This window comes from Diadema antillarum, unplaced genomic scaffold (assembly GCF_040938485.1).
Source record: "Diadema antillarum isolate AM-2024a unplaced genomic scaffold, OU_Dant_1.0 scf00000173, whole genome shotgun sequence".
Lineage (NCBI taxonomy): Eukaryota > Metazoa > Echinodermata > Echinoidea > Diadematoida > Diadematidae > Diadema > Diadema antillarum.
The window spans coordinates 103503-175591 of record NW_027271062.1 but is presented as its reverse complement, the minus strand read 5'-3'; the positions used below and the strand labels follow the sequence as shown (position 1 = coordinate 175591).

General features: G+C 39.1%; 1 protein-coding gene across 1 annotated transcript; it reads left to right on the top strand.

The window, feature by feature from the left end:
* The first annotated feature begins 11800 nt into the window (after positions 1 to 11800).
* On the top strand, positions 11801 to 67875 carry LOC139722847 (uncharacterized). Its single transcript, XM_071634133.1, has 13 exons — positions 11801 to 11854; positions 16044 to 16181; positions 20907 to 21407; positions 22372 to 22527; positions 23457 to 23597; positions 26139 to 26195; positions 31803 to 31886; positions 39926 to 40084; positions 51230 to 51310; positions 51903 to 52118; positions 55798 to 55970; positions 58795 to 58838; positions 65436 to 67875. The coding sequence occupies exons 1-13, from the start codon at positions 11801 to 11803 to the stop codon at positions 66584 to 66586; spliced, it is 2955 nt and encodes a 984-aa protein (XP_071490234.1). The 3' UTR covers positions 66587 to 67875.
* The last annotated feature ends 4214 nt before the right edge of the window (positions 67876 to 72089 follow it).

The window sequence follows — 72089 nt, the reverse complement described above, 5'->3', positions numbered from 1 at the left end:
AAAAAAAAAAAAAAAACAACTTTCAAGGTTATTGCATCCCCTGGCATGTATGCCGGAGGATACTTTGGATTCAGCAGCGTTATGCCGCCGCCGCCGCCGCCGCCTCCTCCACTGCCGCGCCATGTCGTCACATTCTTGTGTGCACTCTAGCGGCCACAAACCTTCACAGATTTCGCTGAAATTTTGTATGGAGATTCATATTGGTAATATCTCCACATGTATAACTTTGAGTGATGCTGCCCCCACTGTTCTGTCTTTTATAGGGTAAAATGCCATATTTTTGTCCATAGTTTGTATGCGCTCTGGAGGTCACATTTGTTAATGGATTTTGTTCAGATTTGGTATGGAGGTTCATCATGATGTAATCTACAAGCCTATAGATTTGGGATGTGCTGCCCCCAGTGTTCCATCTTTTATAGAGTCAAAGGTCCTGTTGGTGGATGATTTGTGTGCGCTATATAGGCTACATTTCTTGACGGATTTTGTTCAAATTTGGTATGAAGGTCTACCATGATATAATCTACAAACCTACAGATTTTGGATGTGCTGCCCCCAGTGTCCGTCTTTTATAGGGTCAAAGGTCATATTGTTGATGGATAGTTTGTGTGAGCTCTATAGGCTACATTTGTTAACAGATTTTGTTCAAATTTGGTATGAAGGTCTACCATGATATGAGCTACAAGTCAAAAGATTTTGGATGTTTCTCTACTTAACGTAATGCTCTTATGGATCCACTTTTTTTTTTTTACAGGGACAAATATCACATTTTAATTTTTGTCTTGCTTCCTCTCCAGCAATCACCTTTTTTCTTCTTCTTTTTTTCCAGTTGATTCCATTCATGTTTGTTTACACCATTTATACACCTGGGTTGAGAGGAGGCATTGTTGGTAAAACATCTTGTCCAAGGACATACAATCTAAGCACTAGGTGGGAATTGAACTGGGATCCTCCAATTGGCATTCGGGAGTCTCATCCACTATGCCACAGCGCCCCCACATGCGTGGAATGCGTGGAAGGTGTGAGACCTCTGGGTCTCTTGTTGACCAATCATGTGAAACTGACAGACCTTTTGGAGAATAATGTGAAATGGCAAAGGCATACCAGTTGCCATAGAGACATTTCTATTTTTTTTAATTTCTTTGACAGTGTACTAAATAAAGATGTACCATGGTGTTATCTCGAAAAATTTGGAGTGTAGAGTCGAATTTATGCCCTCATTTCAGCTCTTGAAACAGATTACTAGTACTTGAAAAGTCAATGCTTTCAACATGTTTATAATTCCCTATTAATCATGCATGATCCTGGTGAGTTCACTTGTATACTTTGAGGAAAATATTGATATTAGTAGTGTTTTAGTCATCTCTTTAAATTTTGGAGCAATGCATGCATCTTGGATATCTTTGTTTTTCTTTACTAGCAAGTATCTCTGAATGGCAATCAATTTTTTTGTACTTTTCTAGTAATCTCAATTCTTTCTTCTAGAGGCAAAGGAAAATACAAATGCAAACTTTATTGTTTGTGGATTGTTATTTTCTCTTAATCATGTGTCATTTTTTTAAGGAGTTTATTCTGTTTGGAATGGAAACTCCTACATTATAAGAAATTGTAGTACTGTTGATTATAAAACTTTTACTGCCATGACTCTGAAGTTGTCAATCTTTTCTGCGATATTAGATATCAGGGCTGCACACTAACCCATTTTTTCTACTGGTCTGACCTGTCTGTTGGATCAGCAGGTACCCAGTTTTTCAATTTTTAACTGGTCCATTCCTGAAAAAGTTACTGGTCCAACAGTGAATTTTACTGGTCCCGGACCATCGGACGAGTACCAGTGTGCAGCCTTGTGTATATGTTTTCCATAAATTACAATTTTATGGTTTGGTCTTGTGAATAAACAAAGGGAGAGCTTTGACCAGCAGGGTTAGAGTTGCAGAACAAGGGCTGCATGTGGGGTTGTTGTACACAAATAGGTTATGTACTCACTGCCTATAGAGGGCAGACTATTTAATTGTTATGTCTGTGATCACAAGGAGGGTTGGAATGCCCTACCAAGACTCCTGCTAAACATGAAAGGCGGTCTGAGGCCTGCTTTGTGTGGCCGGCTGCTTTGCGGACCGTTTACATATGAACTTCAGGCTGGCTCAATGACACTCCTCGTGGACCCTGTTTACACATGCGCCAGCCTTCCCCTACTCTGCCGTAAGAGTGCCCTTTTAGTAAACAAACATTCCGCGGGTATATTTGGTTTTAATACTCCTACTGTGCTCTCGCCCCAGCAGAAGGTCATGTGACCAGTCAATCACAGCTCTGAAAGCCGGCCTTGGGTCAGGTACCATGTACACATAGCCGGGGTCAGCCTCGGACCAACTCCAGAGATGGCCTGAAGTGGAGTCGGTCTGAGCATGGAGGTAGAAAACGTTTCTACCTCCACGGTCTGAGGCCGGCCCAAGATTTGTTTGACCATTTACAGATATGAGAAATCCGATCTGAGGCCAGCCTCAGGTTAGCTTAGTACAGTGCACTCCCGTTATAACGAAATGCTCGGGACCGGCAGTTTTCTTTCGTTATAACGAATTCGTTATAACGAAATTTTGTTATAACCGAACAAATACAATATATAACGAACCAAGAAAACCACGTATATATATCATATTATGTTTGCTGAATACTCATCATACACTGGAAAGCTATGTGAAATGTGATGGGATAACTGTTTTACAATAATAAACGCAAGTTCCCCTCAGAAACTGTGCGTGACACAAGGAGCGAACACACAGTGGTGTGAAGCGTTCACTCATGCAGAGACGCTATAAATGCTTGTTCCACTGCGTATTTTCGAAAGCAATTCGCATTTCGTTATAACGGAGCACATTTCTTTTGTTTTTCTTTGTCTGTGGCGCTCGGAAAAGACTTCGTTATAATGGAAATTTCGCTATAACCGTGTTCGTTATAAGCGAATTTTGTACCATAGACTTTAATGGTGATAATTTTGGGACCAGAAGATTTACTTCATAATAACGAAATTTTGTTATAACCGTGTTCGTTGTAACGGGAGTGCACTGTATGTGTAACAGTGGTCGTAGTAATGGTGGACTTCTCTCCTCGCATGTGTGCTCCGTGTGCTCACAAAACGGTTGTTAGGGTGTGATCAAACTTTTGAGCTTTTATGCAAGTCCGCACTCCTTGATTTGGCTGCTCCTTGGCTGCTCGTATGCTAGCAACAAGCACTCCCTGCCAAGATGGATAAGCCTTGTGCCTTGTGTTGTTCTGCCCATTCACAGAGCAATTATACAGGGTGTATGGCTAGTAAGCTCTCTTACAGGCATGAGATTTCTCCGCGGATCCGCGGATTTCCGCGGATTTTGAAATTCTTGGCGGAAAATACACAGTCGGGAAACTTTCCGTGATTTTCCTCTTTTTCTTTCTTTTTTTTTTTTTTTTTTGCAGCCACCATATCTCGCCGTACTATGATGAGTATGTCTAGATCTAGGGATGTCACGAATAACTGTCGAACACTTACTCAAAACAACTTACTCATAACTGTCGAACACTTACTTACACCAACAATCATAACCATAACCGAAGAAAGTCCATTTATTTTCCAAAACACAATGTGTGTCTCGCCGAATAATGTGTGATGATAAAGCCAGTATTTTGGCAGTGAAAGTCGCGGCAACAGAAGAAACTCTGCTGTTTTCTGCTCGCGGTATGCTGCAGGTGAGTCGAGTTGTGACTTGCTATGCCTGCCTGCTCCACATGTGTACGTGTGTAGAGCACCAGCACAGCGCACGCACAATGCTTGATTCAGTAGATAAGTGAACACCACAGAAAACCACACCACGCAGAAAAAAAAGAGAAAAATCCTAAGATGCCAAGGTGCCAGACTGGGGAATGGGGAGGGGTGGAGAGAGAGAAGCCAATCAACAGAAGAAACCGCGCGCACTGGCGCATTCTTGGAGGTTGTAACGGTCTGGGGTGTTGGAGATGAACAGGGAAAGAATGATTAAATTACTGAGTAAAGATAGCTCAAGTCGAAGCCCCATGCAGGGCGAAGACCCAGGATTACAAATGTAATGATTTTATATTTCTTTCATGTAAGCTCCTTAAAATCACTCTCCTGAAAGAGCTTAATTTAGGTGTTAGAATGTCAAATTTTTCATGAGATTGTAACTATGTGTAATACAATACTATATACCTACTGATTTATCAATCTGTAAACCACAAATGTGACTACCAGTCACTATAAAAAAGACTTGTATTTGTTTTCTGTCGAGATTTTTTTTTTTTGTCTTCATCCTAATACTTCCAAGTTCACATGAAATTTCTGATGTTTTTACTGCAGCATCAACAGTCTAAAATAAATTACTGAAATATTGTCTAAATTAATGTATTTGAAATATTGGTCAAATTTAGAGGATGCAAATCTATGTGGATGATCATCCACATTGATTTGTACCATCTAAATTTGACATTTCAAATGAATATAGTAGGCAATGTTTCAGTAAATTCTGAAGCTTTGTGAATCATGAAATTTTTGGCAACCATCCATTTGAACTTCAGGCATGAAAAGTTCTAAGAATCAGCAAAAACAACTCAACAGATCAGAGATAAAGTTCCTTCGAATTGAGAAGTTTCCGCAGATTTGCTGGGCATGAGACCACAAGAAGCTTCAGCTTTGTTTTGAGATTGTCACAGTCGTGTTGTCACTGAGTATCGGGAAGTTCTCACAAACTCAAGGATCACCCCTCCCTGCCAACTCCAACATGTTGCTCCCCAATGTGCATGGTTTGAATGCATGGCGTCTCGATGTCACCGTCTATAGGTACCCGAGGCTGCTTTGTATTTGTCTTGGAATATTGATTCATTTCTTACCATGACGTGAGTGTAGTAATCTTTTTGCATGGCTATGTAAAAATTTGTGACACTCAACTCGTCTTTTTGATGTTTTTCTCTCAATCCAAAAGGAAGACAAAATAGTATCATGACGTTTGCAATTGTTCAAAAGGTCTGCAATTGATAACTCACAGACTAATCACCAAGGGGCTGTTAGTTCCCAGGCCCTCCCTCCAGTCGAGCAATTTACACGCACGCGCAAATTCCTCTGCCATGTGGTTTGCCAGCCAGCTGTCGGAATGTGCTTTGAAGTTACATGGCAGCCTGGCCTGGCTGGCATGAATGAGTGTCGAGTTTCAATCACCCTGTTGTTTTATTCTTGTACTTGAACATGTCGTTTCACCTGACAGAAACACGGAAATCGGGAAGGTGTAGGGGAGAGGGTTTTGTTGTGTTGCAATGTGTGTGTGTGTGTTTGTGTGTGTGTGTGTATTTTTTTCCCTCGGTTTTTTTTTTTCTCTTTTTTTTGGGGGGGGTGGGGGGGTGGGGGGTGGGGGGGGGACTGAGGCCAGAGTGGGGAAAGATCAGAGTGAAATGAGTGCTTGTTTCTTGTCTGGATTATTAAGAAGAAAGATAAATTGATTGTTCCTTTAGTGCTGAATTTTTAAATCTGTTTAGACATTCTGAAGGAATAAAAAGACTTGACTAGACAGTAGTAAGTCACTTGACTAGCAAGTCAAGAAAGAGGACATAATGATAGTTGCTGATACTGCAGGCCATGCAGGCTTTGATAGTGATACACAAGTGTCACACGGCGTGATTAACTGGATTACAATGTGAGAGTATTTTTTCTTCAACGATAAAATGAAGACCCTCGCGCACTGTAAACTGTTATAATATGGACTAAAGACAGCCAACAATGCTAAGCTGTGATTTATAACACTTTTTTTTTGTACCCGTATAAACTGAATCCAGCAAGATGTCACCTGGGTGTACATTTATGTGATGTGATTATGGCCTCACATTTGAGTAGGTATAATAGTTAAGCATATTCCTTCCTTTAGATCTTGCAAGTGTCAGTCATGACTTCAGTTATCACAATGTTTATCTGTAAAATGTACCTCATAACAAAAGTAAATTTCAATTGTAAAATGCATTAGAATAAGTTTTTTCAAACCTTAAATTTCAAAAAGTCCTCACCGTGGGAGGGGGGGACACCCCCCTCCCACACCCTCCCCCCGCTCGGTCGCTGCGCTCCCTCGCAGGGTCCTTCCTCTTTTTTTTTGTTATTTCTCTGTCTCATGCCTGTCTCTAGTACCTACTCATATCATAACCTCTTCAGTTGCCCTGAAGACCACATATTCAATAACTTTAAGACATCTACGTAAGTACCAATAATGTGTTTCAAATTACTTGCCAGTTTGATTCATACATGACCCGCTACAACAAAATGATCCGAAAGTCGAGGGAGGTTGATTTTCTGAAAATGACATGACATTATTTCCTTATCCTTCCTCTTTAATTTCATATATAACACGACTCATGCAAGTACTCAGTTGCGGAAATATTGATGATTTTATGAGACCATGTTGAGTGGTCTAGTAGGAAATCGGCGTTTTGAGAAAATTGCCTTCAGTGTTTCCTTTCCAACGCAAATGTGATCAAGGGGAGGTAAGACAGTTTTCACCTCTTGACAATAGAAGGCTCGCTCATAGCAACCTCTGTGATGTTCATTCAAGCTTAATGCCAGCGGTCTACGCACGACCAATCAGTTACCAGGATGCCACGCATTGACCAATAAGATCCCTCCCTCATTGCTAGGGGCGGAGTCTGTCTGCGATGCTAAATCCAAATCTTTGGACACGTTTCTGTTCCATTGAAAGTCAAAAAATCATGGCCCAGAAAAACGTTAATTTCTTGCCTTTCCTTTGATCATTTAGCTTCGAAATTTCGGTAGATGATAGCTGAAACACTAGACTACAACATTATGCCCAAAACAGGAATTTGTATGGTTTCGACCAAGTTTGATGATCTTACTTCAAACTCGATTTTCTCAGCTCAGTCGTCAGCGACTTTTGGGTCCTTTTGTTGTGATGGCTCACATATTATTTTTGTCTTCATTCAAATGTGAGCCAGGACCTTGGACTAAAAAGTATTTACTGTGTGTACATTGAAATCTGTTTTGTGGCTTCTTCTCTTCTTAGGGTTACGCCCACATCCTTCACACTTGAAGATTATTGTAGGCTTGTGCATTGTGTGCAGGACAGGTATAATGCTCTCTCGGTACATATAAACATAATAACATTCATTTGGGGTGCATCAGTGCTATAATAAGGGTGCAAGTAAAAATAGAGTGGCCACTCCTATGCCGCTGTCAGCCTCTCCACCAGTCGTTGGCGGAAGGCATCTGCAGAGGTGGGGTAGATGATGTCAGGTGGCAAGGCATTCCATGTTAGCACTGTGCGTGGAAAGAATGAATATAGGTGGTAGTCTGTGCGGCTAACTGGTATTTTGTAGCCCTTTGAATGGATGTGCCGTGTGGCTCGGTGTACTGGAGTGATATAAGTGCTTGTATCAAAGTTGACTACTGTAAAAGTGGATATTTTCGCGCGAGTAATTTTTCGTGCTTGGCCGGGTAAGAAGAGTTTCGCGTGTTTTTATGCCTCCGCCACGAAGTGGTGCCGGAGGCATTATCTTTTCGGGTTGTCCGTCCGTCCGTCCGTCCGTCCTTCTGTCCGTCCGTCCGTCCGTCCGTCCGTCCGTCCTTCCGTCCGTCCGTCCGTCTTTCCGTCCGTCCGTAATGAATTTTGTGGACAAGGTAACTATCAAAAGCTGTTGAGGTATCCTAATGAAACTTGGCATGTATGTGTATTAGGGGGGTGAAGTTGTGCCTATCAACTTTTGGGTGCACGTGCTCAAGGTCAAAGGTCAAAAGGTCAAGGTCAAATACATAAAATTTCACTATTTCCACCATATCTATGCAATGCCTGAAGATATTTTCTTGAAACTTAGTGTATACATGTATTACCCAATTTAGATTCTCTGGTGAAAGTTTGGGTCAGGAGGTCAAAGGTCAAAGGTCAAAAGGTCGAGTAAAAGTATTAAAACTTCTTTTTTTTCTCTGTAAATTGGAAAATTGTTCAAGGTATCTTCATGGAACATAGTATATATACATGTACTGACTGGCAGTGATTATCTAGAGAATGTAGGGTTCATGGGGTCAAAGGTCAGGGGTCAAAGGTCAAGTGCAACACTTCAAAATTTTACTATTTCCCTCATGTTCATGCAATGCCATCAGGATTAGTATTTTTTTTTACACTTGGTGTATGCATGTGTAACCTAATAGAAATTCTCTGGAGAGTTTTTTTCTTTTTCTTTTTTTATTGCCTCAAAAGGTCAAAGATCAAGTGAAAGTGCTGAACTAACTTTTTCCTCCTTATCTCGGAAGTGGCTCAATTTATTGTGAAACTTACTGCATATCTATGCATGTTCTACCTGAAAGTGATTATCTTATGAATTTTAGGGTCTAAGGCCAGATGAACATGGTAACAATTTACTATTCAATACAGAAATTGCACTTTGTCTCCATACCGGTACCATGAAAATTACTCAATGCATAAATGTATGAATGGGTCAAAGTCAAGTTAAAGTCCTTAAACCCCCCAATACATGCTCTCCTATTCATCCAATTAAACCAAGTTCAAGGAAGGTGAACATTCAACACATTTCTGACAAACTTGTCATTTCAATATTTTGCCAGTTTTGTGAAAATGTAATCACACATTGTCCACATGTACTATCTAGACCTATTAGGAGAATCATGCATTATGGCGGAGGCATACCAGTCGCCATAGTGACATTTCTAGTTAATTCCGCGGAATCAAGACATCACGCACAGGAACATATGGCAAGCAAAAATATTCGCGTGCTTTAATTTTCGCGCTAGTTTCTGGTTGCGCGAAATGCGCGAAAATTTCAACACCGCGAAAATTTCCACTTTTACAGTAGTTGGTAGTGCATCTTGAAGAAGAGAATGAGGCGCATATATTCCCGTCTCTGTTGCAGACTAGGCCACTTCAGCTCTTGCAGCATGTCACTTACACTTGAGGTGTTGTGGAAGCGATTACAGACATACCGCGCTGCTCGCCTTTGTACCATCTCCAGCTTATTGATGTTTCTAGCTGTATAGGGGTCCCAAACAGGAGCACTGTATTCTACCAGTGGACGCACTAGAGTGAAGTAGGCAAGTGTTCTGAGTTCAGGAGATTTTACACGAAGGTTTCTTCTCAAGAAGGCAAGGGTCTTGTTTGCCTTAGTACAGACTTCATCGATGTGTTTGTTCCAACTTAAATCAGAAGAAACAGTCACACCCAGGTATTTGGCAGAAGAGCAGATCTCCAGATTCTTGCCATATAGAGTGTACTGGTAATTGACATTTTGTCTGCAACGTGTGACTCTCAGTACTTGACATTTCTGTGGATTGAATTCCATAAGCCACCTCTTCCCCCAGTCTGCGATCCTATCAAGGTCTTCTTGAAGTTGCACTGCATCATGTTTGCATTTGACAGTCAAGTACATTAGGGTATCATTGGCAAATAGGCAAACTTGGGAGGTGAGTGTGTCAGGAAGATCATTAATGAAAAACAGGAACAAACATGGCCCAAGGACAGATCCTTGAGGAACTCCTGATTTCACCTCTGCTGTGTATGATGACGCCCCTTCCAGTACAACTCTCTGTGTTCGGTTAGAAAGGAAACTGTTAATCCATCTGATGGTGCATCCCTTAATCCCATTGTACTCAAGCTTCTTGATGAGTCGCTTGTGTCCCACCTTGTCGAATGCCTTGGCCATGTCAAGTACCAGGACGTCAGTCTGCTTCCCTTGCTGCATGTTGTTATGAAGGTCACTAATAAATCCTATTAGTTGGGTCTCGCATGATCTGCCCAACCTAAATCCAAACTGAAGTGGGTACAAAATGTTGTTTGTAGATGCATGTGTCATGATACTGCTGGTGATGATATGTTCCATCATCTTACACCAGGTACAGGTGAGTGAGATGGGCCTATAAGTTACAGGATCACTTCTGTTGCCGTTTTTAAACGCAGGAACAACATTAGCTTGGCGCCAGTCATTAGGAATCTGACCTGTTTCATTGGATTTCTTGAAGATACAGGTAAGAGTTGGAGCAATAGCAGAAGGTAGATTCTTCAGAACTCTTGGTGTGATACCGTCAGGCCCTGGAGCTTTATGTATCTTTAGGTTATCCAGAAGCTTCTGTACTCCAGGCACAGTAATAACTATATCCAACATCTCAGGGTGTGGTGATGTATCTGGCAACAAATCCTGAGGGACATCAGGTTCTTTGGTGAAAACAGATTCAAACTGTTGATTCAAGGCATCTGCCATCTCAGCTGGACCAGTGATGTTTTTCCCGTCTTTCTTCAAGTTCGAGATGGAGGAAGAATCAGTCCGGTTATATTTTATGAATTACCAGAATTTATTCATTCCCTGGTATTCATTCTGGTCATCAGGACCTGGAGTGATGATTTTCTCAACATATGACCAGTAAGCTTGTCTTGAGACCTGCTGTATTTCTCTTTTGAGATTTCTCAACTTCCTTTGAAGGGTTTCAGTGTCTTGTTTTTTACTTGCTTGGGACCTTCATTTTTGTTGAGCCGGTCACGTCTGTTGTGGAGTGCCTTTAGTTGAGGAGTAAACCATGGAAGGTCAGGGTTACTTTTGGACATCTTGTGTGGGATGAAGTTTTTTATACCACTGTGGATGCCCTTGGAGAATAGCATCCACATGTCATTGGTATGAAGACTGTCTTTTCTTGGAAATGATTTCCTCACCAATAGACTGCATGTGGGTAGCAAACTGTTCCCATTCGGCCTTGTGGTACTGTGGAATTTGCCTTTTGGAAATTTTCTTCCTCTGACTGACTCTTGTGTTTAAGGTTACCATGGTGCAGTCATAGTCAGAGATAACAGGGATGACAGAAACTTCATTAACAAGCGAGGGATTGTTTGTCAAGAAGAGATCCAGTATGTTGTTTTTCCTGGTTGGCTCTTCAATTATCTGTGTCAGACCTTTGTCATCCATTATATCACCAAACTGATAGTGTAGTGATGGGAAATTACAGTTACTGACCTCATTCGTACCCCACTTCCAGCCTGGAAAATTGAAGTCACCTCCCAGTAAGATGGTATGGTCCATGTTTAGGCGTGACAAGGAAATCTCCAGTTCAGCGAGACTATCAGCATCGCCTTCATGCGGTCCATAGTAGGCCCCAATGAAAAGGGACTTAAAGGAAGCAAGTTTCAGGCTGCACCAAAGTATTTCACAATTTGTTTCTAGGGTTTCCTCCCTTGTCAATATAAGGTCATTTTTTTGCTGCAATGAATACTCCTCCACCGTGGGCATTTCCTGTACGATCACGTCGCAGCACATTACAGTGTTGTGTTGGAAAGCATTCGTTGTCAGTATGTTGAGTTGTGAGCCATGACTCGGTGCCTACAATGATGTCAGGCCTGTGTTGATATAATGAGGCAAGAAAAGGATTCCTTCTTAGCTGGAAGACTTTGACAGTTTATATTCAATATATTCAAAGAATGGCGATCGCATTTCTGCTGCATGGAGATTTTGGCTCGTGGGGATGAAGAGTGGCATGGCTTCCCGATGTCAAGGGGAGATTGTGGGTTAAACATGCTTTGCTGGTTTCTAACATTTCCGTTGGGATCACTGATGAGTGGTTCAAAGAAATTCCTTGTTTCTACATCATATTGAAAAATTGTTGGACTGATGTTCAAGAGGCCACAGTGGTTGCAAAACCAAACAGTAGAACTATTTCCGAGGTCCTTGTACTCTTTAGACTCCATGCCAATGCATCTTGTGTGAAACCAAAAGTCACACCCATCGCACTGAATGCCTCGAGACCTAGGTGTCACAGCTCGATTACAGGATCCACATGGAAATTTTGAAGTGCGAGGTCCAGGGTTCAGCTCCAGGTCACCTGATTGTAGTAAGATGAGATTAATGATAAACAGAGCATCATACAGATGACCAGCTCTATTCTGTGGTGCTTGTTTGTGTGATCTTTCATACATAAAAGTTTTCATCAGAATTAACAGGTTTCTGGTTTGTTCTGAGGATTTTCCACACCTTCCATCCAAGATTTGGTATCCCTGATCATGATCATGTCGGTGATGATGAATATGGTGTGAAGCAATACACACTAGAGCATAAAGTATCAGTACACAGCAAAGCACAGTAGGGTGTTGTGCCATTTCAGATTGTATTACATGTATGTGTTGTAAGAGGTAAACTGAATACTACCTCCAGATTCTTCAAATGGCTATACAACAATTGATTAAGAGATTAGACTAATCCTTCTCCAAGACCTTTTTCCTTTGAGGAGCTTTAGGCTTTGCCAATTGATGATAATCCCCATGAATGACAACAAATTCAAGCCATTGATGATCCATGTACATGTAGCACAGCACTGCCATGTAACAACATCCAGATGCAAACACATAAAACAATAGATGAGACCAAAGTGAAACTGCTGAATCAGAAAGCCAGACAGCTGAGTACTGGTATACAAAGCTCCCCTCAAAAGCTGTTTCGTGAACAAAACATCCCTAAACATCAGCATGAACAATGTCACTATCCATTATCAACTCCATATAACAAAATTCATGTCCAGTATATGACTCCAAAAGGCAAATATTGGGCAAATTTATGAGCTGCACACAAGACATGTCCTGCACACATGCACACAAACAATTTCAGCTCTTAAATGACAGCTATAAGCATAAACATTGAGCTTGAAAATTCAAATAATTGCTCATGCAGCGCATCAAGAGGCATACCCCCTTTGTGTTTCTGTCATATGGCTGGCTGGTTGAAACAATATAAAGAAGGAAAAAGCCAAGTACATAAAAACACACATTACATACATGTAAACATCACTCCAGACCGACCACTTGCATGCCATTTCTGTTTTTAATTTTCTCTTTACTCCAAGTTCTTGAAAGGAGATAACTTAAAAGGCCATTTAGTACTTTACAAACAAAACTAACTTTAATATGTGTTTTGGTTTTGGGTGATGGGTCTTGTGTGAATTGGAGAAAATTTGTGGCTGTATTGTATGTATGAAAATATAATCAGCCCATTTGCAACATCGCCAAACCCCCTTTTACACTTTCACGGATGGCTTCACAGATGACCACGAAATGTCGTCCGTGGTGTTCCGGTGTGCAAAATCACGATTTTCCTCTCAATGCCAATGTTAATATGATTCCAACTGGGTGTCTACACGGACAGACAAATTAGGAATGTGGACCACACTGGAATGTTTACGGAGCTAACACGGACATCTTCAAGGAAGAGCATGGATGCAACTGGGTCCCTTAGTGGTCCTTACATGGATATCCCTAAAATGTTGACAGATGACTTTTGCTTGTAGGCGCTCATTTGATACCTTATCATTCTCAGGCGACATGCCTCCGGAGCTAAGTATGACAAGCACACCAGAAAATCTACAGTAGCCTACATTTGCCTCTGCTTGTTGACATCATAAAGGTAAGACTCTTTGTTGCAAACTCTCATTTTACTGCAACATCATGGCATAAACAAAACAAAACAAAACACAAAAAAAAAACCAGGAAGGAGATGTGTGTGGGTCACTGAAGTTTGGCTTCTCGGGCGACCACTTCTAGTATACGGACAGTATGAGGGGTTGATGGCTGAACTGATGGGGGAAGATGTGGGCAAATTTCATGGACTATATGTTGGCAAAATACACAGATTTTCAATCCCAGATGGAGCCAATGCAAATATGGACATCCTGATGTCTTCACGGATTGTCCTGAAATGAATATGGTGGCAACACAGAGTAGCAGGTGCCTACAAGGAAGAGTTTATAATGATTTTTATCTGTGATGTTCAGGATGAAAATTGAGCAAGCGTAATTTTTTCCACGGACATGCCAGAAGATCAAGGACCACACTGGATGACTTCAAGGAGTCAACATTGTCATGCCGGAAACAGTGCGGATGATCCCAGAATGACGATCTGTGACGATCAGTGATGCAATCTGTGAAAGTGTAAAAGGGGCTTTAGACCATTACACCACATAAAAATGATCACATGATCAAGTAACATTATTATCCTTGCCTTCAGTAAAGTAATTTCCCATAGATTGCATTTTCTTTTTGTAGTAGCTTATTTCTCTGATTCAGTGTCATTTTTTAATGCCTCCACCACAAAGTGCCGGCGGAGGTATCTAAATCAAACTTGGCACATGTATGAGTGGACGAAGGTGTGCTTGTCAACTTTTGGATGCACATGCTCTATGTCAAAAGGCAAGGTCAAATTCTTGCAATTTTATTACCCCACCCCCCCCCCCCTATCTCTGCAATGCCCAAAGATATTTTTGTGAAACTTAGTGTACACATGAATTATCAGATAAAGATTCTTTAGGGAAAGTTTTGGGTTCATGGGGTTAAAGGTCAGGTATAAATGCTAAAACTTCACTTTTTTTCTCCATATCTCAGAAATGGCTCAGGGTATCTCCATGAAACTTAGTACATATGCATACTGCCTGACACTGATGCTCTTAATTAGGAATGCTTGGGTCCTAGGTTCAAAGGTCAAAGGCAAAGTGTTACATAAGCTACTTTTTTTTCACCCCCCCCCCCCATCCCCAAAATCGACCATACACCCCGCGTTCACATTGTTCCCCGCGACGCGGGGAAAGTCCCGAGCTGTGGGACTTTCTCCTCCCAAACCATAATGTGAACGCTCACTGGGACTTGTTCCCCCCCCCCCCCCCCCCCATCCCCGCCAAGCAAGTCGGGTACAGGGACAAGATTTGGAGGGGAGAGTGACCTTGGGGCAAAATTGATAGCGTCCAGCTGTGGTCATCAAATGTGCGCATGCGCTATGCCTGGCAGAGCTCGCCCCAAGCCCCAATTGCCCCCACAGCTCGGGGACAGATGAGATACCAATGTGAACGGTCAGTCGTAAAAAAGATATGATCTCTTGTGGCTGTCCCCGCGTCGCGGGGACCAATGTGAACGCGGGGACAGAAGCCCCATGATAGCAACTGTTTAGTGAAGCAATGCACTTTCATTTCATTTCAACAACTTTCCACTATTTATGTGAAGAAACCCCAATGCAATGCAATAACACTTAATCAAACCAAGTGTGTTATTCCAATGTATTTTTGCCTTCAAATCAATGTGTGTTGTTGATTCATGTATGTTGTGCTAAGGCTGTGACTTGCAAGTTAAACAATGTCTTTTTCGTATCAATTTCTTCTGTTTTTGGACTTAAGTAAAAGTCATGTTCGGGCAAGTGTTTTGAAGCAGTGAAGAAAAAAAAATATTTTGCATGTTATCAAAGGTCAGGTTAAGATGCTTAAACTCTACCATTCAATGCTGAAATTACACTATTTTCTCCGCACCGTGGAAATTACCCTATGCATACTCTTAATTAACCCAGTGAGAATGGACTGATTTTGCTATAAAACACATTTCCCATAGACACCTGCCCTCGGGGGACACGTCTTCAAAGGGTTAAGACTATGTATGTACATGTATCACTGCACAGTAATTCTAGATAGGAAAAGATTTGGGCCTCTAGGTCTAAGGTCAACTTAAAATGTGTGAATCTCACTATTTCCCATATTTCCTGAATATAGTCCTGAAAATTTGATATTGCCAGTTAGTGATGATTTTAAGAAAGTTGTGGGCCATGGGGTCAAAGGGCAAGGGCCAAAGATCAAGTGAAAATGCTTAAATTTTGAACACTTGCTGTCTGAAAGAATTTAGCCATCCAAAGAATTGTGGTGCAAGGAATATAAAACTCAACACATTTGTGGTTGTGCCAAACTTCCAAAGATGTCATTTCACTCTTGCCAATCATGTGAAACTGTGGTCTCACACTGTCAAGATGTATTATAGACATATTGGGAGAACTATGCGATATGAGGGAGGCATACCTGTCGCTATATCGACATTCCTTTCTTTTTTTCTTTTTCATTGGCCTGGTGCTTAATGAGCTTATCAGACATACAAAAACAATGTACTTTGAATGATTGCCATGCACTTACCATTATTCGCAACTTTTTTGTTAAAGGTATGCAGCGTTGCCTGACTTCTGTATATCACTCGTGAAATCTTTCCACTTTGCTCTTTAAACCTCAGTTGACCAAGCAGCTGACTGATCTTGTTGATAACTTCACTCTGCTTGATATACTGAGCAAGGAGGAACAGGAGGACATCTTGAACCAGAAAATTGATGACATCAAGAAAAAGAATGAAGAACGTGCACGACGCCACCAGGTTTGTTAAGAGAAAAGAGCAGTACTTAAAAAAAAGAAGACAGTAGACATTTACTATGTTGATTTAAAGAAATTGATAGAGGGTTGCTAACCTGTCTGGCCTTCTCTCACTTTTTTTTTTTTTTTTTTAATTCATGTTCCATATTCCACATATCATACAAGTTATATATTCCATTTGATTTTGAAAAAGAAATGTTTTTAACACAGTGGTCAGTTTGAACCAAAATTGCGCAAATGGGCAATTCCACGGTAACTGACGTTACACGTAAGGATTTTCATGAAATTATTTACCTTGTAGTTTTGTGAATGAAAGCACCTTGGGCTTGCAATTAGCATTGATGAATGAGTTCATGAGAAGGAAGAAATTGGTGGAAAGTTTTTCTCTCAAACTGCATTTCTTATCACATAGCAAGTGAAAATGTGTCGGTAACTGACGTTACGGAAAAAGGACATGGGAAATTATGGTGTAGATGTAAATGGAAATATCTCATGTCCCTGACTTTTAGCCTTTATGTGTTTAATATGGCAATACACCTAGGTTCTTAGGAACAGGTGTGCAAAATAATGTGCACTTTAGTTGTCTCCTTTTACCACCATGCCAATTTCAGTGAAGGCATGACGGTAACTGACGTTACGTAACTGACGTTACGCTTACATTTGCCATAGGGTTTACACATGCAAAATCATGATTGGGAATAGCTATGTGATATTTCATAATTCTGACCATTCAGAATGATTTGGTTGATATGGAGTCATACCTTGGTTCATCAGTCATAAATACACAATGAAATGAAACAGTAGTCCATTTTCTTTGTGTTCTATGAAAACTTAAAGGTAAACATGTCAGTAACTGACGTTACGTAACTGACGTTACACATACTTTGCCGTGGGGTTTACAGAGAACTAATTTATTTAACATGTTATTATACTGCTGCAATGTACCAGTGACAATCCCAGGCAACTACAGCAACAAATTAAAACAAAATCTAAAGACACAAATGATATTGGGTGGGCCCTTGGGGGAACCCCCCCCCCCCCCATGCCATAGCACAGTTGGGCAAAAATATTGTAAATGCACAAGAGGATATTTCTTGACATTTGTCTGAAGATTTAATTTTTATTCAACATTTATGATTACACAGAGCCATTAATAGATTAAGCAGTTCCAAGTATAAATATATTGACATGACTAAGGGCTTTTTGTTTGTTTGTTTGTTTGTTTTTTAATGAACAGGAAAGTTTTTATCTACATAGAGTGCTCCACCCATAATACCTTGTAGTACTACACAAAACATGGATATTTTTGTGCTTCAAAAAAATATCAAAATATCTTCCAGGTCATGGGGAAAAAAACATGTATCAACTCATAAATATGCATAAATATGTATGAAATCTATTGTGATATATTTCTCCTTCTTTTCTTTATTTTACTCCTGATGATCTCCATCATCAATTGATTTAAATGAAAAGTGTCACACTTTTAATATTTCTCTGTGAAGAAGAAAAATAAATGCTTTTTTGGTCAAAAGAGCATTATTGTTTTATTCCTAGCTTGAAGAAATTTAACTGTTTTTCTTTTCCTTTTCACTGATATATCACGGCTTGCAAATACATTCGAGATACCAAGAAATCGGACTTTGCAATGAAAGAATACTAAAATCAATATAAAAAACTCTTTCTGTTCATAATTATCATGTGTTGTATTACAAAATGTCCCTGCATGAATAGAATAAAGTAATCAACAAATACACACTGTATGAACAATTTAAAAAAAAAAACCTATAGAATCCTCTCTCACTTTGAGCAACATCAGTGTTAAGTTTCAAACAATAATGAGTACATGCCTTACGTACCATATAATACAAGATGAGCCATGTTAACTACACCACACATTTAAAGTGCAAGAGAAGAAATATCTGTTTGTGCATTTGCCTTGAGGTAGAAACTTGACTAAGCTTCTTGAAAAAAAAGAAAGAAAAATGCCAGCGAAAGCAAACATTGGTGAAGATTGTTAAACTGTTGGTATACAGCTGTGCAGAAGTTTTTTTTTTTTTTTTTTTAGAAAATGTGGTTAACATGCAATCATGTCACTGATTAGGCCTACAAACTTTGGTAGCTTTATCATCCCGTAGGACTGGGAATGTACTAATTTGAGTGCATATACTGCATTTGGCAAACTAAACTTCCAGATGATTTAACCTTAAACTTGTGCTGAATCAAAAATCGAAAGCTCAAGCCCCCCCCCCCCCCCCCCCCAAAAAAAAAAAGATAATCATGGTAAATGAATTTAGAAATGAAAAAAAAATATTAAAAAAAATACCTGGTATCCATGGACATACCATGGTAATGACATCACTTCCTATGAAAGGGATTGCTGCTCTTTGTTGTAAGTTGACTTCCCAGATGTATTGAAATGGCCAAAAGTCAAAAAATTTGCCTCAGTTATAATTACTGTCATGGTAACTGACGTTACATACTCGTGTATGACGTTTCGGTAACTGACGTTACACATTTTGTAGTGTTCATTTTGACTCTCCAGTATGCCAAGTATCCTTATTTCTGGTATTGAAATAAAGGCATATGGGCATACATTAGAAATCCCAAGTTACATCATACAGCTCACTTCCTTTGATGAATAAACTTAAAAATTCCTTGTTTTTGGTAACTGACGTTACATCCATCATTATCAAAGTAATTAACAGTTTTTATCAAATTCTTTAAAGCTACCAGCTTTTTTTTTCTATCGTGTGGTAAAAGACTTCTCTGGTAACTGCATACATATGAAAGATTGTTGTTTAGAGTACTAATAAAGTGGATATACAGAGAGTAAGTTATGCGACAATACACTCTTTTCACCATTGAGTTATAGGCATATTTTGGCAGCCATTTTGAAAATCAAAATGGCCGCTTTTATTGAAAAACATAATGATTCTTAAAACTTCAACTCAAGTACTGTCTGAAAATGTATGATGTTTGAAACAAATATCATTTTGAATTTTTGGCACCTGTGTCCTAGTTACCGTGGAATTGCCCAAATGCATAAGGACGTATAATTGGCGTGTAAGATGAGGAACCCACTAAAAAGCAAAGCTTGTAGGATGTGGGTTCCAAAAATGTAACAGGCTTTTAGTACAGTATATCAATTTCAAAATTGGGTTGTTCTAGACGATTTCAGTGTCATAAAGTGATGTCAAGTTGGTGATCACATTTTTTTTTTTTTTTTGCATGTATTAATTCTGACAGCACACAACCAAATGAACATCAGGTGGGGTGCAGATGTCAAAAGTGTCCTTACTGCAACTCTTGCCTTGTACTTCTTTAATGCTGGGTATGATGCTCCTGTGTGATGTTGATCATCTCATACCTCCAAAATTGACCCAGCCTTAAATGCATCCTGTCAAACCGTCACTAGGTGCTGTAAACTCATATTTGTAGAAGACCTGTTCATGCTATGTGGCATCGCACCCCCTATTAAACATCAGAAGAAAGGTAGCAGCCCAAGGAGAGAAACTAATGCAGGAAACTGACTCTCGATGCCCCCTGTTTGATTAAAGCCAACAAGGAAAAGGTTGAAGTCCAGATGCAGTTTCATCCACTCAGAGAGTTTTTGTCCCAATGGGCCAACTGCCAATTGCAGGGTCCTGTGGAAAGACCATCTCACCCAGATCTCACACAAGGTGGCCATTACCCCAAAGGAAACTCTTCCTGCTGGTTCCTGTGAAGCATGACTATTTTGGTCCTACCTGAATTGTGAAAACTGCCAACCCCTCATACCCATGAGGACCTTGATGCCCTTGTTCCCCTGGACAAGAATGTGCATTGAGCACTGGATTCTAGATATATAATGACTTGAGCAGAAAAAAAAGTATATGTTACATAATGTGAAATGCTTGAATAAATTTCAAGTAAAAACTGTCGTTTGATAGGTGCTTATGAATTCAGGGCAAATGTGACCACCTTAACAAAGAAGAAGTAGGTTTTATTCTAGACACATAAGTTTTGTTTCAGATACAGATCATTTTAGAACAAGTTATTTTTATTTAGTTATTTATTTATTTATTTATTTATTTATTCTGTTTTATTTTCACAGGGTAGCCCTTTCAATTAAAAAAACATGATTTTACAAAGGGGCCCTGCATAAAAACAAGACAAAATACACACAAAGTTGCATACAAAGTACAGTAAATCCCCCCCCCCCCCCAAAAAAAAAGCACCACACATGGCTTACAAACAAGTATCATTGTATTGATGATAACTCCGAAACTATGATGGTATAGGGCAAAATACCAGAAATTTACCTCGGTTTTTGTGAGCAGAATAAAGCAATCCCAACCTGATGGAGCGCCCTCTAGTTTTGTTGCTAGGGAGAGGGCATGTGTGCCTCTGCAATATTCTTCTGTCTGTATAAATGTGGGGGATCTCAAGCAGAGGTAAGTGTGATAAACTTCAAAATGTTTGCATTGTGTATTATGAAATGTTCAAAATAATCTTATGAAAATGGTTGTGGTGCAGCAGAGGTTTTAACAAACATAAGAGAGGTTCTATGAACTTAAATTCTTTATTTAAGTTAATTGAGCCCAGATGTTATTTTGAGGTGTAATTGCATATGGCTGTAGGATGGCTAGAAATCAAGAGTACCACTCATAAGATGACCCTTTGCTTCATAATTTTACTGGAAATACTCAATAATGAACATTCTCTGCTTCTTGTCATGGTGCGTTAACAGGAGATAGAGGAGGACAAGAAACTTGCCAGCAGCACTGGATCCAGCATTGTCACACCTCCCTCCAGTACCTGCTCATCGCTAAGTGGTAGTTCCTCGTCCTCACACCCATCACCCACCCAAGGAAGTACCAACCGCAGTGCTAGCTCATCCCCATCTCCCCTGACACAGCATCAGCAGCAGGTGGGGCGGGCTGGTAATACCTTCTCTCCTCTATCCTGTCAGTCTGGTGCCCCTGTTTCTCCTCCCGTAGGAGGAGGAGGGGGAGAAGATAGTAAGCAGCAGCAGCAGGGTAGGAAGAGTATAAACACTTCCTCTGTGACGTTAGCCAGCCAGCCTACACCCCAACTTGTAGGAGAAGGTGCTACCGGCAACCAGGAGGGCTCTCCTCATTACGAGAGGGATAGCAGCAGTGCTTTGTCCTCTCCGTCTCACCATTCTACTGAAGCGGCATCAAGCACTGGGAGTCTGAATGAGATAATGGCGGAATCCAAGAAGAAAATGGTAATATCATTCACAAGAAGAGACTGTGTACAGCTGTGTAGAAAGTCAATAGGTAGCTTTAGATTTTTATTTTGCGATGCGGACATTCAGAGGAAAAAACCTTGTCTGCACATGCGCAAAATCGCTTATCAAAATCAATCTTGTGTCTGAGTTTTTATGGTCAGTTCTGGGCCATTTTTGCATCCACTCAAAAACACGACGTGGAGAGCTACTTGATGCAGTGATCATTTGGGGGAGCCACTTTACTTTGCATAGGTTGGGTCTTCAAGTAATCTAAGGCTACTTTACAACATGATGCAGGGAGAGAGGAGAATGCCAACGCAGTCATCTAAACATCTGCATCGTAAATCTAAAGCTTCCTATTAACAAAAATGAGGAGGTTCCTGTAATGTACATGATCTTTATTTTAGTGTGTAGTATTCATATGAAATTTGGGGTACCTCTGTTTTATGGCTTATCAATCACCTTATCTTATTTCTATCATGCCTTGCCATCAAGACAAATGTGGGTGTTGGAGATGAACTGAATGCATCAGAAACAAACTACATATCAGTATAATAGACAATAAACTGCATTGCAGCTCAGACATAAACTACACGAAATAGAGCAAGTCATTGCAGTCCATGTCAACTTTCTGGGAGATTTGCATCATTGCAACCTTCTGCACACCTTGTTGAATGTTTTGATGAATCTTGACTGAGATATATTTGTTCAGTTATTGATTAACTGCTAAACATCTAGGCAAGGGTCCTTCAGATCGAAGGTCACTATGCCTTATCTGAATTCATACCCAAAAGTAAGATGTAGTGACACAAGTGGAAAAACAGATTGGTTGAAAGTATTGCTTGGTAGCTCAGGCAAAGTTGTGTATGTTATGTTGAATCATGCAGTCTCACCCAAATATCTGCAACAAACACTGATCATTGATGTTGGTTTATGTTCTCTCATCTGCTGCCATTTATAGGGTAGTCCCACTGGTAGTAAGTTGGGACAGCCACAGTATGAGAACGTAGAAATCGAGCTGCAGAATTCTGGGCATGGACTGGGCTTCGGCCTTGTGGGTGTTCGAGGGGTGGGAGTAGCGGTCAAGACCATTTTACCAGGAGGAGCAGCAGAGATGGTACGTTTCAAGTCCCCACAATGGTCCAGTCTGGGCCATGATGTCTTAATTTGCAATGATTTGCAAACTACTATCATGACAAGTGATTATGTAAAAATTCTTTCTTAGATATTAAAGATGTTAAACTGACTCTGATCAGCATTCACAGATTTATGACCTGCAAGTAGCTTGCTCAAACACAACCCAATCATTGCATGTCAGGTTAAAATGCACTTTTTATACAAATTCAGGATTTGTGAAATGCTTTTTATATTTTTCTTTTGTCTTTTCAAATTGTTACTATTCTCCCGTTAGTAGTCTTGTATGGAGTCCAGCATATATTCAAGATTTGTCAATCAGATTTCATCGTATAAAGATGAAGTGTTCAAAGAGGAAGTTTGCCAAAACACGAGTAGGATTCATGTATGCAGATTGATTTTGTTAAACAGTCAATGAAAACTGGAGGAAAATCAAACTAGAGTTTCAAAAGTTATGAATTCTTAGCTCACCTGAGCCGAAAGCTCGAGGGAGTTACTGTGATCATCCATTATTTGGCCTCAGCGTGCATTATGTGTAAACTATTTACATTTTCAGCTTCTTCATGAATATCCCATGACAGATTTCTACCAAACTTGGCAGGTAGCATCCCTAGGGTGATAGGATCCCAATTTGTTCAAATGGGCATTTGATGCATTATGTGTTTATGATTGCTGAAATGTGTATAGGCAAATATTATTCTCTCTGCTTTGTTAAGGAGCTAGGTCAATTGCTTTTTTGATGTCTTCTGTATTTTCTTTATATTGTCCAGCACTGGAACCTTATGACTTATTTGTGTCTGGAGAGAGTACCTAGCATATAAAATAAAAAAAAAACAATTATCCTAAGGGGGATCAAAGTGTACAGTAAGAACAGTTGTGATATTTATGTGTGCTCTTGTTGCTATTGCTCAGGATGGCCGCTTAGCCAGTGGTGACATTGTGCAGGAGATCAATAGCATAAACTTGGAAGGCAAGTCTCGCGATGACGTGTATGACATTCTACGTAGCACATCCGGTACTGTGCGACTGAAAGTCAAGCGGGATGTTGCTGAGGTATGCAGCTTCTGCAGTTTTGTTTTGAAATTTTCCCAAATTTTAGTGATATACTAATGTTTGATTTCAAAGAGCATCAAAATCAGTGAATAAGGTATTAGCCTCCTCATCTTCCCCATCTTCCCATCATCTGTCCAGCTGTCCATCCTCGTGTTTGGATGTCCATCCGTAATCGATTTTGTTGATGATATAACTACAGAACTGTTTGAGGTATCCAAGTGAAACTTGGCATATATATGTCTGAGTGGATGAAGCTGTGTCTATTAATTTATGGGCACACCCGCTCAAGGTTAAATTCTGAAAATGCTACTTTTTCCCCTGTATCTCTGGAAAGCCTGAAGGTAATTTTGTGAAACATTGTGTATACTATTACATGTTTTACCAGGTAAAGATTATCTAGGAAAAATTTTGGGCCATTGGGTCAAAGTTTAAGGGTCCAATGAAAATGCTGAAATTTCAATTTCATCTCAATATCTTAGAAATGGTTCAACAGTATCGTCATGAAAATCAATACCAGGTACATAAGTTTACTACTAAACACAGCCCTGTCGCAATACACATTGCAAGTGTCGCGACAGGGCTGTACCAGTTGAGATCCAAAATATTATCCTATTGCGGACCGACAAGATTTGGACTCCATTACATCATGTCTGTAATTCACACCTATATATCTTTTATCTATATCAATTTAGCTTGGTATTTTTCTTATCGATATTGATGTACACAATTTACAACTTAACGAAAACAAGGATATAAATAGCGTATGCACACTGAATTCCAAGTTCTCCGCATGGTGGAGATCACATTTCTTCGCACTGTTGTCAGCCCTGTCGCTCAATTCTCAGTTCAAAGAGATTGCTTCAGTTGCGATCAGGACTGCCAAAAATAGCCGCCATGCGCGTGGCGGTAAAATCGCTTATCTATCTCTACATAACCGTGTATACAAGGTTTGCATGACACTTTCAGCCCACATGCCGTGCTCTCATTCTATACAGAGCACTTCAATTTTAAGTATGTGTCTTTGGTCAAAGCTGTTACAACATATTTTGAATTAGTGCTGTGATGATCAGACTATACTGTTGGAAATTGCAATTTTGCTCCATGGATATCACACAAGGGGTTGCTAGGGAATTATATATTTATGCCATGCTCTAATTCCATTTGAGTATATGGTAAAATTTGTGCTAGAATGTAGAAATTTTCAACACTTGATGACAGTTTTGTAGCTGTGTGAGGGGCTTAGCTCGGTTGGTGTATTGGTCTCACGTCTGGTCTGCTGAAATTTCACTGTTTTTCCATATTTTGAAAGTGGCTAAAAGTATTATGAAAATTAGTGTCTATATTACCAATTATTAATTGGATATAGGGTCAAAGGGCAAGGGTCAAAGGTCAAGTGAGCATGCTCAAGTTCCAGAGTATGTGCTCTCTGACACAATTTTGCTTTGTTCAATGAATGTATAACCACGGATCACATTTTACGGTTGTGCCATCAAAGTTTCAAAGACGTCATTGCAGTTTAGTGCCAATCATGTCAAACTGTTGTCTCTCACTGTCAAGATGTACTATGAATGATTAGGAGAATAATAATAATCATGATAACTGTAAAGTTTTACTGCACAATTTCTATATGATTATACTGTGCATAACAATATAATCAACATAGAAGAGAGAAAGAGATTACTAAACAAATAACATAACTTAAATCTTAACTGAAAATCCTACAGTGTAATGGGTATACAGAATAAGCCAGTTCGGGGTTCCACTTTGAGCATGAGCAGAAAAAGGTCATTTGTACCAGCAGAGCATGTTGGTTTTTAAATTCACTGAGATAAGCATCTGTGATGCAATGATTATTCAAGTGATCGTTGTATTAGAGTGATGCTTGCCATCACATCCACCTGGCAGCAAAAACAGTATTTGGCAATATCAATAGAAGAAGATTGTCATTACATTCAGTGCAAAATAAATGGATGTTTTCCGAAGTGTCAATTGATGGATCATTCTGATCACGTGGTCTACGCGAGTACATCCTTTGTTTGAACATGACTGATGAATTCCGTGAATTGTTATGTTGGGCAAGCTAATGCATTCTGTTGCTTGAAGACTAGTGGAGTGCCTAATCAACTGAGAAAGAAGAAAGGTCATTTGTACCCATCTGTACATGAGCTAACCCCAAACTGGCTTATTGAAAGGGACTGATGATTAACACAGATTTAAAAAAAAAAAAAAATGTGTGATATAGCGGAGGCATATGAAAGCATACATTACTAGGTCTTTCCAATAAGGTCTGAGCAGATGAAACAAAAGTTCAGATTCTGTTTGCAGAACAAAGTTAAATGAATGTGAGGCTTCTCTACTATTCTAACTCAGTTGCCCAACCATTGCTGCATAGTGAAATGGGCGGGGATAGACATTTTCTGCATATTCTTATTGTTGGTTAAGCTCCACATATTTTATGATTGGGACTTGTCTCGTGTGTGCTGTACATGTATAGTTCATGTAAAAAAATTTCCCTGTGATTGTATATTCTCATTGTTTCAGTCTGCCAAAGCTCAGATGAAGAGAGATGCTCAGCAGGCCAGAAAGGATAAGAGACCTGTGAGTATATTACCTCTGTGTTTCCGGTGCTATGATTTGATTGAAAATTGGATGCAATTTGTGCTATGTACAACAGAGTGTCAGTGTATAGTGTCAGATAGTCATTGAAAATCTTAGATTGCTAGGATGGAACAGATACAATTTTTTGGGGGGGATACAAGACTAACAAATGCACACACACACACACACACACACAAAAGCAGCAATAACAATCAGCCCTCAAAGAGAGATGAGAAACAAACAGAAAAACAGAACAACTCTGGTTATATAGGCAATATTTCAGCACCTGTAAATCCTGATTGCCATTCCCCATTTGCACTTGTCTGGGTATTTCAAGAATGGCACGTGATTCTGCTGGCTAAACCTGAGTGAGAAACATTTTTAGTCATTCTCAGAGCCCCGTGATGGCCCTATTTTCTTGTCGGCCAACTTTCCACTTCCCCCTTGCCCACTCCCGCAGCAACAAGTATTGATATAAGGGTCTCTTCAGTAAGTGTGCATTGCAGTGCTTAAGTTCAGATTTTTTTCTTCTTCCTTTTCGGCCACTCCCCTGTTTGGCCTGGCATTAAGATAGGTTCACAGCTTGGCACAATGCTAGCAGCAAGCTGAAAAGGTCAGTATGATGGCACATCAGGATATTGACTTGTGTGTTCAATCCAAATTCGAGTGGCCATGCTATTAATCATTAGTATGTCTTCATACATAGTGGCTATCAATAAGTAAAAATAGATGTCATGAGTTTTAAGAAGGTTTTTGTTCCAAAGTTCATGTGCATGATTACAGATTATATGGGACCTGCCATGACAAAAGGATCCGAAAGTCGCTGATGGCTGAGCCGAGAAAATCGAGTTTGAAGTGTGAGATCGTAAAAATCGGTCAAAACCATCAAATTCAGTAATCTGTTTTTGGCAGAATTTTATAGTCTAATGTATCTATTATTATCTACCAAAATTTTGAAGCTGAATGATCAAAGGAAAGATATGAAATTAATGTTTTCCTGGGCCATGATTTTCCAACTTTCAACTGAGGAGAAACTTGTCTGAAGATTTTGATGTAGCTCCGCAGATAGACTCTGCCCTAGCATCCAGGGAGTGATCTTATTGGTCAATGCGTGGCATCCTGGTTACTGACTGGTCGAGCGTAAATCGCTGGTGCTAAGTTTGAATGAACATCCCGGAGGTTGCTAGCTGCATACCTTCTATTGTCAAGAGGTGAAAAGTGTCTTACCTCCCCTTGATCACAATTGTGTCGGAAGGAAATCTTTGAAGGCAGTTTTCTCGAAACGCCGATTTCCTAGACCACTCGACATGCTCTCATAGAATCATCGATATCTCTGCAACCAAGTTATTTTATGAGTCTGTTATATAGAAATTAAAGTGGAAGACTAATGGAACAATGCCTTGTCATTGTCAGAAAATCGACCTCCCCCGACTTTCGGATCCTTTTTTTTTGTCGCGGGTCCGTATGGTCTGAATGTGTTTCTTCTATAGATCTATTCGATGCTCCTAAAAATAAATTTGACACACTAGTACTGTAAAAGCAGAAATTTTCGTGATACATTGATTTTCGTGTATTTCGTGCTACTTCTGGCTAGCGCGAGTTCTAAAACCTACGAAAATATCTTTGCAATTTTCTCTGCACATTGTGAATGGGTTGACAATCGCGCAGGGTAAATATGTTTTTGAGCCACTCAGTGCGAAAAATTAATCACATGAAAATATTGATGTTTGCAGTATGCATAGATATGTGGGCATGTTCAAATGATTGCATCATGTCATCAAACAGTGACTGCATCCATTCTCCAAAGCACTGAATTCAGTCTCCATGCTCACTTGCAGTTGCAACTACAAATTACCCTGTAAAATTATAGATATGATTATTACTGCAAGCAGCTGATGTATTTGGTATAATGTCAAAAATCCAGGGTAGCATCCATGTTGATTTGCTGCAGAGACTTTAAATCTTCCAGCTTATGAGCTTACATGCATGAAGTTGTGAATCGACCAAATGATAAAAGACTCGAGGAGAGTATTTGTGTTTAATGAATTCTTCTAGCTGAGGAGGTGGGTCATCTGACTTCTCTGTACAACAAAACTGTCCCCTTGATAGGCTGTCTATTTTTATTTTAATGCCTCCGCCACGAAGTGTCGCCGGAGGCATTATGTTTTCGGGTTTGTTTTTCCATCCGTCCGTCCTTCCGTCCGTCCGTCCATCCTTCCATCCATCCGTCCGTCCTTCCGTCTGTAATCAATTTTGTGGACAGTGTAACTAAAAATCCGTTAGAGGTATCCAAATGAAACTTGGCATGTATATGTATGAGTGGGCGAAGTTGTGCCTGTCAACTTTTGGGTGCACATGCTCAAGGTCAAAGGTCAAAAGGTCAAGGCCAAATGCTCAAAATTTCACTATTTCCCCCATATCTATGCAACGCATGAAGGTATTTTCTTGAAACTTAGTGTATACATGTACTACCAAATAAAGATTCTCCAGAGAGAGTTTTGGGTTGTGAGGTCAAAGGTCAAGTGAAATGTTAACATTTCACTTTTTTCTCCATATCTGACAAATGGTTCAAGGTATCTTCATGGAACTTAGTACATATGCATGTACTGACAGCAGTGATTATCTAGGAAATTAAGGGGTCATGGGTCCAAGGTCAGGGGGTCAAAGGTCATGGTCAACTAAAAAGTTCACTATTTTCCAAAAGGTCAAAGGTCAAAGGTTAAAGGTCAAGTGAAAGGGCTATTAAAGTTTCACTTTTTCCTTAAACTTATAAAAGGGTCAAAAGTCAAATAAAAATCCTCAAATCCCCAAATACCTGCACTCTTAGACAATATAGCCATTCATCCAATTAAACCTAGCTCAATGCAAGTGAACATGAAACACATTTGTTACAAACCTGTCATTTTAATAGTTTGTTTATTATGTGAAAATGTTATCACACATTGTCAGGACATTGTACTATAGACCTATTACTAGAACCATGCATTATTGCGGAGGCATACCAGTCGCCGTAGCGACATTTCTAGTTAATTATTCATTTATTCATCTATTTATCTATTTATTTATTTATCTATTTATTTATTCATTTATCTTTCTATCTAACTATCTGTCTATCTATCTATATGTACCTGTATATCTATTTATCTTTCTCTCTATGTTTCATAGTAGAGTGAAAGTTTCCAGCAGGATGACTATGGTCTATTCACATCCGTCCCATGCAAAACCATGTTGAGTATTTCCATTGTAAAAGAGTAGGCCTACTTTTCGGGGATGTCAAGTTATTTTCAATTTCCAATGTGCATTACCCTCCAGATAATATGATTTGCTGGAACACTTTAATAAGAAATAGCTTTGCCCCATAATTGCTGCAAACAAGCTATCTATTGAACACTGTTTTTTTAATACCAAGTTTCTAGATGTGAATGTGTGTTATGTGTACTGACGGAAATATGACATTTTCTAATAGACTGCTTGTTTGAAGCAATTTTGGGGCAGAGTTATGTTGTAATAAAGTGTTCTAAGAGACCATATGGTATTGGAGGGTAATGCACATTGGAAATAGAAAATAACCTGTCATCCTTGAAAAGTATTCTTTTACTGTGGAAATACCCTGTTCTCTCACAGACCACTATTACACCTTTCAAATCTAAAATTCCCTGCCCATGGTGGTACAAATCAATCAAACCCTAATGCACATATATAAAAACTCGGTATTTTTTAAACAATTGATTAGGTGTTTAATGTATTTTAGAAAAATAAAGGAAGACGAAGTGATTCAGCACGAGCGTCATGATGAATTTGTAGTGGGATTTGCTATAAAGGAAGGGCATGCATACATTTAAAAGAAGGCTTAAAATAACCTGACAAAGTAATACAATTATGATATCCAAACTGGTAATGGCACATAGATTTTGATATGAGGCAGGACATAATGCTCTGCCACTATGTCCTCCATAGAAAATTTGGTGCACTGGATCATGGGGCTGAGTTATCGATAGATTGTTACCAGTCCAATCTCTTTGGATACCTGCTGCACTCTTCAAGGATATGTTCATATACAATACACATACAATAGACAGTATTACTATCTAGCTACTGAAATTTCTCAAAAAGAAGTCCACTGACACTGAGTATACTGTAAAAGTGGAAATTTTCGCGGTGTTGAAATTTTCGCGCATTTCGCGCAACCCGAAACTAGCGCAAAAATAAAAGCACGCAAATATTTTTGCTTGCCGTATGTACCAGTAGTTGATGTCTTGATTCTGCGGAATTAAAAACACGCGAAGCTCTTCTTACCCCGCCAAGCGCGAAAAATTAGTCGCGCGAAAATATCCACTTTTACAGTAGTGTCTAAGCTGTAGGCAGCAGGTTTCAATGTGTGTGTCTGTGTGTGTAATATCAGATTGAATTGCATGATATGATAAGCCTGAGCGAAGTCACTGCAGACATAACATTGTGCACTTGTCTGAAGTGACTTGATAGTGTCTATTGGTATTGTTCTGTGCCAGCTCACTTTTACTCTGATTATCATGACTCCACGAGGATATCCACCCCAGTGGTGCAAATTTTTGCTGTTGAGTTGATCCATTTTAAGATATAATGAAGGTGCTAAAACTTTTATGCCTGTGCTTTAATTTTATTTGATGCCCATTAAACATAGTATGCAAGTTTTTTTGTTTTGATTTATGAATTCTGAGTACAAAAAGAAAGAGAGAGAAAAAAAACTTGTTAGAGATCATGTATTCTACAAGCTGTTTGTGCTGATGTGGTTGTTCAAAAACAAATTTTATGATTGGGGATTTATTTTCCCATTGTAAATGAGTAACTTTATTGGTTATTAAAAGGTAGTCTCTAATTAATATGTATGCTTTGATTATGGAAAAAGACAGAAGACAAAGAAGTCACCCCAAATCATTCTTTGTCTTTATCCTGCTCTATCAAAAAGAAATGGTTCATGATTTGGAAGAGAGCAACCTGTATCTGAAAGGAACAAGAATGTCTCAGTGGTCATTCGTATTGGTTTCACATTTGTCTTGCTTTCAAGCAATACAAGACTAGTGTTCATTGTAGCAACCCAATTTATGTGACCTTTTGTGCTCAGAAAATATTGTTGGACAAACTACATATCCATGCTGTAGCCAGCGTGTGTGTGATAGATGTTGGTCCTGATTTGAACAAAGCATGGCTCTTTGCATTAAAACATCAGTAAACATTCAACCAACCTGTTTTCAGTCATTTACATGCTGTAGTAGACAAACTGTAGACAACAGCTGTGAAGCATGTATGTGTATACAGAGGATAGTATTATATGAGATAGGTTCCCTTGTTTGGGACAAAAATATTGAAGGATTGATTATCAATATGGATAAATATATTCTACTAAAAAGTTGCCAATAAAGTTTATTCATTTGCTTATCAATATCAAAGGCGTTATGATATCTGCCAACTTGTCATACCATTTTATATTTCATTCAGTTATTTGGATGGCCATTATTTACTCTTCTATAGTGCCAGTTCCCAGAGAGACTAATTATGTGTTTGATTTTCTTTCTCATCTTTTGTCATGGGGTTTCTGTTCGTTCAAACTTGGTCTTCATGCTTCTGTAGACCTTGATCGTGACCTTTCCAAACAACTCTGCTCAAACCGGCGAGAGCCCTCGGCATACCGTGTCGAGTCCCAAGAATAAGGAGGTATTATGTAGCATCCAACCCCAACAGTTTTCTGTTGTACCCTTCATTCCTTCAACAGAAACCAGCATATGTTACATGAATACTAACTGACCTTCTCCATTTTTGGGGTTTATTGTATGTACCCTGCTGCTCCTATCTCAGTTCATTAGTATCATAGTATATGTCTCTAGAACTTAAAAGTGGGAATGTCTTTGTAATGATCACCACCTGCATCCAGTGTTTCTCACTACTTACCTTTCTTGGCTGCAGAGGTTTCCCCCACCTCTTACTTTCTTTCTTGAATATTCACCTTCTGCTTTGCCTTTTCCATTTCCCAAAATATTGTATGTGCATAACTCTTGTTCATCCTGTTTTCATGCGAGAGGAATGATAGTAAAATGCTTTCCATTCCCTTATTTCCTTTTGCATTCATGCACCCATGCGCACACACACTCACACACACATACACACACACACATACACACACACACACATACACACACACACACACACATACCTGTATATTATACTCACAAATATACAAATACATGCACACTTGCAAGTATTTCAAACTGTTATGTTCTAAGTTCTTGATGCCCCTCTGACTCGATAATCAATATCCTCCCCCGCATTCTCTTGTCTGTGAGTAATTTTATTGCAGTCCTTTCAAAACTGACAGATATCGCTATTAAGAGAGTGGTTCCTTATCTGTGACTGTGTGTTTTCTATAACTCTGATATCAGCAATATGATTAGGGATATGCTATATCTCTCTACCTTTGTTGTCAAATTAATGTCAAGTAGCTTTACTCTGGCTCTGTTACATTTTGCCTTTGTGGATGCATTAGTCCATAATCACTTGCTTTGTCAATATGGGGGATCACAAATAAGTTTATGGCCATTGCGGTCATAACAAGCAACAATTTTTCTCCCTTTACAGGTTATGTCCCTCTTTAACAAAGTCAAAACAAAACTGAACAAACAAGTAAGAAGCTGATTTACTATCAGCCTGTGCGAAACAGTCAAGCATTGCATGTATCCCCTTTTCATGGTCGACTGTATGTGCCATTGAACAATGAAAAATATCAATTGGACATGAGGTATGAATAGAGCGTGCACTGATGGGCTCAGGAATTCTTTTGTAATACACTATAAAGAACACCCGATTGGAGTCAGTGAAAGTCAAAATCTAGTGAGCTCAGCCTTGATGGCTACGAACGTCTTCATACGAGTTTTATCGCAAAACAAACCTACTACTTTGGTGGAAAAAAGGTAAATTAGAGAAATACATGCAGTTTTGATACAGAAAAAGAAGAGATACTAAACTCTAATCTATCCATCAGTCATTTTTCTGGTTAGCATAACACAAGTATTCATGAATTTGGGCCGCAAATGCAGACAATCTTGTCAACATGTTGGAAACCTAGTATACCAGGTTCCTGTGTATGGGTTGATGCCACAGAATGGGCTAACATTGTGCCCCCAAACCCCTTAAAGCCAAAACGTAGCTCTTGGAAGGGCTAAAAATTCATCTTCCATCATTTGGAATTTGTTTCTAATACACTGGAAGGGTTTACCAAGAAACTTACCTGGCTGACGTGATTTGATAGGATAATGAGTTGTTTTGGAGTGTTTTGAGATCAAAAGTGTAGAATGTTGTCGTACACATCTTTTATTCCAGAAGGGCCCTTCCCATTAACCCTGCGTTCAGCATTGTGAGAAGGTAGAACATAAAATGATGATTGATCATACCCTTGCAATCATATTTTCCAACAAGCTGTATGCGATTTACTCTAGCTCGGAAGATCCATGGATATCTTTGTGGCCTGATTTGTCGATCACTGATAATCGATTATGAAAATTAAGTAGCAACCACCATTGGGTAAGCTCTTAGATTGTGGACTTCTGGTGAACCTTTTTATGCCTCTGCCACCAAGTGTCGCTGGAGGCATTGTTTTCGGGTTGTCCATCCGTCCTTCTGTCCGTAATCAATTTTGTGGACAGCGTAACTAAAAAACCATTTGAGGTATCCTGATGAAACTTGGCATGTTTATGTATGAATGGGCGAAGTTGTGCCTTTCAACTTTTGGGTGTACATGCTCAAGGTCAAAGGTCAAGGTCAAATGCTCAAAATTTCATTATTTCCCCATGTCTATGCAATGCCTGAAGATATTTTCTTGAAACTTAGTGTATACATGAACTATCAAATAAAGATTCTCCAGAGAGAGTTCAGGTCATCAGGTCAAAGGTCAAGTGAAAATGTTACAATTTCACTTTTCTCCTGATATCTAACAAATGATTCAAGGTATCTTCATGGAACTTAGTACATATGCATATACCTACTGGCAGTGATTATCTAGGGAATTTAGGGGTCACGGGTCAAAGGTCAGGGGTCAAAGGTCAAGGTCAACTCCTCAAAATTTCACTATTTCCCTCTTATTTATGCAATGCCCGCAGGATTTTTCTTGAAACTTAGTGTATGCATGTATTACCCAATAGAGAGTCTCTTGGAAGTTTCTTGCCAAAAGGTCAAAGGTCAAGTGAAAGTGCTGAATTTCACTTCTTCGTTAAACATATAAAAGGGTTAAAAGTCAATTAAAAGTCCTCAATTCCCCAAATACCTGCACTTTTAGACAATATAGCCATTAATTCATCCAATTACACCTAGTTCAAGGAAAGTGAACATTCAACATATTTGTGACAAGCCTGTCATTTTTTTTTTGCCAATTATGTGAAACTGTCATCACACATTGTCAAGACATTGTACTATAGACCTATTAGGAGAACCATGCATTATGGCGGAGGCATACCAGTCGCTAGTGACATTTCTAGTTCAGCTAATATTTCGCACTTTCATTGCTGCCCAACTAAAATTGTGTTATTACAGCCTTATTTCATACATTTCTTCTGCATACGTGTACATTATAGAGCAGTAATTGATAGTTCTGCTGGCATACAAAAGCTATGTTTTGGCCTTAAGGGAAGTTAGTGCTATTCATGACAGATTCAGGGTCCCCCCCCCCCCCTTGGCCCTTTAGGGGAACCAAATTTAGGGCGAATTTTCATTTTCATCTTCTTCTTGAAAAGTTTCGCTAGACTTGGCAGGTATTATCATTACAAGTGTAATAGAATATGTGTGCAAATGGGCACTATGCCCCCTTGGTGGCCCAAAATTCTCAAATCAGAGAATCATCAAAAAATTGTCTTCATTAAAACCTGAAATGATAGAGTTAAAATGCTATAAGTAAGTGCATTTGTGAGTTCAGTGCAAATTCAAATTTGTTCATGTCAGATCCAAGGATGCCCCTGATAGGGCCCAGTGGGAGCCATCTGTCACCAAACTTGGCAAGTATTATTGCTAGGGTGATGTAATATATATTTGGGCACAAAATCTCCTTCAACAAAATAAAAAATGCTTTCAGTAAATACATCAGTGAGCATACTTTCAAGTTTGTTTGTGGCAGATCCAGAAATCTATAGCCCTCTTGTGACAAGTACCAAATTAGGGCCAAATTTTCGCCTTCTAAATGCATGTTCAAATTTTTACCGAATTTGGCAGCTGATAGTTATGTTAAGTCAAATAGGCACCATACCCAGTGGGGAAGCTTGTAAAATCAGAGAGTATTTTCTTCCGAACCAGAAACGATTGAGCCAATGCTAGTAGTAAATACATGGGTGAGTGTGCTTTCAATTTTTTAATGGCAGATTCAGGGGTAGCCTGCTTACGGCTTGGACCAAATTTTGAGCAAGTTTTTACATTTTGATGTGTTATTTCTAAAAATGCATAGTCAAATTGTCACCAAATTCGGCAAGTATTATTGCCAGTGTGATGAAATAGAAAAATGGATGCCATGCCCATATACATGTGTATGTTAATCGTAGACGTAAGGATCTGCAAGAATGCATGGGATATGAACTTGCGATTCTCATGAGACTGCTAGACCCACTGGGTCTCTTGTTTTCTTCTTGTTTATCTTTTTATTATTATTACCATCATAATCATTATAGTAGTCATCATCTTTATCATCTTTACCATATCCCCCTCTAAACAAAGTCTGAAGGGAGTATAAGGAATTGATGTGTGGTCAGTCGGTCAGGCAGGTGGTTGGTCTGTTGCAAATGTTGCCAGTCAAGCTACTTCTCGAGTTTTCAGTCAATTCAAAGGAAATTTTGTACACAGGTTTAGCTCAATTTAAAGTTGTGCAAAGCATGTTCTTTCAGCTGTAGTAGAAAGTGAGTTACCATGGTAACATCACATAATAGCCCCAAAATCAGGTAAACGGCTTGTGAATTGAACTACTTCTACAGTTTTTCAACGATTCCTAGTTGTAGAGAAAATTGGCACCCATGAAAAACTCAATTTAAAGTTGTGAAAGACACACTTTTCAAGCGTACTGGAAAGTATGTTGCCATGGTAACAGCACATTATTGCCCCCAAGTCAGGAAAAGTCTTTGTAGATTGAAATTCTTCTCCAGTTTTTATGTGATTCAGAAGAAATTTAGCACACATGGTGAAGTTGATACAAGATTTTCATTCAACCATGAGTTGTCTTTGAGTTAAAGATTTGGCTGATTTAATATTGATGATGTCATCATACCAGCATTTGATCTCAGAATGTTGATTTTGAAATTATGATGTCATATATTTTGATATTCATTTGAGGTCTTCTAGGTAATAAGGGTCAATTTTCCCCAAATTTTGATATGTCATAACTGAGACAATGCTCTTTCAGAAGTGTTGTATTTATGGGAGGGTGCTGCATGTGTCATTCAATACAACAAACCAATCAAAACATACCACACAAAACCAGAAGAACATCATTGCATGACCTCCTCACCCATTTTAAAATCTTAAACAAATAAGGAACCATGACAAGGATATTACCTTTGAAAGTTGCTCTAATTAACAGGTACTGTGGTCCATTGTACAATGGTAGACACTGGTAGGCACCTGCCTACAAGGGTGGCCCAAACTAAGTTTATCAATTATCAACCTTGATTCATGGGCAATAATGGCAGATAATGTATCTCTGCTGGCTGGTGTGAACACACTACTACACTGTAACTTATGATGATAATGTTAATGAATGAACTAGCAAAAATTGTCTAGAATCGAATGCACTGATAGTACTCAGCTTCCAACATGCTATATATACCTTAGTTCAGCAGCCAGAAAACTTGTCAACAATTGGTATTAATTTAGCTTTTTAGCTGAAGTAAACATCAGTGAGTGTACTTCCAAGTTTCTTTATGGCAGATCCAGGGTTGGCCCATTTGCGACCAAGACCAACTTTGGGGTCAGTTTTCACATTTTGACCTTCTTTATCAAAATGCATAGTCAAATTATCTACAAGCTTGGTAGCTATTATTACGAGTGTGATAGAATATACAAATGGGCACCATGCACTCCTGAGACCCTCAAAGCCCCTCAAGTTTGCTGTGTTTTTCTTTGTTAAAGGACAAGTTCACCTTCATAAACATAAGGATTGAGAGAATGCAACAATGTTAGTAGAACACATCAGTGAAAGTTTGAGGAAAATTGGACAATCGATGCAAAAGTTATGAATTTTTAAAATTTTTGTGTTGGAACCGCTGGATGAGGAGACTACTACAGCTTGTGAGTCATATGCGTACAACCGTATAAAGAAAATATAAAGAAAATTCAACATATTTTCACTTTTTTCACATAATAAAAGAGCACTTGACTTGGCTCTTTCTAGAGGCAGGGGGAATAATATTACCCATAACATTTGTCGGTAACGAGTCGGGGGAATGTGAACTTTTTTCATAAGATGAAATTTTGTGAAATTCTCTTTATATTTTCCTTATATTGTTGTACGCATGTGACATCTAAGTTATTCACACACTGCAGTAGTCTTCTCATCCAGCGGTTACTGCACAAAAACTTCAAAAATTCATAACTTTTGAACGGATTGTCCGATTTTCCTCAAACTTTCAATGATGTGTTCTACTAATATTGCTACATTCTCTCAATCCTTATGTTTATGAAGGTGAACTTGTCCTTTAATAGTCTTCAAGAGTGTGTGGAAGGTGAACTTGCGATACTGAGGTGATCACTAGACCCTCTGTGTCTCTTCTTTTCAGTCATATTACTTTGAACTTTTGATGATCGAAAACAAATCAAATGACTTGTCAGTCACTCAGTCACACAGTGATGCATTTCCCTGCGAGAGCTCTCAGGATAGTTTGTGTTTCCATAATTTATTTTGTGTCATGATCTTGAAAAACTATTAAAAGACCAACATACACTTTGCTGGATCTTTCACAATGAATTTTCTCCTCTATTATACCTATGCATGCAGCACAAATTTTGATGGCAATAGTTGATATGAATATGACATAACCTTTTTTTTTTCAATGTACATAGAGTTGTTTCATTATTTATCTTCTCGTTCTCTTTTATTTTTGTGACTGTGGAGTGAAGGTTATGTACAGAACCTGCATGAACTCTGTACATTTGCTCTCCTGACAAAATCATTCATAATACAGTATGACATCATAATGGGTGTCAGGTAGAGTCAAATTTTAATTCAGATCAAATTATCATTATGCTGGGTATCTCTAAGATGTTCCATTATTGGTGTCACCCATCTTTGTGACATTTCTGACCCTGCTCCACTAAACCCACAGAAAATCACTAGAAAATATATTTGTGTTGAGGTCATATTTTTAAAGAGGGATTCTCAGCCTTAAAGAGAGATAACTCATCAAAATTGGATGTTTCAAACCCAGCAAAATACATGGAAATCAAGCATTTTGCTACTCTTTAGAAAATATGCCATGAAGTTTGAGTCTATCCAAGTGTTCTTAGTTATCCTCATTTTGTATGGAACAAGAACAGAATTTAACATCCTATGCAACTACTATGAATATATTATCAGATTTAGCTAAAACTTCTTGCAATAATTAACAACATTCTTTCATGAATATATGTCATAATTGTTTGTAAAACTTTCTGTAAACTTTCACATACCTCATGGGAAGGAAATAGAGTAAACCAATTTGAGAAAAAAAAGAGTCATATCTTCCATTTTATGCTTTTGAACTTTGAATTTAGATAGAAATGGGTAACTCTTTCAGATAACAGTGAAAACACTGAATTAGCCAAGTTGCAGCAATGCTGTTTTCAGGCCAGCTGGAAAACCATCCCATGGTGATTTTTTTGTGGGTGTTGTCATGCAGGGTCACACTCGTGTATACTTGTGCTTTAGTACCGCTATCTTTCTATGACACCATTTGGCCAAATACATGTTCAACTAATGTAGATCATAACTTATTGAAACTCTCAAGAAATTTTGCATACTATGTACATTGCAACTTTGGCACAGTTTTGCTTATGGTCAGCAAAACCTTGTCTGTAAGCGTTTCCAGGATTGCCCTTAGAGCCACAGATATAATTGTAGATTATGGCAGGGGGAGGGAAGGAACATGCAGTAATCCCTGCCCCACCCTCTTTTGTGAGTACTGAAATGCTCTTATCGTGCCTTGGACTATTTACACCACGCATGTTCATTCACATAATATGTATGCCATGTATATTTTCATCTTTCATATTTTTCATCAAAATCATATTTTGGAGACAGATGATTAACCTTCACATTACAGGGCATGAGAGCAATACAGATTGCATAAAATGCAGAGGTCCACATATTACGGAATTTGCAAACATGTGATTAACCTTATCTGTGTAATATGTCTTATGTATAACTCACCAATATTTGCATATATTCATTTACTACAACTATCTGTACATATACTGTATACATTTCCACTCAGTTTTTGTCTGTTTGAAATGGTTTGGTGTTGATCATTCACAGTGGCTTATGGAATATTTTTCAGTGATACTTTCAACTTCATCTGAATATGATCACTGTGTTCATCATGGCATAGTATTCATATATGTTCCACATTCTTCCTCATCTTCCCCTTATTGTTTTATTGTTTTCTTTGGTTTTCTCATATCTTTTATTTTTTTGTCCATCTGTTTATCTATCTTTCCTCTTGCCATCCATCACTATTTCATTAATGTATTGAAACCAGATGACAGCAAGCAGTGGAGAGGAGCAGGGCCAGAGCCAGGGCCCACACATGTCAGGGCGGGGCAGAGGAAGAGGGAGAGGCAGAGGCAGGGGTAGAGGAGGTGGCCCCGGTGGTGGTGAGGGACGATCTGTCAGGATGGGCTGGGATGACAAAGGACAGGTAAGGAAGGGGATGGGGAGTGCCGTTTGTTGCATTTTGTGTTTCTTGTCCTTTGTTACTACTGGCATAAATTTATAGAATAAACATTGTTTGCAGTCTGCTGTGGAGGCATTAGTAAATATTATTCTGCAATAATTCAGTGGAATTCAGTCAACCAGGGCCCTGATGCATAAAACCCTTACCGCTGGACTTACCGCTCCTGTCTAGCAGTAAGTCTTCAAATCAGCGGTAAATTTTATAATCCTTGATGCTGATTGGCTGTGATGCCTAATTTTGACGGTAGTTACCATTGAAATTCAATGGTAAGTTTTATGCAACGGGCCCCAGGTGCTGAAAAAAAAAAATAAATAAATCTTGCTGGATTTGAGATGTGAATGTTGCGTCAAGGATTGTTGCCCCGTCAAAGATTGTCGTCTGACGACAATCTGTGACAAGGGCTGGCGGCAAGGATTGTCGCCCGCCCTCGAAACACATTTTGCTGGGTAATATCGTTCTTGACATAGTCATTGAAATACCAACACATAACTTACATGGCTGAATCCATGCAAACATGCCATGTAAAAATTCATGGTGAGGTTTCAAGGAAGTGTGTATGTGCGCGCGCACATGATAATTTAGTGTCCGTTTGTGCATGTGTGTGTGTGTGTTTGTGTATATGATGGAAGAATGTGTTTATTATGTCAGCGTATGTGTTTTGGCTGCGCGTGGGGAGGGATACCTAGTAAGCTGTTGCTGGCATAAACGTTATATTGATTTTATCAGCAGCTTTGACTTTGATGAGTTTGTTTGACAGATTTGTATATGAATTCGTAGTGGTGCGCATGCTTGCGTGCGGGCGGATGCTGCTTTTATGCATACGGTCCATTATGTCTTATGTATCAACATTGGGAAGTCGTTTCATCAGGAAGGAAGGTAGTATCGGTTCGGGTTTGTGTGTGTGTGTGTGTGTGTGGGGGGGTTACATTTCGTTATTGCGAAGGTTCATTATTCTGAAGGCTCTTTAGTCCGAAGGTTCGTTATTCCGAAGGTTTGTTATTCCGAATTTCCTTTTTGGATCAACGAACCTTCGGAATAACGCCACAAATGTTCGGATTAACGAACCCTTTTTCATTTTCGGATTAACGAACCTCTAGGTATAGGGAATTGTGTGTTTTGGATAAATGAACCTTTGGAAAAACAAACCTTCGGAATAACGAACAGCACCCGTGTGTGTGTATGTGTGTAGGTGTGTGTATGTATGTGGGTTGGTGAATGTGGGTGTGGGATGATTTAGGTTAATCGGGGGTTGGTGGGTTGGGGATTTGATTTGAAGAAGGATAGTATGACAGATTTCGGTAGGATTTAATATTTAGGATAGATGTAGATTTGTTTCGGTTGGGGGGGGGGTGGTCAAGTTTTTTTATGACTGATTTCGTTTTAGATTTGTATAATGTACAATTGTGTGTGTGTGTTTTTATGCCTCCGCCACGAAGTGGTGCCGGAGGCATTATGTTTTCGGCTTGTCCGTCTGTCCGTCCGTCCGTCCGTAATAAATTTTGTGGACAGGGTAACTATCAAAACCTTTTAAGGTATCCTAATGAAACTTGGCATGTACGTGTATTAGGGGGTGAAGTTGTGCCTATCAACTTTTGGGTGCACATGGTCAAGGTCAAAGGTCAAAAGGTCAAGGTCAAATACATAAAATTTCACTATTTCCTCCATATCTATGTAATGCCTGAAGATATTTCCTTGAAACTAAGTGTATACATGTATTACCCAATTAAGATTCTCTGATGAAAGTTTTGGGTAGTGAGGTCAAAGGTCAAGGGTCAAAAGGTCAAGTTAAAATATTAAAACTTCGCTTTTTTCTCTGTACCTTGGAAATTGTTCAAGGTATCTTCATGGAACATAGTATATATACATGTACTGACTGGCAGTGATTATGTAGAGAATCTAGGGTTCATAGGGTGAAAGGTCAGGGGTCAAAGGTCAAGTGCAACACTTCAAAATTTTACTATTTCCCTCATATTTATGCAATGCCAGCAGGATTTTTTTTGGACACTTGGTGTATGCATGTATAACCTAATATAGATTATCTGGAAATTTTCTTTTTCTCTTTTTTTTTTGTCGGTTTGCCTCAAAGGTCAAAAGGTCAAAGATCAAAGGAAAGTGCTGAACTAACTTTTTCCTCCATATCTCAGAAGTGGCTCAAGTTATCTTGAAATTTACTACATATTTATCCATGTTCTGCCTGACAGTGATTATCCTATGAATTTTAGGGTCAAAGGCCAGATGAAAATGGTAACAGTGTGCTTTTCAATACAGAAATTACACTTTTTCTCCATACCTTGAAAATTGCAGTATACATAAACTTATGAATGGGTCAAAGTCAAGTTAAAGTCCTTGAATCCCCAAATACATGCTCTCCTATTTATCCAATTAATCCAATTAAACCTAGGTAAAGGAAGGTGAACATTCAACACATTTGTGGCAAACATGTAATTTCAATATTTTGCCAATATTGTGAAAATGTAATTATACATTGTCCACATGTACTATAGACCTATTAGGAGAATCATGCATTATGGCGGAGTCATAGCAGTCGCCTTAGCGACATTTCTAGTTTTTTTATGTATATGCCCTTGTAAGTAAGAAGGTGTTACATGATCCAAACCAATATATTCAAGGGATATAGGTTTGGTAGGGCCCTACATGTCAAAACTTTCTCTTGAAGAAATTGTTAGTAGGGTTGGTCTATAATCGAGTTATCTATGTTGAAGTGAGATTATTTGTAGTACAAATTGACAAATGGATTTGTTTGTGATTCGAATTGCCATGTGTAACGTTTTTATGCCTCCGCCACGAAGTGGTGCCGGAGGCATTATGTTTTCGGGTTGTCCGTCCGTCCGTCCGTCATTAATGAATTTTGTGGCAAGCGTAACTAAAAAACCTTTTGAGGTATCCTAATGAAACTTGGCATGTATGTGTATTAGGGGGTGAAGTTGTGCCTATCAACTTTTGGGTGCACATGCTCAAGGTCAAAGGTCAAAAGGTCAAGGTCAAATATGTAAAATTTCACTATTTCCTCCACATCTATGCATTGCCTGAATATATTTTCTTGAAACTTAGTGTATACATGTATTACCCAATTAAGATTCTCTGGTGAAAGGTTCAGGTCAAGAGGTCAAAGGTCAAAAGGTCAAGTAAAAATATTAGAATTTCACTTTTTTCTCTGTACCTTGGAAATTGTTCAAGGTATCTTCATGGAACATATACATGTACTGACTGGCAGTGATTATCTAGAGAATTAAGGGTTCATGGGTTCAACAGTCAGGGGTCAAAGGTCAAGGGCAACACTTCAAAATTTTACTATTTCCCTCATATTTATGCAATGCCAGCAGGATTATTTTTTTTAACACTTGGTGTATGCATGTATAACCCAATAGAGATTCTCTGGGAAGTTTTTTAAGTGAGCTATTGCGATCGCCCTTCGTCCGGCGTCCGTCGTGCGTCGTCCGTCGTCCGTCGTCCGTCGTCCGTCGTGCGTCGTGCGTAAACTTTTTACATTTTCATCTTCTTCTTGAAAACCCCAGGACCGATTTTCATCAAACTTGGCAGGTAGCATCCCTAGGGGGTTAGGAACTCAATTTGTTAAAATGGGCACCATGCCCCACCCAGGGGGCCCCCAGGGGGGCCCAAACCCCCCAAAATTAAGGAATCTGTAAAAATCTTCTTCTCTAGAACCAGAAGTGATAGAGCTAAGTTAATACTATGAGTTAGTACATTGATGACTGTAGTTTCAAGTTTGTTCATGGCAGAATCAGGGGTGCCCCCCTTTGGGACCCAGGGGAGGGGGGTGGGGAAGGGTTCTAATGGGGCCTAAATTGTACATTTTCATCTTCTTCTTGAGAACCCCATGACCCATTTTCACCAAACTTGGCAGGTAGCATCCCTAGGGGGTTAAGAACTCAATTTGTTAAAATGGGCACCATGCCCCACCCAGGGGGCCCCAGGGGGGCCCAAACCCCCCAAAATGAAGGAATCCGCAAAAATCTTCTTCTCTAGAACCAGAAGTGATAGAGCTAAGTTAATACTATGAGTTAGTACATTGATGACTGTAGTTTCAAGTTTGTTCATGGCAGAATCAGGGGTGCCCCCTTGGGACCCAGGGGAGGGGGTGAGGAGGGGTCCTAATGGGGCCTAAATTGTACATTTTTATCTTCTTCTTGAGAACCCCATGACCCATTTTCACCAAACTTGGCAGGTAGCATCCCTAGGGGGTTAGGATCTCAATTTGTTAAAATGGGCACCATGCCACACCCAGGGGGCCCCAGGGGTCCCAAACCCCCCAAATGAAGGAATCTTTATAAATCTCTCTAGAATCAAAAGTTATAGAGCTGAGATAATACTACAAGTTTGTTCATAGGAGATCCAGGGGTGCCCCTCTTGGGTGGGGGGGGGGGGTGGTCTTTTTCTTTTTCTTTTTTTTTTTTTTTGCCTCAAAGGTAAAAAGGACACAGATCAAGTGAAAGTGCTGAACTAACTGTTTCCTACATATCTAGGAAATGATTCAAGTTATCTTGAAACTTACTACATATTTATGCATGTTCTGCCTGACAGTGATTATCTTAATATGAATTTTAGGGTCAAAGGCCACATGAAAATGGCTAACAATTTACTATTCAATACAGAAATTGCACTTTTTCTCCATACCTTGAAAATTACTCAGTGCATAAACTTATGAATGGGTCAAAGTCAAGTGAAAGTCCTTAAAATCTCCAAATACATGCTCTCCTATTCATCCAATTAAACCTAGGTCAAGGAAGGTGAACATTCAACACATTTGTGACAAACTTGTCATTTTAATATTTTGCGAATTTTATGAAAATGTAATCACACATTGTCCACATGTACTATAGACCTATTAGGAGAACCATGCATTATGGTGGAGGCATACCAGTCGCCATAGCGACATTTCTAGTTATATATTGTTCTAAAGTGGACGATTGATGCCGGAGTTAACTGATTCTGATAAGGCTCAAAATCAGTGATTATAAGTGTAGTATATCAAGTGAGGTTGTAAGAAAATAACACTAAACTTTTAGAGTTTGTAACCGTGTATTTTAAAGCTGAATAGTATGCAAAGACAGTGAAGTAAGCCTTACAATGAAGCTGTTTATAGTCGAAAAGTTGCATTCATAACTTTCCTCTTGTTGGGGGGAGGTGTGATGGAGAACAGCAGTGTGCAATGAGCAACCAGGGTGGGGTAATGAAAGAGGTCCATTCGGGACACGAGGGTTGGAGTTGGCAAACATGGCGTGAACAGTTGCAGTCCTTCGGTGCTGATCCAAGAATGTTTTGTCGGTGTATGACAGATGTTTTGTCTGTGCATGACAGGTGTTCTGTTGGTGCATGACAGAAAGGAATGAGTTCATTCCATCATGTTTGAGTAAATCTCCTTTCCATGTTCACATTAACTTCATTGAAGTTAGTTACATTAAAAAAAATTTTAAAAATTATACATATCTAGAAAAAAAAAATAGACTAAAAATGACATATGGAAACATCAAATATATCACAAGACAGTGACATCATGTCCTAACATTCAAAGCTTTGTTTTTCTCTTTCAAATCAAAATCAAAATAGAAGATATGATATTTTTCAGGTACTTTGATACCTTCTGCTTATGTGACCATGGCATTCCTGTACTAAATTCCTCCTTTATATTATGTGAAGAGCAAAACAGGGTTTGTCTTGAATGTACAAAAAAGAATGAACTACCTGTCTTTTGACAGATATTTGAGGACAAGATATCCAGGATAAAACAAAAGTCAATGAGTGAAATAAGTCACTTTCACTCACTCTGCAGATGAGCAATGCCCAGAGTGGTGATGTCATCTTCACATTATCAGTATGACTCCTATGAGGTGTACACTGTCAGAACTCTGTTTTGCCAGGGTCATGCAATACAGATTTGTCCCATGTACAAGTAGATTCCATAAATTCAAGCAAAGATGTACTTCAATGAGAGTGTGAAGTGCCATGTCGATTTCTCTCCTGTCTTACAAATTAATTCATAAGAATATCTGTAGACTTCTTCATTGAATATTGCTGAAAATGCAGGGTAAACTGAACCAAATGCTCCCTGACCATTGCAGTAGTGCTGGCCACATGGAGCAGACAACCATGTGGTATGATAATGTCAATCATGCAACTAACCTATCATAGCACTATATCAGTTCAATGTGATAACCAGTGAATAATCAGCATTTACAGGCTATTTCTCATCGGTAATAGTAATTTTGAACCATCTGAGATCTTCCGCTCATTTTCTGGTTTATATCTCTATTGCAAACCATGTACTTTCTCGGGAGGAAGGCCGCTTTTATCTGTTTAAAAAACAAGATGACAACAACTGAATCAGCCCGAGGCTGATTATGAACACCTTCAGAAGTGTAGAGATAGGAGTTGATATGCCCAACCGAAGTAATCTGTTTTTATTTCAGTTGTGCTTTTCCTCTCCCCTGCCTCAATCTTATTGTCCCCGCCGAACGAGTTCGAGCAGGGGACTATGAAACGGGCTCCGTACGTGTGTGTGTCCGTGCGTCCGCGCGTCCGTCCGTTCGTGCGTCCGTCCGTCCGTGCGTCCGTGTGTGCGTCCGTGTGTGATCAGAATGTTCAATTTGCTACTTCTCTGTCATTTATGAGCCAATTTTGATTCTGTTTGCTTTATATGATAGCACTACATGGGAGCTTTAAAACTTGTACACAGAATTTCAGTTGTGACCTTTGACCTTGACCTTTGACCTATATTGTGCATTTTGCTACAAAATGCTACTCCTTCGCCATTTCTAACCCGATTTCGATTCCGTTTGCTTTAAGTGATGGCACTAGGTGAGGGCTTCAAAACTTCTACACAGAATTTTGATCTTTGACTTCTTTGACCTTTGACCTTGATTTTTGACCTATATTGTACATTTTGCTACAAAATGCTACTCCTTCGCCATTTCTAACCCGATTTCGATTCCGTTTGCTTTATATCATGGCACTAGTTGAGGGCTTCAAAACTTCTACACAGAATTTTGACCTTTGACTTCTTTGACCTTTGACCTTGATTTTTGACCTATATTGTACATTTTGCTACAAAATGCTACTCCTTCGCCATTTCTAACCCGATTTCGATTCCGTTTGCTTTATATGATGGCACTAGTTGAGGGCTTCAAAACTTCTACACAGAATTTTGACCTTTGACTTCTTTGACCTTTGACCTTGATTTTTGACCTATATTGTGCATTTTGCTACAAAATGCTACTCCTTCGCCATTTCTAACCCGATTTCGATTCCGTTTGCTTTATGTGATAGCACTAGGTGAGGGCTTCAAAACTTCTACACAGAATTTTGACCTTTGTCTTCTTTGACCTTTGACCTTGATTTTTGACCTATATTGTACATTGGCTACAAAATGCTACTCCTTCGCCATTTCTAACCCAATTTCGATTCCATTTGCTTTATGTGATGGCACTAGGTGAGGGCTTCAAAACTTCTACACAGAATTTTGACCTTTGACTTCTTTGACCTTTGACCTTGATTTTTTACCTATATTGCACATTTTGTTACAAAATGCTACTTCCGGCGGGGACATATATTACGCACCGCGTAATTTCTACTTTTCCTTGTTTTTCTTTCTCTCACAGATTTGTGATAACTTTGGCATATGAACTGATACAGCTGCCATGCTCTTTTCCTTTTATTGTGCTTTTTGTGTGTGTGTGTTTAAAGAGGAGCATTGTGAACAACCAGGGAAGTGCTCACCTCCCTGGAATGACCGACTGTGTGCTGACACTGATACTAACAACGGAGCTCTGCCTAGAATCATATGCTGCAGATCAGAGTCAGATGCTATTCCTAAGTTATGAAGCCCACAAAAATATTAATTCTGATCCCTATATAAATGAGATGTGCATGTGTACATTTGTTTGCCCATTGCTGTACTCCATGATCGCGAATGTAACCACACAACGAAATTGACAGGAACTTCTGATTTTCAAAAAAATTAATGTAAAACATGAAATATTCGCAGCATGAAAATTTCGCAAATTAGAGCCTATGACCTTTCTTGTGGCATGAAATTTTCGCAAGTTGCCACTGGCGTCCAATGCATATTTAGGCAAGAACTTTCGTGTCCATTTTAATTTGGTGAATGTTAGTACTCGCGAAATTCGCGAAATTAAAATGTACGCGAACATTCCTTGTTTTACAGTTAGGCTTTGTGTCCTACAATATAATGCATATATACAGTATACCAAATTTGATTCCATGCGTCAGCAGTGAAATATGGGAGACAGAGTGGGTGTTTTCATGCTTCCCCCCACGAAGTGTTGCTGGAGGCATTATGTTTTCGGGTTGTCCTTCCGTCCGTCCATCCTTCCATCCGTAATCAATTTTGTGGACAGCGTATCTAAAAAACTGTCACAGGTATCCTAATGAAACTTGATATGTATGAGTGGGCGAAGTTGTGCCTATCAACGTATGAGCACACATGCTCAAGGTCAAAGGTCAAAAGGTCAAGGTCAAATGCTCAAAATTTCACTATTTCCCCTATATCTATGCAGTGTCTGGAGGTATTTTCTTGAAACTTGGTGTATACATGAACTGCGAAATAAAGATTCCCCAGAAAGAGCTTTGGGTCATGAGCTCAAAGGTCAAGGGTCAAAGGTCAAATGAAAATGTTAAAATTTCACTTTTTTCTCCATATCTCACAAATATTTCAAGGTATCTTCGTGGAACTTTGTATATACAATTGTATGCATGTACTGACTGGCAGTGATCATGTAGGGAATTTATGGGTCAAAAGGTCACGGGGCAAAGGTCAAGGTCAACTCATCAAAATGTCATTATTTCTCTCTTATCTATGCAGTGCCCGCAGGATTTTTTCTTGAAATTTAGTGTATGCATGTATTACCCACTACAGATTCTCTTGGAAGTTTCTTGCCAAAAGGTCAAAGGTCAAGTAAAAGTGCTAAATTTTATTTCTTCTTTAAACTTATAAAAGGGTCAAAAATTGGGTACAAATCCTCAAATCCCCAAATACCTGCACTTTGGACAGTATAGCCATTCATCCAAATAAACCTAGTTCAAGGAAAGTGAACACTCAATGCATTTTTGCCAGTTATGTGAAACTGTCATCACACATTGTCTACACATTGTGCTATAGACCTATTCGGAGAACCATGCATTGTGGCAGAGTGTACCAGTCGCCATAGCGACATTTCTGGTTGTTCATGTTACACCCAGAATGGGTCGATTTATGAGTGATTTGAATGAAATCAATTAATATCAAGGAAAAACAAAAAAATATTGTTGAGGTGGTTTATTTGCATTATGAGAATTTGAGTGTTTGTTGGTGTTTGTTTACAATAGGTATGTATTGGCAGTGTGCATATGACAAAGAATAGTGATATGGAAGTTACAGGGATCATATAGTTTCGGTTGAAACCTAATTTCAGGTTTCTAACATTTTTTGGTGAGATAATGAGAAACCTCTTATGAAATATGAAAGAGCATGCAATTCCACGAGGAATTCATCGCCTATTTGATGAAAATTGGTTTTGAAATGGCTGATATATCCAAAACAGAGCAATTCTGATAAGTGTGGGACCCACACTTTATTACGATCGCTTTGTTTTACTTTGTTTTGGGATGTTTCAGTCATTCCAAACCAGATATTCATCAAATAAACTTTGAATTTCTCTTGAAATGATATGTTCTGTACTCTTTCATTAGTGTCTTCTTGGTATCTCCCAGAAAGTTAAAAGCCCAATTCTCATCTCCACCAATAATGTTACATCCCTTTAAGACTGATGGAAGAATATGACTTCAGTGAAAAAATGAACAAAGACAGATAACATTTAGGGAGGGTACCTCCCTGGTATGCCTTTTGTCGCGGTCTCTCTCTCCTAGCCCGCCTCACCGCTGAAATTGACACACCCATACTATTTTGAAATCAACGCTGCTGTGAACTCTATAAATACGTGCTCATACATGTTGAAGGCATTTTCATTGCCACAGTAGTGCCTGCTGCTCAAAAAAGTTTGTTTGCACAAACATCAAATCACAAACACAAACAGACACATGTACGCATACAGGCACACGTATACACACAGACAAACAAACCACTACCACTATACAACCACTACACATGCACAGTTTCTACATATTGTATTATTATACTCCAAACACACACACACACACACAGCTATACGGAAACTCATACACAAGTCACTTATTGTACGCACCTACAAATCATGCACAGCACATACCATGCAGCTCCCAACAAACACACACACACACACACACACACACATGCGCATAACTTACCTGTCATACCCATCCCACCAAAGCATAACACCGGAGCAACCACCCCGAGCCGGGGGCAACAATCTTTGACGGGGCGACAGTCTTTGTCGCAACAATTTTTTGCCATCATAGATTGTCGCCATCGAGGTCAAAAATTGGGAACTGCACAAGCGTCACAGATTGTCGCCAGACCACAATCTTTGCCGAGGCGACAATCCTTGACGCCAACTTCGTCAAGGATTGTCGCCCCGAGCCGGGGGCAACAATCCTTGTCGGGGCAACAATCCTTGTCGCAACATGTGAAGTCTCAAATGTCAAGGTACAATGCTTGTGTAGCATAGTCATTACATCATACCAGTCACATTAAGCCTGATTTGACCAAGCTTTTTATGAATTTATATATCAACTTTTTCCCTTGGGAAACCAGGTGCTTCATGTGAAAAAGCTCTGAGTAAAGACCATGTCATGGCAGCAGTCATTGAGGAAAGTGGTATCCTAAGTTATGATTCTGGCTTTAAAAGCCATTTTGTGACTGAAACACAACTAATAATGGTATTATCTTGTTTTTTTAAATGTATGAATGTGGAAACTAAGCTATTTTGTAATGAAGTGCATCCTTTGCCACAGGAAAGCTTCTTGAATTTGAATGAGCATGAAAATTTCTTCTGTCATGGCACTTCACAGAACTCAAAAACTTCTCTCTTCTAACATTGCCCTATCAATATTTTGTTAAAGTACAATTCTGGAAGCAGCGTAGGGAAGAATGTATGTGAGTAACCTCTTTTCTTTTCTTTTTTTTCCTCAATGTAGGATTACTCAGCAAAGAGAAAGGAAAACTATGACATGGTCGAGGCAGAAATCCAGGCCATGCGGGAGGCATATGAAAGCAGGGTAAGCATGAGAGATGAGATGAACAAGACTGCATTAACTGTAATTTACCACTTCCATCGTCATCAACAGAATAAGAAATATTCAGAGATAATAATTAGTTTTCCTCCCTATTACCCCATGGTATGTGTGTCTGAAATTTGTTGGGTTTTGGTCTGTTGATTTATAATTTTGTATTTTCAGATGTTGAGCACCTCCCTTTGCAGGAGTTTATCTGGTAGCCCCATTATAGACTTTTGATGATAGTAGTTGTTTTACAGAAACTCACAGTGTAAGTAAGCAAGTGAGATTTTGGGGTCCTATTAAGAAAGTGATTTTTTTTTCCCTCTGTGATCAAATCAAGTGATATCAGTGAATTTACACTTGTTTCAGTGTCTCTCATGTACCTTCAATAGTTGTTGCAGAATTATCAGATGTAAAGGTACTATCTTTGTCATGAAATTACGCTCTATTACTGGAATTCATCATTCATTGAGTGTAAATACCCCATTGACATGATGTGTCATAGTGAATTTTCAGACTTTGACAGTCAGTACATCTTTTCACATACTGAACCCAGTGTAGAATATCAACACGTCTTTATGTCACTCCTCAGAAAGCGGCGGGCAACGACCCATCTCAACCACTGCCGCGATCGTCATACAATTTCCTCGACGATCCCCGCCGCTTTGGCCCTGCCCAGCAGGACTCCCGTGAAGGTGACAGGCACAAGTCTAACAGGCGGAATCAGCGAAACTGGGGAGGACCAACAATCAACGACGTTCGCTCCAATATGGCCAGACAGAGAGACAGGCCCCCACCAAGACAACAGGTATCACTTCGTTTTGTTTATATATTTTCTTGAATCGCAGAGAGAGTGGAGGTCATCACAGTGGACTCTCGTTATGACGAAGTCCTCAGGACTGACAAATTTTTTCGTCATATCAAAATTTCGTTATAACCGAACAATGAACAATAAAGAACAAAGAGTGGATAATTTTGCTTACTTCGTTGTAACCGGAATTTCGTTATAACCGTGTTTGTTATAACTGGAGTGCAATGTACTTTCTTGCCTCTCTGCTGGCTAATACCAGATAGGCCACAGGCATTTTTTCAACTTGTAGTGATAAGCCATAGCAGCCAAGGGTCATTATATGTACGCAGTGGTGGCAGAGATAGCAGCTATTCATTATTTTTTTCGTCATATCAAAATTTCGTTATAACGGAACAAATGAACAATAAAGAACAAAGAGTGGATAATTTTGCTTACTTCGTTGTAACCGGAATTTCTTTATAACCGTGTTTGTTATAACTGGAGTGCAATGTACTTTCTTGCCTCTCTACTGGCTAATACCAGGTAGGCCACAGGCATTTTTGTCTCGCCCACCGGAGGTGAAGGCGAGACTAAGGGATCCAAATGGCGTCCGTCCGTCGTCCATCCGTCGTCCGTCCGTCGTCTGTCGTCCGTCACAAATGTTAAAGTTTACCTGCAAGACTCTCTTATGATGCATAACTTGGCAACTGTTACAGCAATGGCAGCCACACTTGGGTGATAGAAGCACTAGGGGTATCTTCATGTTATGGTGTTGTCAGAGGTCATGTGATGATGTCAAAGGTCATTTGAGGTCATATATTAAAGAGTATGTGCAAGACTCTCTTTTCTACGTTAAAGTTTACCTGCAAGACTCTCTTTTGACAAGTAACTTCACATAAGTTGCTTGGATTACAACCTAACTTGGGTCATAGATGCACTGGGGGTACCTTCATGTTATGGTGCCGTTGGAGGTCACCGGATAAGGTCAAAGGTCATTTGAGGTCATACGTTAAAGTTTACTTGCAAGACTCTCTTATCACATGTAACTCGACACATGTTGCTACAATGGCAATCAAACTTGGGTGATGGATGCACTGGGGGTACCTTCATGTTATGGTGCCGTAAGAGGTCACATGATAAGGTCAAAGGTCATTTGAGGTCATACGTTAAAGTTTACTTGCAAGACTCTCTTATCACACGTAACTTGACACATGTTGCTACAATGGCAATCAAACTTGGGTGATGGTAGATGTCTCTTGGGAAGTTGAAGGTAACCACAAGGTCAAAGGTTGCAGACAGGGGTCAGCGAACTTTTAGGGCCCAATGTTAAGTTTTTAGGGCGCATTTCGTTTATGGCTCATAACTTTTGATCCCTTTGTCCGTTTGTGACCAAACTTGGATGGAAGATGTCCCTTGGGGAGGTGAAGGTCGTCACAAGGTCAAAGGTCACAGACAGGGGTCAACAAACTTTTAGGGCCCAATGTTATGTTTTTAGGGCACGTTTTGATTGTGGCTCATAACTTTTGATCCCTATGTCCGTTTGTGACCAAACTTGGACAGTAGATGTCCCTTGGGGAGTTAAAGGTTATCACAAGGTCAAAGGTCACAGAAAGGGGTCAATAAATTTTTAGGGCCCGATGTTAAGTTTTTATGGCGCGTTTCGATTACGGCTCATTACTTTTGATCCCTTTGTCCGTTTGTGACCAAACTTGGATGGTAAATGTCCCTTAGGGTGTTCAAGGTCACCACAAGGTCAAAGGTCATAAGCAGGTCAATTAACTTCTGGGAGTTATAAAAAATATTAATTCCTTGTGCGCAAATGGGCGAGACACAATTTGGTGATTGCCTTGTTTCAACTTGTAGTGATAAGCCATAGCAGCCAAGGGTCATTATATGTACGCAGTGGTGGCAGAGATAGCAGCTATTCATTATTGTGTATTGATAAGCTATGGATGACCAAAAACCATGGTTATTTTTCTCTGTGTGAGCAGAAAAGATAATTATTTTGTTTTGATAATGATGAGCCAGAAACATGTTGACATAGCCTTATCTTAAGCAGACACCAAAAGATAACATGTGGTTTCATGTAATTTCAAACCAGTGATTCCTGATACAATTATGCAGAAGTTAAAGGAGAGTTCTTGTGCAAATCCAATCAAATTCATGCAACCAAGATTGCTGTTTTTAGATACCCAGTGAGGAATTGCATGAAATTACAAATGATACGAAAGTTATTATGATCTGCCAGATATATACATGTATAATAATTTGTCCAATTTTTATTGTCTCGCCCACCGGAGGTGAAGGCAAGACTAAGGGATCCAAATGGCATCCGTCCGTCCGTCGTCCGTCACAAATGTTAAAGTTTACCTGCAAGACTCTCTTATGATGCATAACTTGGCAACTGTTACAGCAATGGCAGCCACACTTGGGTGATAGAAGCACTAGGGGTATCTTCATGTTATGGTGTTGTCGGAGGTCATGTGATGATGTCAAAGGTCATTTGAGGTCATATATTAAAGAGTATGTGCAAGACTCTCTTTTCCATGTTAAAGTTTACCTGCAAGACTCTCTTTTGACAAATAACTTCACATAAGTTGCTTGGATTACAACCTAACTTGGGTCATAGATGCACTGGGGGTGCCGTTGGAGGTCACAGGATAAGGTCAAAGGTCATTTGAGGTCATATGTTAAAGTTTACTTGCAAGACTCTTATCACACGTAACTTGACACATGTAGCTAAAATGGCAATCAAACTTGGGTGATGGATGCACTGGGGGTACCTTCATGTTATGGTGCCGTAAGAGGTCACATGATAAGGTCAAAGGTCATTTGAGGTCATACGATAAAGTTTACTTGCCAGACTGTCACAGACAGGGGTCAACGAACTTTTAGGGCCCAATGTTAAGTTTTTATGGCGCGTTTTGATTATGGCTCATAACTTTTGATCCCTTTGTCTGTTTGTGACCAAACTTGGATGGTAGATGTCCCTTGGGGAGTTGAAGGTCATCACAAGGTCAAAGGTCACATACAGGGGTCAACGAACTTTTAGGGCCCAATGTTAAGTTTTTAAGGGCGTGTTTCGATTGTGGTTCAGAACTTTTGCTCCCTAAGTCAGTTTGTGACCAAACTTGGATGGTAGATGTCCCTTGGGGAATTAAAGGTCATCACAAGGTCAAAGGTCACAGAAAGGGGTCAACACATTTTTAGGGCCCATTGTTTTTCTGGCGCGTTTCGATTATGGCTCATAACTTTTGATCCCTTTGTCTGTTTGTGACCAAACTTGGATGGTACTTGTCCCTTGGGGAGTTGAAGGTCACCACAAGGTCAAAGGTCATAGGCAGGTCAATGAACTTCTGGGAGTTAAAAAGTATTAATTTCTTGTACGCGAATGAGGAGACACAATTTGGCACTTGCCTCGTTGACTCTTTGCTCATCTATTGCCTTTACATGTACACATTTCACATAGTGTTAGTAACAACATCATCATAGTGGTAGCACAATGAAACATTTGGTTTGTCATTTACATTTTTTACAACGGATTAGAAGAGTTAATTCAGTAATAGATATTAATCCTGTTAATGTTTCTAGTTTGTTGTCCTCAGATTTAATCTTCACTGATACCAATCTCATGCATAGTAATGTAGTTCAATGCAATAGATCATGTACTCCATTTCAACTCTATCTGATTTACCAGAATGGTCCTCCAAGAAACAAAATGGAGATGTCAGTGCAGATGACGGGCAAGGAAAGAAGAGACTACGAGGCATGGAGGAGAGAGAGGGAAGAGGTGGAGCAGCAGAGGCTGGCCAGACAGAAGGAGACCTCTGGGGAGTGGCGGCGAGAGTGGGACAGGGACAAGGGGGCAGGGTAAGTACATCATTAGCCTGCTTCTTTTGATTTGTCATGACTTCATTGATATCAGTAAGATGTCGCAGCAGACATCGCTCTCCGGTCCCTTCCGACAACAAGCCGACCTTGGTCAGCCGTCACGTCGAGGCCTCCACCGTCCACCTCGCCCAGGTGCCGGAATCTGCAGCAAGCGGGTTTGGGGAGTCACTCGCTGCTGCAGATCCCGGCATCTCCCTCAATGGGTCTCTATTATATAAAACATATACATGTATATTGTCTTACATTCCTTGCGTGCGTTTCCTTAGCAAGAACAGGGGATCTCTTCGTTCATATACCTATAGTGTTATTTATAAATGATACACTTTTTATCCTTTTTGTGGTGAGAACAATTTAAAATGTTTGTTAATCCCCTCTCGCATGAGTCGCCTGCACTTAATTAATACTTATAAATTTGTAGTTTAAATTTATTTTGAAGATTATTATGACTCCCACTTTCTGGCACTAAATTTTACCTTTTTTTTTTTTGGCTTGAAGCCCGCAGGTATACTCATACGTCTTTGAAACCACGATTATATCTGTACAACATTTCTCCGTTGTTTGCTGCAAATATTTTCCTGTATCAACGCCTCAGAGCTCCTTGATATAAACACTATATATTTTTTTTTCTTCTTCTTTCTTTCGAAATATTGATACAGTTATAGTAATTTTATCTATTTTGTAAAACATATCATTGTGTGTGTGCTCTATTCAAATACTGTATATTATTTTGGGTTGAACCATGATATTGGTATGTCTGTGCATGGTTGGAGGTGTATGTATGTGGTTGAATATGTGCATGTGGATGAGTTAGTGTGCGGTACACGCGCGCGTGTATTGTGTAGTTATTTGAGTTTGTTTGAAGAATATGAGGTATTCATCAATATCATATGAGCTCCCTCGTGGAGTCGTAATGAGCTCCTTATGAGCTTCCTCGTGGGAGACTTTATGAGCTCCTTTGTGGAGACTTTATGAGCTCCCTCGTGGAGATGGTATGAGCTCCCTCGTGGATACTTGGTATACATTTAATGTTCTTGTTTATATCTCTTTAAGATATATAATGTTGTGTTTTATGTTATAAGTGCTGTCTGGGGCAAATTATTTGTATAGGGCCCCATTTCTCTCTCTCTCTCTCTTCTTTCGTTCTTTAAAACAAACAAAAGTAAGATGTACTGCTCTTAAAATAAGCTGGAATTATTACAGCTTGAAGGCATCAGGTTAATAGACAAGACCGAGAATGATGAGTTGAAAAACTTTACTAAAACCTCATCTGTTTGTCAATGTGTATCACAAGCATTGTATTAATAGACATGTTCATGAATGTGTAAATGCCAGAATTTGGTTGTGTTCACTCAGATTGCAAATTGCAAAGCAAAAGAGCATTAATGCTGCACAAAGTCTGAAAAACAATTCCATTTGTATCTAAATTGTGGTAGACAAGTGAGCATAACAAAAGTCACATCGATTCATCAGCATCAATCATACACAGATGTATCAATTCTCGCTATCGCCAATGACGTAAAAAGTACCCGGATGTGGCTTTTTCGTCAAGATTTAGTGCACGTCCGGGACTCGGGGCACTTCCGTTGCGGGGCATATTTTGCACAGCGCTAGCGTGCACGTACGTGTACCTTACCTAGTGCCGCGCCGGCCACGGATAGGCGGCTGTACCCGAGCCAGCCAGGCCTGTGTTACATACTGTAGCTATAGCCCCGGCATTGCCCTAGGCCTTGCATGCAGCGCATGCATACAAGCTAGACATACCGGTACTGCTTGATCATTGCGATCGACTTTCACATCAGTCATCTCTGCATACGCTGAAAATAATACTGGAAAATATTCACCCACCTGGATATCGTCATGGAATGCCCTTTTTTTTTTTTTTGTTCTCTGTCGAAGTGCCACGAACGCAATCGGGAACGAATCGTGATTTCGAACTTATCCTGTCTCCGAAGCAATTTCTTCCAAGCAAGTAATGATACCCAGCCCAGTCGCTGTATAAGTATTTTAAAAACTGTGCTTCGCACAGCGTCTGGTCGGGCTACCAAGCAAGTTGCACGCGCTGTGGAGTCACCCGGAAACTCCACCCATGTCACATCTCGCATGCCAGGGATATTTCTGTAGATTTGTTCGTTTATTGTCGTGCGACCAACACATGGCAGCTTCGCAGTAATGAACCATATAGTCGTATTTACAGCAATTTCTCTGGAATGGAGGAATTTCAAATCATATAATAGCTAAAATTCAAGTCGAGGAAACAGTAAGTACACGTGAGATTCAGTCAGTTGTATATATGTAAAGAGCATTAGTCGCGTATCATGCGCGTACGAACAAAAGTGACTTGGCTCCCGAACTATCCCATAATGCACCGTAAATGGCGCTTAAATCAACATCCGGGTACTTTTTACGTCATTGGCGATAGTGAGAATTGACATGAGGAGGCCTTATTTCATAGAGCAGTGATTATCACTCCAATGCTTATTGACAAGCAGAAGGTCAGTTATTTTATGCAAAGTCTGTGAAGAGAGCATTGTTGTATGTTTCTCAATAAAAGTTAATCTGATGAAGGGAACTGAGCAGAATGTGTCTAGTTTGTCTGTTATAGATTTGCCATTATCATTAAAGTCAACAAACTCATTTCAACATTTTATGATGCTTTATGTACCTGTGATCATGTAGCATATAGTTACATTTTAAAGTCAAAACTAGTTGCAGACCAATTCTGTTCTTGTCTTGGACAACATAAGTGAGACATACTCCTCATGCAAAATGGTAATCATATTTATCATATTTGTGTATTCCACAGAGATTCCTGGGAAAACACAAGGGGTGGTTACAGGCAAGGGAGAGGTAAGTTTATACTTTACTGTAGTCTATATCATATAATCTCTTGAGTTGATGGTATGGAAGGGAGATTTAATTTTTATGACATATGTTTCTTGTAAGAGTGCAGTTGCAGTAAAGAAGAAATAGATATTACTTTTGATGTGTCCACAGTGGATATCCAAGAGTTTGGTTCAACAAAGAGTAGAGTGAGAAATCAATGAGAAACAACAGTGGTAAGATTTGGGAAATATTGATTTCCTATGTAATAATTTAGTAGTTATGAACAAACAGGGTAAATTTGTATTTACCCTTTCTCAAGTTTTGGAGTTGCAGTAAATTCCGCCAACTGTATTGTCTTCTGATACCATGAATACAGTACACTCACATACACAAACACGCAATAAAGCAATATCAGTACTTACAAGATATATCAATAGAAGATGTTTTTATGCCTCCGCCACGAAGTGGTGCCGGAGGCATCATGTTTTCGGGTTGTCCGCCCTTCCGTCCCTCCTTCTGTCCGTCCGTACCTCCGTCCGTTCTTCTGTCTGTCCGTAATGAATTTTGTGGACAGCGTAACTAAAAAACCTTTTGAGGTATCCTGATGAAACTTGGCATGTATGTGTATAAGGGGGTGAAGTTGTGCCTAGCAACTTTTGGGTGCACATGCTCAAGGTCAAAGGTCAAAAGGTCAAGGTCAAAGGCTGAAAATTTCACTATTTCCCCCATATCGATGCAATGCCTGAAGATATTTTCTTGAAACTTAGTGTATACATAGTCTAGCAGCCAGAAAAGGTCCCCGTGCACCCCCCCCCCCCCCAAAAGCAAAATTCTACGATATGTTCGAAGATCGTCAGAACCTGTATTTTGCGAATCCGGTTGAAAAAGGAAGTTGCGCGTGCGTCTAATTTGCATATTTCTAAGATGGCCGCCGCCCGTTGCTAGGAGACGGATTATTTTTTAATAGCTTTAGTTAAGAATATCAAATTACCATAAAAATGGTATCATATTACAGAAAATTAAATTTCCTACAAGTTGATACCCCGTTTTATGGAATAAATAGTTGTTGACATGAAATACTAAGGAAGGAATTATTCTTTTGTACATTTTTCCCAAGAAATATGGAATTCAGCAATGTTTTTTTTTCATACATTTAATATCTGTTTACAAATAACATTGGAATTTTCCTTAGGTTGAACCCCATAAATAAGTATTATTATGTGAAAGCGGGTATTCAATACACAAATTCCTTTAAAATTTACACGACATTAAGGGGAAAAGGTTCAATACGGCTATACAGAAATTTACGGGTAATGTCGACGTCCGTACTTGCGTAACGCGTGTAATAATATAATAATTATTGCAAGTATTAGACCTTATCACCTCTTACATGCAAAATGTTGATTAAATATCATTTAATCTTGTGGAATATGAAAGAGAATTAAATTCCTTATTCGCTATCACCTTTGATCCACTCAGCTTCACTTTTAGTTTACGTCTTTTTCATCAAATAGAGTGAAGGCCTTACGAGAGGTGTAATTTCATGACGGCCGAAACAGGCTTGCCTGGATATGGGTTTTCAACATATTGATATTAATCAAACTTCTCTTCATCAAATCTTATTCATCTGATCATCTTCACACACATACTCACACCTTCAGTATCACACACAGGCATTCATACAGGGGAAATGAATAAGCTCAGTCGTGAATTTCGTGAATGTATTGAATACGCCATTAATGCATTTATGGAACATCAAACTCGAATGCTTTATTTAGATGTCGAAATAAGAGATACATGTATACCGCACAAGGGAAATAATTCTCACCATGCTCTAACATGAAATCAATTTATCTTTATATGATAAGATCGTACACACGTGTTCTCATTCTTTGGTGGTTCGCCAGGTGGTTTTTAGATATATTGCTCATACGTTTATTATTGCCAAGAAACTAATAGATAAATTACAAATACGAAGGAATGGCATTGATAAAAACCGATAGTTGCAAGTCAAATCCAGTCGCTTTCAAATTCTGTTTTTTCTTATATAAAAAATGATTTCATGCTCTTAATTTTATTACATGGGTTGATTTAAATGCAATACAATGTAAACTTGGTTGTTAAATCCATTAGGGGTGACTAATAATCAATATTATACAAAAATGAGAGAGAGAGAAAATGTTCTGGTTAAGTAGACCTTAGTGCATGGATCTATATAAAACATGAGGGAAATGTCAGAGGGAACATTAACCATGCATGCATGTATGTATGTGTGTATGTATGTACGTAACATCCACTGTGTGTATATTATATATATATATATAGTGCGAGAGATAGTTCCCTTCCCAAACATGCGCGGTGCCTCATTGTTGGTTGCATACTAAAAGAAATTAGACTGAGGCAGACGTTGCTCTCGATCTTGAGTCTCCCTTTCATTCAGTCAAGCTTTCGGCCAGTCATCAGGCCTTCCTCAGGATCTACCAACAGAATAGTTATTATCTGAATAACCTGATGTGTCATAATATGTAAATTAAAATTAAGCATTTCATTTAACTCTAACTCTAATAAGAGGTATGTAGGAGGCCCGTAGGATTTTTTGAACGTGTTAGGGGGGGGGGGGGGAGGGGTTCCGTACATAATTTGAGAAAACGGACCTTGGATGTATGTGAAGATGTCGGACTACTTTTTCACTATAACAAATATGGAATGTCTTACCACTGATGTATACAATTCAAATGTTTGTCATTACTATGTCAAAGAATAATACCTGATAAAATAATGTCCGCGAGTGAGCAAGCGCTTCAGAAATTGATTATTTTCATGTCACACACAGAACTATGGCATTTCGTTTCTAACTTACAACAGTAAGTATCTCATTATAGGTAGATACATTTCTTTTGAATGTCTCAAACCGTTAGCACTTAACCGTGCATAAGATAATCAATGCACGTTTAGGTTATATCATCGTTTTCCATCATCAGAGCATCGTCAACAAGGACGCCGGAAGCTTTTAAATGCCCTATAAATGCGACTTTTGTACTCTTGTTTTTACAAAAAGTCCCTATCGTGGCAGGAGGGTATCCCCTCCCACACCCTAACCCCACACGGTTGCTTCGCTCCCTCGCCGAGGATCTCACACTGTAACATAATGTACCCCCCTATTATATAATCGTATAGTCCTTCGCACTAATTATTTTTCACTATATTAAAATTTTTCCTAAAAATTTGCTTTTAAATGCTCTATAAACGCGACTTTTGTCCTCTGTTTTCACAAAAAATCCCTACCCTGGGAGGGGGTATTCCCCCTCTCACACCCTCCCCCGCTCGGTCGCTTGGCTCCCTCGCCGAAGATCTCAAACCGTCACATAAATGTACTCCCGTATGTTATAATCATAGTCCTTTGCACTAATTTTTTTCCACTATGTTTAATTTCCTAGAAATTTGCTTTTAAATGCTCTATAAACGCGACTTTTGTACTCTGTTTTTACAAAAAGTCCCTACGATGGGAGGTGGTATCCCTCTTCCCACACCCTACCTGTACTGAATTCAGTGTTTCTGGGGAAAAATGTGAAAAAAACATAATTCCTTCCTTAATATTTCCTCACAACAACTATTTATCCCATAAAATGGGGTACCAACTTGTAGGAAATTCAATTTTCTTAGATATATGTGACCCTGCACCTCAAAACAAACAAAAAGTCGCCAGACATGAATTTTTAGTTAAGACCATATTCTGAAAGAGCAGACTTTAAGCTTTAAAAAGATGTATAACTCAAACCAAATTGACTCTCCTAACCTATCTAAATATTGGAAAGAAAGCACAAACCCAGGAAAAGTGTGAACTGAGAAAAGAGGCTCTGCAGTACAGTGTCTATTCAAGCGCTTAATCTTTACCAAACCGTGCTGGCTGTGCGATGAATGGGACAAAAAAGAGGAAGTAAACCACCAGAGTAACAACAATGAAGGGATTATCAGATTAAACTGAAATTAAGCATGCCTCATTAACACATTCTGTCCATAATTAATGCCAACTTTCAAAGCAGTAGCATCGTCCTTTCAAAAGTTATTAGAGTTGAAAGTGAAGAGTGTGGACAAGGTTTTTCAGAAATGAAAAAAGAATTCTAAAGGCACACCTAATCACACTATTCTACCAAAAATGTTCGAGATAAACTGCTAAAAAAACACACTTTCCTGTCCGTTTTATGATACCAAATTTTAGCATAATGTAAAAGAAGACCCGCTCTTTCAGAAAATATGAAAAAGTCAAGTTCGGTTAGGTTGACCCATTTCACTTATTTTCAGTCCTCACTCAAAATCAGTGTGTGCGACTTTATGTTCGTTTTGAGGTGCACGGTCACATATCATTTTTATGGTAATTGGATATTTTTAAATAAAGTTATTCAAAAATAATCCATCTCCTAGCAACAGGCGGCGGCCATCTTAGGAATATGCAAATTAGACGCACACGCAACCTTTTTTTCCGCTGGCGACAACCGGATTTGCAAAATACAGGTTCTGACGATCTTCGAACATATCGAAGTTGGGGTTTTTTTTTGGGGGGGGGGGCACGGGGACCCTTTCTGAGTATTTATGATGTAACTCAATATCGGCCGACATGAACTACACAGATACTTCCCTTCATTTTGTTATGAAAAAAAAAAATAAGATAGCCGTGGTTCATTTTAGACTCTGAAAGGCTATTTAGCAAGTTCTGTATTTCTTAGAGTTTTTAGCATAAGATTCTTTTTTTTTTCACTTTAATCTTCCAATAAGAGAAAACTGTCATGTCTAACTTTTTTTTAAAACTTTTTAATGTCATATAAGTTGTGATTAATTCTATGTTCTTGGAGGGAATTCAAAAAGACAAGAAACTGTTGATATGGGGAGCTGAATGGATTGAGTTTGGTAACACAGAATAGAAAAAACATTTTTATTTCATATAAGGAATAGAAAGTGTAATTTTTCTTTCTTACTTCGCTGATTTCGACGAGATTTGATCAAGAGATAGCAGTGATCATCAACAAACCCCACAAACAGAACATACGCAATTACGCGCGGAGACATTATAACCCTTAAATATTGCTGTAAAACCTATTGAACCATATCCCCTTTGATTTCGTGTAACTTTGAAAGGAATTGCTGTGTTGGAAAGCCGTTTTCACATGATAATAGTGATGTTTGGGGGATAATTTTAGGAAAATTCAAACGTTATTTTGAAATGCATATTAAATGTATGGAAGAGGACTTTATTACCAAATTCCTTTTTTTTGGGGGGAAAAATGTGAAAAAACATAATTCCTTCCTTAATATTTCATGACAACAACTATTTATCCCATCAAATGGGGTATCAACTTGTAGGAATTTTAATTCTCTTCAAAATGATACCATTTTTATGGTAATTTGATATTCTTAACTAAAGTTATTCAAAAATAATCCATCTCCTAGCAACAGGCGGCGGCCATCTTAGAAATATGCAAATTAGACGCCCTCGCAACCTTTTTTCCGCTGGCGAGAACCGGATTCGGAAAAAATAAGTTCTGACGATCTTCGGACATATCGTAGAATTTTGTTTTAGGGAGGGTGCACGGGGACCCTTTCTGGCTGCTAGACTAACATGTATTACCCAATTAAAGTTCTGTGGTGAAAGTTTGGGGTCATGAGGTCAAAGGTCAAAAGGTCAAGTAAAATTGTTTACATTTCACTTTTTTCTCTGTATCTTGGAAATTGTTCAAGGTATCTTCATGGAACATAGTATATATGCATGTACTCACTGGCAATGATTATCTAGGGAATTTGGGGTTCATGGGTCAAAGATCAGGGGTCAAAGGTCAAGGGCAACACTTCAAAATTTTACTTTTTCCCTCATATTCATGCAATGCCAGCAGGATTGTTATTATTTTTTAAACTTGGTGTATGCATGTATAACCCAATAGAGATTCTCTGGGAAGGTGGGGGGGGGGGGGGGGGGTTTGCCAAAAAGGTCAAAGGTCAAAAGGTCAAAGATCGAGTGTAAGTGCTGAAATTACTTCTTCCTCCATATTTTGAAGTGGCTCAAGTTATCTTGAAACTTAGTACATATTTATATATGTTCTGCCTGACATTGATTCTCTTATGAATTTAAGGGTCAAAGGCCAGATGAAAATGGTAACAATTTACTATTCAATACAGAAATTGCACTTTTTCTCCATACCTTGAAAATTACTCAATGCATAAACTTATGAAAGGGTCAAAGTTAAGTTAAAGTCCTTAAATCCCCAAATACATGCTGTCCTATGCATCCAATTAAATCTAGGTCAAGGAAGGTGAACATTCAACACATTTGTGACAAACATGTTATTTTAATATTTTGCCAATTTTATGAAAATGTAATCACACATTGTCTACATGTACTATAGACCTATTAGGAGAATCATGCATTATGGCGGAGGCATACCAGTCGCCATAGCGACATGTCTAGTTGAAATATTGAATTAAGCTCTTGTTGGTAAATGGTAGGAGAGGGGCAAGTAAGTGTAGCTGCTTGGGAAAATCATGCAACATTCTTGGATATTGCAAATGTTGTTGGATTCAGGATTAGCTCTACTTCATTGTCAAGCTTGTTTACCCTGTCCATCATTACAGGAAATCATTACAGAGGAGGAGGAGGAGGCCCACAGCGAGGTCACAGAGGTCGAGGAGGATATCGTGGGAGGGGAAGGGGTCGTGACTTTTACCATCCCAGTGACAAAAGTTCTGGTGGTCCAATGCCAAAAGAAGACAAACGTGTGGATCCATTGTCTGGTCCAATTGGTCAGTGGCAGGCACCAGCAGCTGGGGAGAACTGGGAGATGGAGATATCACCCAAGAGCAAAACAGAGAGTTGGCTGGCCTCCACGAACTCTGACAAACCTGGCAAGGCCCTCGGTCTGGCCATTGGACAGTGGGAACCACCAGTCCCTGTGGGGGATGACAGTGAAATTCCTGAAGAGGTGCAGCCACCTCCGGAGAGCACCGTGCGAAGAGTGGCAGACGGAGGGGTTGATCAGTGGCCTGCATCGACTGGCCAGGTCTGGAATGGAACCAGCTGGCCGGTAGACAAGCCTAAGTCTGAGAAGGAGAATGAATTGCGGTTAGATCACCTGCCTGAACCACCAGGACACTCCAGTCCCACCTCTCCAAGGAGCCTCGGCAGTCTTCCCACACCCACCATGACAGACTGGGCCACATGTGAGGATAGCGGGGAGGCAGATTTCGGTATGTGGTCAGCCCCTCAGCAGGAGGCTACCTTCTCTTATGATTATCCCCCAGAGGCCGACAGGAGCATGCGGACAGACAAAAGGGGTGGTGATGCGGATGCTGTTGGTAGTAATGGTGGAGGCGAGGAAACTGCTGCAGAATCATCCACTAAGGATGTACCGAAAGTTGAAGCGCTTTCCTTAGAGCAGGAAAGGTCGAATGCAGGAGAGGGAACAACCCATACTCAGTTGGACAGTCCAGAATGTGTGTCTGCCATTGTGGAGGAATGCGAGGATACCGAAGCAGATCAGGCCAAGAGTGGACCAGCCAGCGTTCTGGCAACAGAGGAAAGAACTGATCTGGAGACAAATGTCTCTGTAGAGGAAGCCCCTCAGCAGGAAAGTCCCGAGTCTGATGCAGCTGAGATTGCGGCACACCAGGAAGCACCAACACCAGACAGTGCTCCAGATTCTTCCCATGATGCACCTGAAGCCGAAGCAGCTGAAGATGATGGGAAGGGCAGTGTTACAGGAACCTCCAATACCAGAGAGGAATAAAGGATACCAGCTTGCCAACTGAGGACTTGATTTGCAGGGCATGGCATAGGAAAGTGGAGTTTATGTGTCTTGGTCTTCCAGATGTGAACAGGAAAAAAAACAGCTAAAGTATTGGTTTTTGCTTGAATTGATCATAGCATGAGAGGAATTATGTGTGCACATTCGAAGGAGACAATTGCATGACTGCATGAATACTAACAAAACATTTACCAAAATACACTTATGCATGCTGCCATGTGCGGGAAAGAAAACCAGAATTGGCATTTGAAAGGGAAAGAACTTGCAATGATGAACAGGAAGAAATCGTGTAGTTCTTAATCACGCTATGATATGACGTGATTACAACCATGAAGAGTGCGGAAGAGAAGAGGAATGTTGCCTTGTTGACAATGATGACACCAGTATCATTGAAAAAGTAGTGAGGTTGACTTCATGCCAGAATCTCGCCTCGGCAGAGAGACCCTGCCATCCAAACCCAAAGCTGTTGTCGCTGTTGTCTGCCAGTTACAGTTGCCCTTTTACCATTGCTGGCTTTTAGAGCTCCTCCTTTCTCCAAGCCATTGCTTCTCTTTGTGAAGTATCAAATACATGAAGGCTTAGATTTATGTGTATAGGTTGTAGCAATGGCACTGGTGGTATATCTTCAGAATATATCCTATGTTTTCTGTGAGCACAACATACAAGTATCTATTTTTGTGTGTAATTTTCTAATATGCTTTGCGCTTTGTGTGCGGATACAGTGACACTCATTTTGAATTGACATTTAGATTTCTTTCATTTTTTTGTTTTCGTTTGTGTTTTAAGCATTGTATCCTTTTAATCAGGATATATGCTGTTTCCAAAAAACTTACCTAAAATCAGTTATGTACATAAATTGTGAAAGGCTTGTGAGAAAATGGTCTTATAAAGCCTGGAACATGCTAACACATGTGAATGCCAAGCTGTGATTGTAAAACCATGACACCAGAATTTGCAAGCTACTAAGCTGGCATACACAAAATTGCATAGCCTGACAATTAATCTATGAATTTGCTATGTAATCGATGTCAGATAGTCAACAAGTGTATTGGTCAGAAAAAGTAATTTGGGGATGGAGTGAGCAATTGAGGAAGGAACTGTGATTTACATAGACCAAACGGTCATTTGCAATTTACGTTGAGTTTGATATGTAAGGAGAGTTCATATTTTTCATTTTGATATTTTTGGTCAGGCAATAACAGAATCACAGACAGAATAGAGGATAAATGTGTACATAAAAAAATGTTGTCATCTGAGTACAAATTGATTTATGAGGCCAAGTTTGAGTTCAAGAATGAGGCAATATATGCCCAATTACACATATCAGATATATATATATATATATATATATATATATATATATATATATATATATATATATGTGTGTGTGTATATTGTGCCTCTTAGTAAATGGTAGTGTAAGGTTTACAGAGTCTGCATTTTTACTTGATGTGTCTTGTATTTTCCTTTTGCAATCTAACGATGATTGTGACTCTGATGAATATAACACTGTACATATATTTTTCACAGATGTCAGCATGAAGGTCTTGCTGGTTCTTGTATGAAATGACATGTATCAGATGCCAGTGTGAATGTGTGGTTTTATTGTCTGCATACTATAATTTGGTATAGATTGTTACTGAGAGCTTGTAGACTACTGTATAAATGAATTCGTAAACTGATTTGAATAAATCATGCTGGACAGAGTTGAGAAGTTGGTGGGCATTTACTACATTTTTCTTTTTACAAGTGTCAATGGACTTTATATTTTAGTGGAGTACAAGATTTGCCATTTGCAAATGTCACAGCAACCACTACCTAATTACCAGTGAGCATAGCTCAATCTTGAATTTCTATAGTAACATATACATTGGCATATTATAATATACAGTGCACTCCCGATATAACGAACTCCTCGGTACCGGCAGTTTTCTTTCGTTATAACGAAATTTTGTTATAATCGAACAAATACAGTACGAATACACAAACCTTGTGTATGTTGTATTATATATATTGTGTATTGAATACTCATATGCTGGAAAGCTATGCCAGATGGCCTGCTATCTCATTAATTTTGTTCAAATGTTACCTTGACAGAAAGCATAAGATTGTTTGCACTTTCATGCCCAGTTTGAAAACACATACATGTATAAAATGTGAGGGTTTAGGATTCTGTTGCAGTTCATCAATCCAAACTTCATTATTACTTGAGTTTGTTACACCAAACAGTCCTTATTCCAAAGGCTCCCTATTCCAAAGGTTCACCATTCCCAGGATTCCTTATTCTGAAGGTTCCTTAATCCGAAAGTGAAATTAAGTTTGTTATTCTGAAGCTTTGTTCTTCTGAAGATTTGTTTTTCTGAAAGCTTGTAATTCCAGAAATGAGATAAGGTTTGTTGTTCCGAAGGTTCATTGTTCCAAAGGTTTGTCAGTCCGAAAGAAAATGAAATAAGGTTTGTTAGTCCGAAGGTTTGTTAATCCAAAAATGAGAAAGGTTCGTTATTGCGAAGGTTACCTTATCTGAAGAAGATCTAAGGTTTGCAATTCCAACCTTTTGTAAGTACTCACCTTTCTCTCTCTATCTCTTAGATTAACGAACTTTATTTCATGTCCGATTAAACGATCATATGGAATAACGAAGATTCCTATCATTTTCGGATTGACAAACTTTCGTAATAAGAACCTTATTTCATTCTTGGATTAAAGAACTTAACGAATAACGCAACAATGTTTGTAATAATGAACCTTATTTCATTTTCGAATTAATGAGCATCTAGGTACATGTATGTCAGAATTTGTGTATTTCGTAATAATAAACCGTATTTCATTTCGGATTTACATAATATCAAAATAACCTAATTTCTTCTCAGAAACATTGCGTCATGCACGGAGCGAATGCAGAGTGATTTCAAGCGTCCGCTCATGCTGACACTCTGTAAATGTATGTTGAGCTTCTTTTCTTTCTTTTTTTAAGCGATGTGCATTTTGTTATAACAAAGCATATTTCTTTTGTTTTTCTTTGTCAATGGCACTCTGAAAAGATTTCATTATCGAAAATGTCGCCATAACCGTGTTCGTTATAAGTGAATTTTGTACCATAGACTGTAATGATGATGATATTAGGACCGGAACTTTTCCTTTGTTATAACGAAATTTCGTTATAACCATGTCAGTTGTAACAGGAGTGCACTGTACCTCGCTTTATCCTTAGCTAAATTTTATCAACAGTGTGTTACCCAAACCTAAAGGATGATCTCAGTAAGAAACTTGTGTGAAGAAAGCAGAGATCTTCAGGTTGAAATGATTTTTACAGTCTCCAATGAAACTGATTTTGTAGTCACTCAAACTCAAAAGTTTAGAAATCTTTTTTGCAGAGTATTGTGCTTGTGTCTTTGTATGTGCTGGGGTTGGGGGTTAAGAACAGGGGTACATTTTACTATGACAGCTCATAAGGTAGATAAATATAGCATTTCCATAATGATCACAAAAAGACAATAACATAGTAAATTAGATTTGATGATTCAGTTACAGGATGATGCCATGACATGCATACAAAGTGAAGGGAAATGCAAGACGAGACTTTATTTCGAGCTGCTAGTCATCTTCAAAGTTTGGTGTTTGTTTTTTTTTTTTGTGGTTTCAAGTGGAAACTTGCTATAATGTTATAAGTACAGTGTATTTTTCTATTAATCACTTTGTAATATAAAGTCAGAGGGATGTTGGAAAGGCTTACAGAAGAGGATCATGCCATTAATCCACTCTGAATTCACTAACAAGCCCCACCTCCGCCCCCCCCCCCCCCCCCCGACACACACACAAACAGACACACACACAGACACAATCTTGCAAACTTTCAGTTACCTGTGAAGGTGCACAAACTTTCCTAATTTAAGCCTTACTTTGTCACATTAGTTGTGAGCCAAAGTATATTTCCAAGGTACGTGTACTTTATTTCTCTGTAGTTTTGCTGTCATTGTAAAGACTGATAGCCCATATCACCAGAATTATTCACATCCTTGAGAAGTCCCATTATTGTTGCACTATCATGAGCATACTGGCTCTGAAAGTGCTTATGATGTATCAATTTACTATACTTTCATACAGGAGATGTCTCTGAGATGGATTTTTATATTTTGTGTGGTATTTGTGGTTATGGCAATCATGATTAAATGAGATCTATGAACAACTTGTAAAAAATCAATTTTAAAGGATTCGGCAATAAAGCCAGTAATAAAGAATTACGCGAGTGACTGTCAACATCCTTTGCTTTAAGCATGTAAATCTTTAAAGATGAATATTTTCAGTGCAAGGTACATCAGGAAAGGTCATGAAAGGTCAAGTGCACGAGACTTTATAGATGGCCAGTAGAAAAATTGCAGGGAAAGAATTTGGAAAAGTGGGGAATAAAACAATAGTTGCGGCATTCATGATGAAAAAGGAGAAAGAAAAAATACCGGTACCCAGTCCTGTAAAGTGCTCCATCAAACACTTAAACAACAGTGCAGTATGTGAGTGATGCTGTCATGCAGTGATTTGATGCTAGCATGATCCCGTCCTATGTCATCTATTCATTCTGTGGTTTCCGACAGTGGTGATGATATTGTATTTGCCATATATTTTTAGGGCAAGATATTCTGTGAACTTGAAGGTCATGAGTATTGGAATTTATGATGGGGAATCACATTGAGAGAATGAGAAAGATGGGTTATCCATTTTTAAAAGGAAAAGTGAAGCATTTTCTGACCTTGGAGACAATATGCAATACATTTGTGTAGCAGGAGGAAATATTTTTGTGAGCTGTTCTACAACTATGGATCGACCATTGAAATTCACAAAATAAACCACATATACAATAATCAGTCAACCTTGATTAGTTCTGTTGCAATGTGGATACAGTGAAAATAATGTGTCATTGTTCAGTGTTCAATTTATCAGAGGTATTCTGAAGAGATAAAATGTAAAGCTAACTAATGACATTACTGTGTTAGAAAGACGTATTGTTATTTTCTGTCTGAATATCTTTAATATTGCTGTAAGGAAGGTAAATGATTAGCAAATGTTCAAATCATACAGAGGATACACTTTTGGCTACCGATGTTTGAGACATTGTTTTCTCACCGCTGACATTATTGTTCAGGACAATTTGATATTAGTATATCATGTAAAGAAACCAGGGATGTTTTGAGGTAATAGTAAATCCAGAAATGAAGTGCCCCATAATATAACAACAAAGGAATGTTGTTTAAAGAAATATTTTTTTTTTTTTAATCAGATGGCTTTATGTAGGACACTCTTAGTATGTGAAGTTTAGCAAAAATCGGGAAGAAATTTATATTTATATTTTATAATTGTTTTTAAGATCTTTTTAAATGTTTGTATGATATGCAAAGTGTATAATGATGTGAAAATAGAAGGATAACTTTCCTCAAATGTATTTTATACCTTGAAAGATATATTTCTTTAAGTGTCTGTGTATAATATGGAT

Bases quoted from the DNA above. Each gene is read 5' to 3' on its own strand.
- LOC139722847 (XM_071634133.1), top strand. From the start codon at position 11,801: ATGGAAATTTTGAAGTGCGAGGTCCAGGGTTCAGCTCCAGGTCACCTG. The intron at 23,598-26,138 runs GTATGCAGCTTC...TCATTGTTTCAG, and splicing joins TCAAGCGGGATGTTGCTGAG to TCTGCCAAAGCTCAGATGAA. The intron at 31,887-39,925 runs GTATTATGTAGC...TATTGAAACCAG, and splicing joins CGAGTCCCAAGAATAAGGAG to ATGACAGCAAGCAGTGGAGA.